This window comes from Bombina bombina, chromosome 6 (assembly GCF_027579735.1).
Source record: "Bombina bombina isolate aBomBom1 chromosome 6, aBomBom1.pri, whole genome shotgun sequence".
NCBI classification, from domain to species: domain Eukaryota; kingdom Metazoa; phylum Chordata; class Amphibia; order Anura; family Bombinatoridae; genus Bombina; species Bombina bombina.
The window spans coordinates 610131195-610203283 of record NC_069504.1 but is presented as its reverse complement, the minus strand read 5'-3'; positions in this window follow the sequence as shown (position 1 = coordinate 610203283).

The window sequence follows — 72089 nt, the reverse complement described above, 5'->3', positions numbered from 1 at the left end:
ACCAGCGTTAGAGGCTCCTAACGCTGGTTTTAGGCTACCGCCGGTATTTGGAGTCACTCAGAATAGGGTCTAACGCTCACTTTTCAGCCGCAACTTTTCCATACCGCAGATCCCCTTACGTCAATTGCGTATCCTATCTTTTCAATGGGATCTTCCTAACGCCGGTATTTAGAGTCGTTTCTGAAGTGAGCGTTAGAGCTCTAATGACAAAACTCCAGCCGCAGAAAAAAAGCAGGAGTTAAGAGCTTTCTGGGCTAACGCCGGTTCATAAAGCTCTTAACTACTGTACCCTAAAGTACACTAACACCCATAAACTACCTATGTACCCCTAAACTGAGGTCCCCCCACATCGCCGCAACTCGATTAAATTTTTTTAACCCCTAATCTGCCGACCGCCACCTACGTTATACTTATGTACCCCTAATCTGCTGCACCTAACACCGCCGACCCCTGTATTATATTTATTAACCCCTAACCTGCCCCCCTCAACGTCGCCGCCAGCTACCTACAATAATTAACCCCTAATCTGCCAACCGCAAAGCGCCGCCACCTACATTATAGCTATGTACCCCTAATCTGCTGCCCCTAACACCGCCGACCCCTATATTATATTTATTAACCCCTAATCTGCCCCCCTCAACGTCGCCGACACCTGCCTACACTTATTAACCCCTAATCTGCCGAGCGGACCTGAGCGCTACTATAATAAAGTTATTAACCCCTAATCCGCCTCACTAACCCTATCATAAATAGTATTAACCCCTAATCTGCCCTCCCTAACATCGCCGACACCTAACTTCAATTATTAACCCCTAATCTGACGACCGGAGCTCACCGCTACTATAATAAATGGATTAACCCCTAAAGCTAAGTCTAACCCTAACACTAACACCCCCCTAACTTAAATATAATTTACATCTAACGAAATTAATTAACTCTTATTAAATAAATTATTCCTATTTAAAGATAAATACTTACCTGTAAAATAAATCCTAATATAGCTACAATATAAATTATAATTATATTGTAGCTATTTTAGGATTAATGTTTATTTTACAGGCAACTTTGTAATTATTTTAACCAGGTACAATAGCTATTAAATAGTTAAAGGACCAGTCAACACAGTAGATTTGCATAATCAACAAATGCAAGATAACAAGACAATGCAAAAGCACTTAGTCTGAACTTCAAATGAGTAGTAGATTTTTTTTCTGACAATTTTAAAAGTTATGTCTTTTTCCACTCCCCCTGTACCATGTGACAGCCATCAGCCAATCACAAATGCATACACATTCCATGTGACAGCCATCAGCCATTCACAAATGCATACACACTTATTCTTGCACATGCTCAGTAGGAGCTGGTGACTGAAAAAGTTTAAATATAAAAAGACTGTGCACATTTAGTTAATCGAAGTAAATTGGAAAGTTGTTTAAAATGGCATGCTCTATCTGAATAATGAAAGTTTAATTTTGATTGAGTGTCCCTTTAAGAACTATTTAATAGTTACCTAGTTAAAATAATAACAAAATTACCTGTAAAATAAGTTCTAACCTAAGTTATAATTAAACCTAACACTACCCTATCAATAAATTAATTAAATAAAATACCTACAATTACCTACAATAAAACCTAACACTACACTATCAATAAATAAATTAAATACAATTTCTACAAATAACTACAATTACATAAACTAACTAAAGTACAAAAAATAAAAAAGAACTAAGTTACAAAAAATAAAAAAATATTTACAAACATAAGAAAAATATTACAACAATTTTAAACTAATTACACCTACTCTAAGCCCCCTAATAAAATAACAAAGACCCCCAAAATAAAAAAATGCCCTACCCTATTCTAAATTAATAAATTTAAAAGCTCTTTTACCTTACCAGCCCTGAACAGGGCCCTTTGCGGGGCATGCCCCAAGAAAATCAGCTCTTTTGCCTGTAAAAAAAAACATACAATACCCCCCCCCAACATTACAACCCACCACCCACATACCCCAAATCTAACCCAAACCCCCCATAAATAAACCTAACACTAAGCCCCTGAAGATCTTCCTACCTTGTCTTCACCTCAACAGGTATCACCGATCTGTCCTGGCATCCGGTGCTGAAGAGGTCCAGAAGAGGCTCCAAAGTCTTCCTCCTATCCGGCAAGAAGAGGACATCCGGACCGGCAAACATCTTCATCCAAGCGGCATCTTCGATCTTCTTCCATCCGGTGCGGAGCGGGTCCATGTTGAAGCAGCCGACGCGGATCCATCCTCTTCTTCCGGCGTCTCCCGACGAATGACGGTTCCTTTAAGGGACATCATCCAAGATGGCGTCCCTCGAATTCCGTTTGGCTGATAGGATTCTATCAGCCAATCGGAATTAAGGTAGGAATATTCTGATTGGCTGATGGAATCAGCCAATCAGAATCAAGTTCAATCCGATTGGCTGATCCAATCAGCCAATCAGATTGAGCTCGCATTCTATTGGCTGTTCCAATCAGCCAATAGAATGCGAGCTCAATCTGATTGGCTGATTGGATCAGCCAATCGGATTGAACTTGATTCTGATTGGCTGATTCCATCAGCCAATCAGAATATTCCTACCTTAATTCCGATTGGCTGATAGAATCCTATCAGCCAATCGTAATTCGAGGGACGCCATCTTGGATGACGTCCCTTAAAGGAACCGTCATTCGTCGGGAGACGCCGGAAGAAGAGGATGGATCCGCATCGGCTGCTTCAACATGGACCCGCTCCGCACCGGATGGAAGAAGATCGAAGATGCCGCTTGGATGAAGATGTTTGCCGGTCCGGATGTCCTCTTCTTGCCGGATAGGAGGAAGACTTTGGAGCCTCTTCTGGACCTCTTCAGCACCGGATGCCAGGACAGATCGGTGATACCTGTTGAGGTGAAGACAAGGTAGGAAGATCTTCAGGGGCTTAGTGTTAGGTTTATTTAAGGGGGGTTTGGGTTAGATTAGGGGTATGTGGGTGGTGGGTTGTAATGTTGGGGGGGGGTATTGTATGTTTTTTTTTACAGGCAAAAGAGCTGATTTTCTTGGGGAATGCCCCGCAAAGGGCCCTGTTCAGGGCTGGTAAGGTAAAAGAGCTTTTAAATTTATTAATTTAGAATAGGGTAGGGCATTTTTTTATTTTGGGGGTCTTTGTTATTTTATTAGGGGGCTTAGAGTAGGTGTAATTAGTTTAAAATTGTTGTAATATTTTTCTTATGTTTGTAAATATTTTTTTATTTTTTGTAACTTAGTTCTTTTTTATTTTTTGTACTTTAGTTAGTTTATGTAATTGTAGTTATTTGTAGAAATTGTATTTAATTTATTTATTGATAGTGTAGTGTTAGGTTTTATTGTAGGTAATTGTAGGTATTTTATTTAATTAATTTATTGATAGGGTAGTGTTAGGTTTAATTATAACTTAGGTTAGGACTTATTTTACAGGTAATTTTGTTATTATTTTAACTAGGTAACTATTAAATAGTTCTTAACTATTTAATAGCTATTGTACCTGGTTAAAATAATTACAAAGTTGCCTGTAAAATAAATATTAATCCTAAAATAGCTACAATATAATTATAATTTATATTGTAGCTATATTAGGATTTATTTTACAGGTAAGTATTTATCTTTAAATAGGAATAATTTATTTAATAAGAGTTAATTAATTTCGTTAGATGTAAATTATATTTAAGTTAGGGGGGTGTTAGTGTTAGGGTTAGACTTAGCTTTAGGGGTTAATCCATTTATTATAGTAGCGATGAGCTCCGGTCGTCAGATTAGGGGTTAATAATTGAAGTTAGGTGTCGGCGATGTTAGGGAGGGCAGATTAGGGGTTAATACTATTTATGATAGGGTTAGTGAGGCGGATTAGGGGTTAATAACTTTATTATAGTAGCGCTCAGGTCCGCTCGGCAGATTAGGGGTTAATAAGTGTAGGCAGGTGTCGGCGACGTTGAGGGGGGCAGATTAGGGGTTAATAAATATAATATAGGGGTCGGCGGTGTTAGGGGCAGCAGATTGGGGTACATAAGGATAACGTAGGTGGCGGCGCTTTGCGGTCGGCAGATTAGGGGTTAATTATTGTAAGTAGCTGGCGGCGACGTTGTGGGGGGCAGGTTAGGGGTTAATAAATATAATATAGGGGTCGGCGGTGTTAGGGGCAGCAGATTAGGGGTACATAGGGATAATGTAAGTTGCGGCGGTTTACGGAGCGGAAGATTAGGGGTTAATAATATAATGCAGGGGTCAGCGATAGCGGGGGCGGCAGATTAGGGGTTAATAAGTGTAAGGGTAGGGGTGTTTAAACTCGGGGTACATGTTAGAGTGTTAGGTGCAGACGTAGGGAGTGTTTACCCATAGGAAACAATGGGGCTGCGTTAGGAGCTGAACGCTGCTTTTTTGCAGGTGTTAGGTTTTTTTTCAGCTCAAACAGCCCCATTGTTTCCTATGGGAGAATCGTGCACGAGCACGTTTTTGAGGCTGGCCGCGTCCGTAAGCAACTCTAGTATCGAGAGTTGCATTTGCGGTAAAAATGCTCTACGCTCCTTTTTTGGAGCCTAACGCAGCATTTTTTTGGACTCTCGATACCAGAGTTAATTTTATGGTGCGGCCAGAAAAAAGCCTGCGTAGCGTTAACAGCCCATCTACCGCCAAACTCCAAATCTAGGCCTTAATCTCTTCGGTTAGAACAAAGGTGCCTCTTAGACCTCCCAGACACAAACAAGAGGTTGGCAATGGGCTTTCTGAGGGATTCCTGGGACATGGTTTTTCACCTACTCTAAAGCAAAACATGCAGAATCGATTAAAGGGACAGTCTAGTCAAAATTAAACTTTCATGATTTAGACAGGGCATGCAATTTTAAGCAACTTTCCAATTTACTTTTATCATCAAATTTGCTTTTTTTTTCTTTGTATACTTTGTTGAAAGCTAAACCTAGGTAGGCTCATATGCTAATTTCTAAGCACTTGAATACTTCCTCTTATCTCAGTGCATTTCGACAATTGTTCACAGCTAGACAGTGCTAGTTCATGTTTGCCATATAGATAAAATTGTGCTCACTCAGTACTGATGAGTCAGTACTGAGTGGTTAAAATTCAAGTTTGTTAAAGAACTGAGCTAAGAGGGCAGTCTGCAGAGGCTTAGATACAAAGTAATCACAGAACTAAAAAGTATATTAATATAACCATGTTGGTTATGCAAAACTGGGGAGTGGGTAATAAGGGAATTTTATATCTTTTTAAGCAATACAAATTCTGGAGTAGACTGTCCCTTTAAGACTATATTGCTCTTGTGAAGTATATCTTCTCTTGGTTGTGCCTCACTTTCAAAGTTGACTAAGTTGTCTAAATATATATATATTTTTTAAAATTCCTTTTCATGTTTTGTGGATATGTTAGAGTGGACTTTTTTTTTTACTGAGGGTGCTTTATACCACTTGAATTTGCTGTAATGTTTAAAGGTGTTTAAATGAAGTCATTATATTTTACAGTGGAGATTATTTTGTGAATTGAGAGGTGATTGGTGCCATAATAGATGCTGCTTTATTGATTACAATGAAGATTTGTGCATGTGACATGGTAAAAACCTCTGAATTGTGTATGTTTTGAGTTACATGGATTTGTTTGAAAACAATAAAATATAACGCAATTTATCGTATTACTTCAATATGTTTTAGAATAGGAGCCTACCTTAATTAGGTGAATCAATAAAAATGTTATGTTTACTTGAAGTTTAGGTTTATTAGTAGAAAATAGTGGAAAACTATTTAACTTGCAGATGTGGACCCTATCCTTTATTTCTGTATTCAGTGAATTTAGGAAGTAAAATTCATCTTTATTTCATAATATTAAACCGAATAAAAACTGACTTAAAATTAATTGGGACACAGGGGTGTATTTTGGCCTAGACCAACTAGACCTGTTTTTAGGGGGGGCAGTAAATTTTGAGGAACAGCTTGGTTCCATAATACCTGGCACCTCCAGCGCTCTCTCCGATTAGATATTAATGGTTAACCACTGGTCTAAAGGTGGCTCACAGAAGGGGATAATCACTTTTGCATACTGTTCTGTGTGTCTTTTAGGAATGAATAGCTAACTGCTCAGTACAGTGAGAAATTTGCATGAGGCAAATAGAAGGTAAAAAGGGTAAATGAAGGGGGTTTGAGAGAGGGCAGTAGGATTCTCAGTACCTAAAGCAGCAGTTAATCTAAATATGCACTTGCCTGGATAAAATACATTTAGCACAAGCTTAAATAATGTCTTATTATACAAAGTACATTTGTAACAGTTACTTATTTGATACGATTTCTTATGGAAAGATGCTGCAATGATAAATCATCTTAAACATCCATGTCATGACTTTTTGTAATAAAGTTTTATAAAAATTGTAAAGGCTGCCAATGATCTTCTGTTGCAAAACTGAAGAAAATCTATTGTGACCAAAACAGCATGAAATTTATCCAAGAAGAACCACTATCCAAGATGAACTGCTGTGAGATCTGAATACTGAGACTGCTTTATCTCTCTCCAGTTAAGTGTTTCACGTACATGGGCAAGAATTCACTGTATCTGTATTGATCTGCTATGTACTCACACACACAAGCTCTGTACCATTTAATTATCTCTATAATACCATAAGAATTGGCGTTTCATCAGATTAACTTAAATCTGATGATCAAATTCTGAAACTAGTATACAATCTGACAGTGGATTCAGATACATGCACCCTACAGGGAGCTGTCTAAGCAGATTTTTACTCTTTACTGTGCCTTTGGGTCTCCTGTCTCCTCACTGTATTACTATTTGTCTGTTTGTCTGGGAATACCAAAGACAAAATGATATCTGCAAATAAAAATATAAACATTATATATATATATATATATATATATATATATATATATATATATATATATATATATATAAATAAACTATAGTCTGTTTATTTGTTGGGGGGTTTTGGACAGGACTGCAATTCCTAAAGCATTAAAAATGTTTAATTAAATATTAATCTGTAGATTATTTGTTAAACGTATATGTAGAACTAATTAAGTTTGCTAATTGTTTTTTCTGTTTGTACTGAAGTGTTGATTGACATAAAATACTTGCTAATATTAAAATGAATACATCATGAAAATATAATTTGTTGTTATAATGGCTACAAAGGCTACTGTTGATCACTTTGCTGTAATTGATAAAGCTTTTAGGTTCAATACGCTGCATTCATATATGTCTTAATATACCAAGCTGTCAAAGCAAGAATGTTTGGTGTAAATCACACAGTGGATTTCACCCATGGTTCTGATAATTATGTAGTGAAATCTCATATAAATTGTTACATTATTTCCTAGTTACCAGTTTAAATCATTATACGATTTACAAGTTGCTATGAAGATGAGTCTGCTTTAATATAGCTTCAGAAGGTTTTTAACAATAGTAAATATGCATGCAGATCAATAGTAAATATGCCTGCAGATTAGTGCACACAATTTTGTGATCATTAAGAAGAAATATAAAAACCTGTTGGTTGAAAGTCGAAACTATGTGGGAGGTGAACTGATGACGTCCAGGTCTGTGAACTAATTTTAAAGAATATATTTTTTATATGACATTGCTGTGCATTGCCAGGGCACCAGGTATAACTGGATATCAGAGACACACTGCCATCTATCTACCCTTGACCAAATACCCAAGTCACAACATTTTTGAGGACCATGTCAACCCATGCAGACCAGTTTAGGAAATCCTAGCATCCATAACAATCCCCATTCAAGATATAACCAGCTCCTATAACGGCTTGCCTCTAAGGCCCCTAACGCATTACTTCCAGTGAACTAAGACTTACCTTATCACTCAAAAGCTAGTGTTGGGACCTCTCTAGGACACTGTCTATAACAGCTTAATGCAAACTCTAAGCATTAAATGCCATCTACACAACCCCTTCCCCGTGCAAAATAACAAAAAACTATAGCACTCAAGGACCCCAGCACAACTCTTCATGGCATAACATCTTTAGTAAGCTACTTCTCCCTCCATAACTTCAGTTGCAGGAAACCCCTAGCACATATCCACCTCCAGCACAAACAGTTACACAAGGTGTATTTTGTACTTTAATCTATCATCCAGCAATATCTCTAAACCAGGTATAGGCACGGATACATTTCAAATTAAAAACATAAAAAAACACTGTCTTTACAGAGAGGGTAGTGGATACATGGTGGAATATCCATCCAGCAGAAGTGGTAGAGACAGTGAAGTAGTTTAAACATGCATGGGATAGGCATAAGGTTATGCTAGATATAAGATAAGGCCAGGAACTAATTAAAGTATTCAGAAAATTGGGCAGACTATATAGGCCGAATGGTTCCTATCTGTCAACATATTCTATGTTTCTATAAGTCAGGAGAGTGACACTTTGCTATCAAATGGGCTGCACGTTGGACGCCCCTGGCTAGTTCCACAAGTACAAATTAATCATCTAATCAAACAAGTTTACAATAACATTTATATAAAGACTGCTTGTGGTATTACCTTTTATTTTATTTTATTTTTTGGTTGTATTGAGAGTCTGCAACTCCTGACCAAACCCCCTCACCTTGATGTTAATTGCATGATCATCATGGTTGGTTACTTACTTGGTTACGTAAGGTTTGTAAGAGTAGGCAGCAGTCTTCTACACACAGTCACCAGCATCACGCTTCTGCACAGATCAAGGAATTGGGATGGTTCACGACTCACAGTTAGTTGTCTGCAGGCAGCTTGCTTCTTCCCTCACTTTCCTGCTACTAAGCGTGGCACCGCTTGGGTCAAGGAGGAGTGAGGACCAGCATTTATCTGTTGGGTGGCAAAACGTGTGTCGGACAATGCAAGGGACAGTCATGGACACCAGTGTCCGTGTATGGATACCTTGGGGCTCATTTATCAAGCTCCCTGCTCTAAACGTCGTTGAAGCCTAATGTGACTGTGAAGTTTACTGTGTGAAAATTTGTGCTGACTGAGACAATAAGAAAAAAAAAATTTAGTTTTTGAAAATCCATGATTTCTCAAGTAAGCTTCAAATTGGTTAAAAATGGGACATTATTTATAATTCACTCAGAAGCTAACTTGAGAATCTTGAGCTGGTGAAGAGTCAAGCCCATTGGACTGTGATACATATCAAGATTTAATTGCAGTAAAGGTTTCATGGAGTATAGGTTTATTTTAATATGGTCAATTTAAATAAACACAATTGTGGGGCTCTGGGAGAGGATTAATGAGGCAGGGTATCAGGTTAAAACAGTAATGGGATGGTCTGTAATTCAAATGTACCCCTGTTGTCAGATAGTCTCTACTGGAAGGTCCTTACGTTTTAATAAGTCAAACTCTACTAAATTACAATGTCCTTTTTATAAATGTCAGTTTTATTCTAATATAAATACATACAGAAAGAGAAGCAGTCTGCCAGGAAAGAACTACAGCTCAGGGGCTTGTTCTATGGCCTGGTTAGAACCTGGGAGTTGCATCTTTTAGCCCATTTGTGCTTTTCTCAGGGGAAAACTTTTCTGAAATATATCAGTATAATCCTACCTAACAAGTTCAGTCAGCCCGAAATACCAGGCAATTCTCCTCTGAATTATAATATACACAGTAATAGGAACCCAGTATTAGAATTGAGCCTTTTTTAAAGCTCAAATTGTAACCTAGATCTTTGTCTTTTAAAGTGAAAGTTAATTTTCTGCCAAAACATTAATGCCATCGATTCATCTTATAACCCTGTATGTAGTCGCTAACATTTTTTTTCCAATACCTTCTTATTTTTTATATAATCTTTATTTTTCTCACATACGGTCTTTTCTGATCCTCCGCCCACCCGCTCATTTTCTGTTTTTTCTCTTTCACACGTAAGAACAGTCCCATGCGCTCTTACGTGTTTATTCGTGCACGCTCTAGTGAAGCATCCTGTATTGCGCATGCTTTAAAATACAATCTCTGCTGTGATACATATTAAAACAATGAATCACTAGATTCATTGTTTTGTATCGTAGCAGTGATTGTATTAGCGGTTCCTGTACGCATGCGTGTCTCATGAACGCGCTTCTATACAGGCATTGAATTCAATGAGACATGCAGGCGTAGTTTAAGTTGGGGCGTTTAGTGAGTCTATTCGGACGCCACTGGGAGACCTATGAGAAGCATGAAGACGATATTCATCATTTCAAAATAAACATGTTTTTATATCCAGGCGAAGTGACGGCAATATATAATAGCAGATTGAAAGGTAAAATTATAATTGCGGCATAGAGGTGCATGATAGTTTACTTTTCCTTTAAAGATGAAAAAACTGCTTAACTGGGTAATAGTAGCACCTCTAATTAATGCAAATAGATGGTTAAAGGAAAGGTAAACTCAAAACTTTCCATTATGCTTTGTTTAGGCACATTCATTTTTTCTGTGCAAGAAATTTGTTTAAGCCTTTAAAATAGATTTTAGAAAAGTGTAATAAAAAGCTCATTGGCTGATAAGGAAAACTCCTATTGTTTAAACCTACAGCGCTAACCCGAAGGTAGTTATGAATACTTTTGCATTCCAATGTTCTTCACACAGAAGAAAATGTTCTATTTATTTTTAATATATATACAGTCATGGCCAAAAATATTGGCACCCCTGCATTTCTGTCAGATATTGCATCACTTCGCCCAGACAATTGTTGCATTTACAAATGTTTAGGCATTCTCATCTTTTTGTTTGTATTGGTATGACACAAAAAAGTGGAGAAAAAAAAGCCAAATCTGACACATTCCACGCAAAACTCCAAAAATGGTCTGGACAAATTATTAGCACCCTCAAGTTAATATTTGGTAGCACACCCCTTGGAAAAAATAACTGAAATCAATCGCTTCCTGTAACCATCAATGAGTTACTTACACCTCTCTACTGGAATTTTGGACCACTCTTCTTTTGCCAACTGCTCCAGTCTCTCAGATTGGAAGGGCTCCTTTTCTTAACTGCTGTTTTGAGATCTCTCCACAGGTGCTCTATGGGATTGAGATCTGGACTCATTGCTGGCCAGTTCAGTACTCTCTAGCGCTTATTTCTGGGTGCTTTTTGACATCTGCTTTGGGTCATTGTCCAGCTGTAAGACCCATGGCCTCTGATGGAGACCCAACTTCTGACACTGGGCCCTACATTGCACCACAGAATTCTTTGGTAATCTTCATATTTCATCCAGTGCCTGAAGCAGCAAAGCAACCCAAAAACATTAGTGAACCTCCACCATTTTTTACTTTTTTGACTGTAGGGACTATATTTCATTTTTTTTCTGAAAACAGTAGAATGATGGGCTTTACCAAAAAGCTGTAGTTTTGTTTCGTCTGTCCACAGCACATTCTCCCAAAAGGATTTTGGCTTCCTCAGGTACGTTTTGACAAACTCCCTACCATAGCATCCCTTTTCATTCAGATGGCCATGTATAGTGCAAGCTGACACATTTGTACCCTGTGCCTAAAATGAAAATATAGTCACTGAGAAGTGCAAAAAACTGCTGTGGAAAGTACTAGAGGCAATAAAATATAAAATAAAATACAGATATACCAATGGTTAATAAGATATATCAATTTGTACCATGAACAAAATAATCACACAGATATTATCACAAATAAGTTTATATGTATAAAAAAGAACAATACAATAACAAGATAGTGACTGGTTACTTACACATGTAAATAAAATGCTCAGTAAAATACCATAATAAAAGTCTGTTATGTTTTACTAAAAGTCTGTGGTGAATAGTAAAAAACTGCTCACAGTTTACTTATATACTCTAGAATCAAGTACCACCTATATTCAGTGTTTCTGACAGTTCTGGTTATCACATTAACTGCTACTTCTATAGCAGAAAAAAAATTCAGGTAAATCTACGTGACTGGAGTGATATAGTTATACCTCTAAACAGCCACGGCTTTGACAGCCAACCTCCTCAGTAGCCAAGCTTTCACGGCTATGCTGGTAACGTACCTTACTCCCCGGTCTGGATAATACCTTTCATTCACCAGACACCACACTTGCAGTGGGAGATGCCGTATCTTTTTGCCGTCTGTGCTCTGTGTGGGTTCTGTTGAGGTTCTGAGCATTCTGTGCGTCACGTGAAGTGTTCTCATGGGGTTTTAGGCACACTGTTTTAGTGACTTTATAGCGCAAGGGTTTAACTCCTATACACAACATTTGTACCCTGTGTCTGAAGGTCAGCTTGAATTTGTCTGGAAGTTGATTGAGGTTCTTTATCCAGCATTTGAACAACCCTTTGTTGCAATATTTGATCAATTTTTCTCTTTCGTCCACGTCCAGGGAGATTAGCTACAGTGCCATGGCTGAAAACTTCTTGACAATGTGGCACACAGTGGACACAGGAACATTAAGATCTCTGGAGATGGGCTTGTAACCTTGAAATTGTCTATGCTTTTCCGCAATTTTTGTTCTCAAATCCTCCAACAATTCTTTGCTGCTCTCTTTCTTCTCCATGATCAGTGTGGCACACAGAGACACACAACAGAAAGGTTGCCGATTTAATTTCTATATTGTCAGCACCTGTTAATTGATACAGGTGAGTTTAATTATAAATTACAGGAGCATCACAAACTTATAATGCAATTATTTCTTACAATTTGAGAAGGTGCCAATAATTTTATCCAGCCAATTTTTGCGTGGAATGCGTCAGATTTGGCTTTTTTTTCTCCACTTTTTTTGTGTCATACCAAGTCAAACAAAAGAAAACATGAGAATGCCTAAACATTTGTAATTGCAACAATTTTCTGGGTGAAGTGGTGCATTATCTGACAGAAATGCAGGGGTGCCAATATTTTTTGCCATGACTGTTTATAAAAATTTTTTTTTGTAAAACATATATCTATACTTACAGTATATATACAGATATATATAGGAATATCTATTTAAAATACATAGCATCTCCTATATGAAGAACATTGGAATATAAAATATTTACAATACATACACAAAACAAAAATTAAATAAAAATAATTGTTCATATTTTCAGGTATTTGAGTGGAAAGAACTCCAAAGTATTTATATATATGTATATATGGGTACACATGTGTACAGCGAGTGCAGAATTATTAGGCAAGTTGTATTTTTGAGGATTAATTTTATTATTGAACAACAACCATGTTCTCAATGAACCCAAAAAACTCATTAATATCAAAGCTGAATAGTTTTGGAAGTAGTTTTTAGTTTGTTTTTAGTTATAGCTATTTTAGGGGGATATCTGTGTGTGCAGGTGACTATTACTGTGCATAATTATTAGGCAACTTAACAAATAACAAATATATACCCATTTCAATTATTTATTTTTACCAGTGAAACCAATATAACATCTCAACATTCACAAATATACATTTCTGACATTCAAAAACAAAACAAAAACAAATCAGCAACCAATATAGCCACCTTTCTTTGCAAGGACACTCAAAAGCCTGCCATCCATGGATTCTGTCAGTGTTTTGATCTGTTCACCATCAACATTGCGTGCAGCAGCAACCACAGCCTCCCAGACACTGTTCAGAGAGGAGTACTGTTTTCCCTCCTTGTAAATCTCACATTTGATGATGGACCACAGGTTCTCAATGGGGTTCAGATCAGGTGAACAAGGAGGCCATGTCATTAGATTTTCTTCTTTTATACCCTTTCTTGCCAGCCACGCTGTGGAGTACTTGGACGCGTGTGATGGAGCATTGTCCTGCATGAAAATCATGTTTTTCTTGAAGGATGCAGACTTCTTCCTGTACCACTGCTTGAAGAAGGTGTCTTCCAGAAACTGGCAGTAGGACTGGGAGTTGAGCTTGACCCCATCCTCAACCCGAAAAGGCCCCACAAGCTCATCTTTGATGATACCAGCCCAAACCAGTACTCCACCTCAACCTTGCTGGCGTCTGAGTCGGACTGGAGCTCTCTACCCTTTACCAATCCAGCCACGGGCCCATCCATCTGGCCCATCAAGACTCACTCTCATTTCATCAGTCCATAAAACCTTAGAAAAATCAGTCTTGAGATATTTCTTGGCCCAGTCTTGACGTTTCAGCTTGTGTGTCTTGTTCAGTGGTGGTCGTCTTTCAGCCTTTCTTACCTTGGCCATGTCTCTGAGTATTGCACACCTTGTGCTTTTGGGCACTCCAGTGATGTTGCAGCTCTGAAATATGGCCAAACTGGTGGCAAGTGGCATCTTGGCAGCTGCACGCTTGACTTTTCTCAGTTCATGGGCAGTTATTTTGCGCCTTGGTTTTTCCACACGCTTCTTGTGACCCTGTTGACTATTTTGAATGAAATGCTTGATTGTTCGATGATCACGCTTCAGAAGCTTTGCAATTTTAAGAGTGCTGCATCCCTCTGCAAGATATCTCACTATTTTTGACTTTTCTGAGCCTGTCAAGTCCTTCTTTTGACCCATTTTGCCAAAGGAAAGAAGTTGCCTAATAATTATGCACACCTGATATAGGGTGTTGATGTCATTAGACCACACCCCTTCTCATTACAGAGATGCACATCACATAATATGCTTAATTGGTAGTAGGCTTTCGAGCCTATACAGCTTGGAGTAAACAACATGCATAAAGAGGATGATGTGGTCAAAATACTCATTTGCCTAATAATTCTGCACTCCCTGTATATATGTGTTTATATGTGTATATATGTAAGTATATACTTATATACACATATAAACATAAATACACATGTATACACACACACACACACACATATATATATATATATATATATATATATATATATATATATATATATATATATATATATATATATATATATACACACATATATATATATATATTCAAATATCTTCTCATATATAATATAACTTTTAAGTTGCAGTTTTAACCCTTATAACTTTTTGCTTTTAATATTTATATTAATAATTTTTATAAAATATTGTATATATGAGGGTAACACTTTATTTTAATGTAATGTCATTAATGCAACTTTTTTTTAGCCCTATCCCTTTACTGAAGGTCTTCAGTCGGTTGTTTGCACTTGTGCAATCGTGTCTACTTTCAACTTGTAATTTGCTTGCAATTTAACGTAGATATTTTAATATACTTGTAATCTAGCCCTAAATTGCAACAATCAAAGTAAACCTTAACTTAAATTTGTAATCTGCTTTCAATTCTATAAAATGATGCGCTCTATAACCTGTTCTAAGTATCATGCGCCTAGATTACGAGTTCTGCGTTAGCCTTAAAAAGCAGCGTTAAGGGGTCCTACTGCTGCTTTTTAACGCCCGCTGGTATTACGAGTCAGGCAGGAAAGGGTCTACCGCTCACTTTTCTTCCGTGACTTTTGTCTACCGCAAATCCCCTTACATCAATTGCATATCCTATCTTTTTAATGGGATTTGCCTAACGCTGGTATTACAAGTCTTGGAGAAAGTGAGCGGTACAGCCTCTACCTCCAAGACTCCTACCGCATAAAAAAGTCAGTAATTAAGAGTTTTATGGACTAACGCTGGAACATAAAGCTCTTAACTACAGTGCTACAAAGTACACTAACACCCATAAACTACCTATGAACCCCTAAACCAAGGCCCCCCACATCGCAAACACTATAATAAAATTATTTAACCCCTAATCTGCTGACCGGACATCGCAGCCACCTACATTATACCTATGAACCCCTAATCTGCTGCCCTTAAAATCGCTGACACCTACATTATATTTATTAACCCCTAATCTGCCCCCCCAACGTCGCCGCCACCTACCTACAATTATTAAACCCTAATCTGCCGCCCCCAACATTGCCGCTACTATAATAAAGTTATTAACCCCTAAACCTAAGTCTAACCCTAACACCCCCCTAAGTTAAATCTATTTTTAATAAATCTAAATAAAATTTCTAAAATTAAATAAATTAATCCTATTTAAAACTAAATACCTATAAAATAAACCCTAATATAGCGACAATATAACTAATAGTTACATGGTAGCTATTTTAGGATTTATATTTATTTTACAGGCAACTTTGTATTTATTTTAACTAGGTACAATAGCTATTAAATAGATATTAACTATTTAATAGCTACCTAGTTAAAATAATTACAAAATTACCTGTAAAATAAATCCTAAACTAAGTTACAAATACACCTAACACTACACTATCAATAAATTAATTAAATAAATGAACTACAATTATCTAACATAAAATACAATTAAATAAACTAAACTATATTACAAAAACAAACAAACACTAAATTACAAAAAATAAAAAAATATTACAAGAATTTTAAACTAATTACACCTAATCTAAGCACCCTAATAAAATAAAAAAGCCCCCCAAAATAATAAATTACAAAGTAATCAGATCTTTTACCAGCCCTTAAAAGGGCTTTTTGTGGGGCATTGCCCCAAAGTAATCAACTCTTTTACCTGTAAAAAAAAACCAAATACAATCCCCCCCCAACATTACAACCCACCATCCACACACCCCTACTCTAAAACCCACCCGATCCCCCCTTAAAAATACCTAACACTACCCCCATGAAGATCACCCTACCTTGAGCCGTGTTCACCCAGCTGGGCACTGATGGGCCAGAAGAGGACTTTCGGACCGGCAGAAGGCATCATCCAGGTGGCATCTTCTATCTTCATCCTTCTGGAGCGGAGCAGAGCCATCTTCTATCTAGCCGCCGCAGAGCCATCCTCTTCTTCCGATGTTCTAATGCAGAATGAAGGTTCCTTTAAATTACGTCATCCAAGATGGCGTCCCTCGAATTCTGATTGGCAACATTGGGGGGGGGGTTAATACAATTTATTATAGTGTTTGTGAGGCGGGAGTGCGGCGGTTTAGGGGTTAATACATTTATTATAGTGGCGGGGATGTCCGGTCGGCAGATTAGGGGTTAATAATTGTAGGTAGGTGGTGGTGACATTGGGGGGGCAGATTAGGGGTTAATAAATATAATATAGGTGTCGGCCATGTTAGAGGCAGCAGATTAGGGGTTCATAGGGATAATGTAGGTGGCAGCGGAGTCCAGAGCAGCAGATTAGGGGTTAATAAGTGTAAGGTTAGGGGTGTTTAGACTCGGGGTTCATGTTATGGTGTTAGGTGTAGACTTAGAAAGCGTTTCCCCATAGGAATCAATGGGGTTGCGTTAGGAGCTGAACGCTGCTTTTCTGCAGGTGTTAGGTTTTTTTCAGCCAGCTCAGCCCCATTGTATCCTATGGGGAAATCGTGCACAAGCACGTTTTTACAGCTTACCGCTACCGTAAGCAATGCTGGTATTGAGGTGAGAAGTGGAGCTAAATTTTGCTCAACACTCACTTTTCTGAGGCTAACAGAGCCATTCAGAAAACTCGTAATACCAGCGTTGTTTAAAGTAAGCGCTGGAAAAAAAGGAGCGTGTTTTTACTGACAAAACTCGTAATCTTTTTTGCATACGCCCCTCTTATTGCATCTTTTTCTTATATGATGTAAATCTTGTACAGTATAGTATTTGTCTTCACCTCATGTTTGTTATTTACATAGCAGTGTCTCAGTATAACATATGAATGCATTTTCGTTAATCATGTTCAGCTGGGGCTTTGTTTTTTCAGTCACGGGGCTATTTAAGCTCAGTGTCTACTCTCACAAAGTGTGTCTATGAGTAAGGCTAGCATGTAGCCGAAACGCTTAAGACAGCCCAGCCTTTCGATTTTATGCTCACTCTGTTTTTATAGCTTTCTTACTTGGTTTCCAATAAAATTATGAACTTTTAAAATTCTACAGTGCCTGGAGACTCGCCTGGTTTTTTGCACCTTTTGCTGTTTGAAAACTCGTAATCTAGCCGATGGTTAATTCAATAAAAGCTGTGATATTTTTAACTTTTCTAGAAATACATTTGCATTCAAGCTGATATTAAATATTTAGATACTAAATGGAAAAAAAATATTAGAGTGGGTGGGAAAAGGGAGAAAGAAAGAGGGAGAAAGGATATAAATCAGTTTATGTATACACATGTCCATCACCTTTATTTTGTGTTTTTTTAGGCAACCTAAAATGTTTCCCTGATAAAAACACTTACTTTAAGGTGCATGAGAGATTACCCAAGTCTGTTTGTGTTGGTCTTATGTACAAAGTTTCCATTATGCTTTTGCTTTATGCAACCAAGTAGATGGTTGAAGCAGGAGACGTTTACACAAATTAGGGAATAAAAAATAATATTAAAAAAGGTAATGAGTCCTCACTTATGAGTTCCAATTATTGAGGGTTTAAATAACCTGATTAATGTACAAGAGCCTCAGATAGAGAGGAACATGGAGAGAGCAAAGGAAAGAAGCCATAACCCTCCTGTCCTGTACCATAGAGATGAGTAGTGTAAAAGGGAGAGACAATATAAGAACTGAATACTACCCTCTCATACAGTATATACAGATCACGCACTAGCATTTATCTAACAGATTTACTTATTCACCTTAAATTTGTGTCAGCTCTATTTGCTTTTAATCTGATGAATAGTTCAAGCTTGGTGTAAAAAGGCACTGACATCATATCCTAGGCAGACCAATTGAGAAAAATTACCATGAAGCCAAAAAAAAAATAATTAAATGTTGACCATGTGTTGGTGGACATTTGGTTTAATAGCTCACCAACAGTGGTGTTTACCGACCAATTAAAAAATATAGATATCCAAATGACATGATGCTGCCAAATCACATTTCCAAATGCCTCAATCGAAAATAATTGGCTGAGGCCTTTTCAGTTTTTTTTTCAGACAAAAGGCTACTTATTTTTAACAAGAGCATGCTTTTGGCTCTTTCCTGCATTTGCAAGGGTGTTTTCAGATTCTTGCTAAAATCCATATTTGTATTATGGGGCTGAAGATCTCAGCAATCACAATCTATTTTAAAGTGACTTTTCAACACCTTTTCAAGGCCTGTTTTGAATTTTCAAGTTTGATACCTCTAGACACTTGATAAGTTCTTGAAAGAGCATTTTGAAAATATTTGCAACTATTTCAGAGCTATTTGCAAACACTCATCTTGCATATGTGCAATACACTCTGAAATGGCCATAGGTCTATTAACCTACATGGTATTGATTAATTACAGCTCCTTTCATCTATATTGAAGAGTCCTTAAACAGTGGATATTGCATACATTTACATATGTAATAGGTACATATACATATGCAAATGCGGTGAGTAAGTGATATCCTGTGAAGCTAATGGGATCCATAGGAAAAGTCACTTCAGGACCCTAACATCTACAAATAGTCAGCTAGATTACGAGTTTTGTGTTATGAGCAAAAAAGCAGCGGTATGGGTTATTTGTAGTGATGTCGCGAACAGTTCGCTGGAGAACAGTTCCCGGCGATATTAGCTTGTTCGCGTTCGCCGCGGTGGGCGAACATATGCGATGTTCGATCCGCCCCCTATTCGTCATCATTGAGGAAACTTTGACCCTGTATCTCACAGTCTGCAGACACATTTCAGCCAATCAGCAGCAGACACTCCCTCCCAGACCCTCCCAGCTCCTGGGCAGCAGCCATTTTAGAATTATTATGATCCTGCATTCTTAGTAAGAGGAGGGATAGTGCTGCTGCTGGTGATTTTATAGGGAAATTGATAGCTAGGCTAGTGTATTCAGTGTCCACTACAGTCCTGAAGGACTCATCTGATCTCTGCTGTAAGGACAGCACCCCAAAAAGCCCTTTTTAGGGCTATAACTTCAGTTGTTTTTTTTTTTTGTAATCTAATTGCATTTGCCTGCCTGTCAGTCTGTGTGTGAGGCTCACAGCATATACTGTGCCTACTTGCTCACTGTCACCACATATCTGGTGTAACATTAGTGTAAATAAGTGTAAATTAAAAAAAAAAAAACTTTCACATCAGTTTGCTAGTGTAATCTAATTTCATTTTCCATCAGGCCTGTGTGTCAGGCCCACAGCATATACTGTGATTAATTGCTCTGTGCCACCACTCATATCTGGTGTAACATTAGTGTAAATTTAAAAAAAAAACTTTTACATCAGTTTGCTAGTGTAATCTAATTTAATTTTCCATCAGGCCTGTGTGTAAGGCCCACAGCATGTATTGTGCCTAATTGCTCTGTTTTCCACCACTCATATCTGGTGTAACATTAGTGTAATTTTTTTTTAAAAAAAAACTTTTACATCAGTCTGCTAGTGTAATCTAATTTCAGTTGCCAGGCCAGCCTCAGTGCCACCACTCATATCTGGTGTAACATTAGTGTAAATTAAAAAAAAAAAACTTTTACATCAGTCTGCTAGTGTTATTTAATTTTAGTTGCCAGGCCAGCCTGCCACTAGTGCCAGCCTGTGTGTCAGGCTCCCAGCATATACTGTGCCTACTTTCATCCTCAGTGCCACCACTCATATCTGGTGTAACATTAGTGTAATTTAAAAAAAAAAAAAACTTTTACATCAGTCTGCTAGTGTAATCTAATTTCAGTTGCCAGGCCAGCCTCAGTGCCACCACTCATATCTGGTGTAACATTAGTGTAAATAAAAAAAAAAAAAAACTTTTACATCAGTCTGCTAGTGTTATTTAATTTTAGTTGCCAGGCCAGCCTGCCACTAGTGCCAGCCTGTGTGTCAGGCTCCCAGCATATACTGTGCCTACTTCCATCCTCAGTGCCACCACTCATATCTGGTGTAACATTAGTGTAAATTTAAAAAAAAAAAACTTTTACATCAGTCTGCTAGTGTTATTTAATTTTAGTTGCCAGGCCAACCTGCCACTAGTGCCAGCCTGTGTGTCAGTCTCCCAGCATATACTGTGCCTACTTCCATCCTCAGTGCCACCACTCATATCTGTTGTAACATTAGTGTAACTTTTTAAAAAAAAAAAACTTTTACATCAGTCTTCTAGTGTTATTTAATTTTAGTTGCCAGGCCAGCCTGCCACTAGTGCCAGCATGTGTGTTAGGCTCCCAGCATATACTGTCAATATCAAATCTATCTATCTCGTGGTTGTGCAAATGGACTGTTTGCGGTTGTTTGCGGTGCATTACACGGGGAGTTTGGTCTGTCAATGTGAAGCGGGCATAACCCTTACACTACCGATCGATACAACATCATACCTGATGTTTTAAAGCAAGTTATTCCAAACAATTTAGGAATGTTACATGATTTAGGCCCTTTATGGGTTAAAACCAGACTCTTCATCAACTATGTAATTTTCCGTGGGAGTTTTGCCATGGATCCCCCTCCGGCATGCCACAGTCCAGGTGTTAGTCCCCTTGAAACAACTTTTCCATCACTATTGTGGCCAGAAAGAGTCCCTGTGGGTTTTAAAATTCGCCTGCCTATTGAAGTCAATGGCGGTTCGCCTGGTTCGCCGGTTCACGAACAGTTACGGAAGTTCGAGTCCGCCGTTCATGAACTGAAATTTTTAGGTTTGCGACATCACTAGTTATTTGCTGCTTTTTCACTACCGCTGCTATTACGAGTCTTGAAAGGAACAGCTATACTGCAAACTTTTTTGGCCTTAACGCAAATTAAAATACGCAATTTGCATAAAGTCTTTTTTCAATGGGACTTCCATAGCACAGATATTACAAGCTTTTTCTGGGAGGCCAAAAGGTGAGCTGTACAGCTTATCCTGCAAAATTCGTAACGCAATCTAAAGTCAGTAGTTATGAGTTTTACGATACAAAGCTTTAGCATAAAACTCATAACTAAAGTGTTAAAAAGTACACTAACACCCATAAACTACCTATTAACCCCTAAACCGAGGCTCTCCCACATCGCAAACACTAAAATAAAATTATTAACCCCTAATCTGCCTTTCCCGACATCGCCGCCACTATAATATAAATATTAACCCCTAAACCGCTGCACTCCCGCATCACAAACACTAGTTAAATATTATTAACCCCAATCTGCCGCCCCTAACATCGCCATAACCTACATTACAGTTTTTAACCCCTAATCTGCCATCCCCAACGTCGCCGCCACTACACTAAAGTTATAAACCCCTAAACCTAAGTCTAACCCTAACACCCACTAACTTAAATATAATTAAAATAGATCAAAATAAAACCTACTATTAATAACTAAATAATTCCTATTTAAAACTAAATACCTGTAAAATAAACCCTAAGATAGCTACAATATAACTAATAGTTACATTGTATCTAGCTTAGGGTTTATTTTTATTTTACAGGCAATTTTGTATTTATTTTAACTAGGTAGAATAGTTACTAAATAGTTATTAACTATTTACTAACTACCTAGCTAAAATAAATACAAATGTTCCTATAAAATAAAACCTAACCTGAGTTACACTAACACCTAACCTTACACTACAATTAAATAAATTACCTAAATTAAATACAATTACCTAAATTACAAATAAAAAACAAAACACTAAATTACACAAAATAAAAAAAGAAATTATCAGATATTTAAACTAATTACACCTAATCTAATAGCCTTATCAAAATAAAAAAAAATAAAAAAATTAAAAAAAAAAACCCTAGCCTACAAAAAACTACCAATAGCCCTTAAAAGAGCCCTTTGCTGGGCATAGCTCTTTTACCTGTGAAAAAAATGCAAACATCCCCCAACAGTAAAACCTACCACCCACACAACCAACCCCACAAATAAAAACCTAACTAAAAAAACCTAAGCTCCCCATTGCCCTGAAAAGGGCATTTGGATGGGCATTGCCCTTAAAAGGGCATTTAGCTCTTTTTCAATTGCCCAAAGCCTAATCTTAAACTAAAACCCACGCAATAAACCCTTAAAAAAATCTAACACTAACCCCTGAAGAGCCACTTACAGTTTTGAAGAGCCGACATCCATCCTCAATGAAGCCGGGAGAAGTCCTCAGCCAAGTGGCAAGAAGTCCTCAATGAAGCCGGGAGAAGTCTTCATCCAAGCCGGCAGAAGTGGTCCTCCAGATGGGCAGAAGTCTTCATCCAGACGGCATCTTCTATCTTCATCCATCCGGCATGGAGCGGGTCCATCTTCAAGGCATCCGGTGCGGAGCATCCTCTTCAAACGAAGTCTTCTTCTTGAATGAATGTTTCTTTAAGTGACATCATCCAAGATGGAGTCCCTTGAATTCTTATTGGCTGATAGAATTATAGCAGCCAATCGGAATTAAAGGTGTAAAAATCATATTGGCTGATGCAATCAGCCAATAGGATTGAGCTTCAATCTTATTGGCTGATCCAATCAGCCAATAGGATTGATCTCGCATTCTATTGGCTGATTGGAATTCTATCAGCCAATCGGAATTAAAGGTGAAAAAATCCTATTGGCTGATGCAATCAGCCAATAGGATTGAGCTTCAATCCTATTGGCTGATCCAATCAGCCAATAGGATTGAGCTTGCATTCTTTTGGCTGATTGGAACAGCCAATGGAATGCAAGCTCAATCCTATTGGATAATTGGATCTGCCAATAGGATTGAAGCTCAATCCTATTGGCTGATTGCATCAGCCAAAAGGATTTTTCTACCTTTAATTCCGATTGGCTGATAGAATTCTATTGAGGGCAGCAGATTAGGGGTTAATAAGTATAATGTAGGTGTTGGCGATGTCGGGGGGTGGCAGATTAGGGGTTAATAAGTATAATGTAGGTGTCGGCGATGTCGATGGTGGCAGATTAGGGGTTAATAAGTGTAAGATTAGGGGTGTTTAGACACAGGGTTTAAGTTAGGGTGTTAGGTGTAAACATAAATTTAGTTTCCCCATAGGAATCAATGGGGCTGCGTTACGGAGCTTTACACTGCTTATTGCAGGTGTTAGGCTTTTTTTCAGCCGGCTCTCCCCATTGATGGCTATGGGGAAATCGTGCACGAGCACGTAAAACCAGCTCACCGCTGACTTAAGTAGCGCTGGTATTGGAGTGCGGTATGGAGCTTAATTTTGCTCTACGCTCACTTCTTGCCAAATAACGCCGGGTTTCTGAAAACCTGTAATACCAGCGCTGTAGGAAAGTGAGTGGTTACAATAACGTGCAAGTTAGCACCACACCCCTCATAACGCAAAACTCGTAATCTAGCCGAGTGTGTTTGTAGTTTTTTATTGTAATATTTGATTTTAAGTCATACTTGCACTGTAATGTTTTTTACTAACAGTGCTGATGCCTTCAAAATCGTGTTTTAAAATCCATTGCGCAATTACAACTTTCATAAGAATCTACTGTAATCTGATTCCATCAGCACCACTGCTAAACTTTGTGAATTCATCTTGTATGTTGTCAGTTTGGACAGACTATGCACTATTTTGCTATCACTATATAGTCGCTTTTAAACTTAGACAAGTATTTTTTTTTATTTTTCTTCTTTGTTAAAGTATCATTTCCATTTTGGCAAAATCTAAAAAGAAGATGGTGACTACATCTTCTTAACATAACTGAAACTGTAAAGCTTGTATCCTCAGCCTTGCAAAATTGCATCTGCCTAGAAGCCTTCAAACAAGATTGCTCCTTTGTGGGTTTTTATAGGAGATGTGCCTCCATGCATATACACATATAAACACATAAATACATATGTATTGAAATTGAAGGAAAGACAGAAGATCAGTAATACTGTTGAATCATTTCTAATGCCATAAAACACAATGGGCCAAATTATAAATGGCTTGCTAAGTTGAAAGTAAACGCTTCCGCACAAGCGCAATTTAATTAAATGTGTGCCATGATAGCGCTTCTAAACTGTTCCGCTCGAGTAAAAAGTTGTAAAAAATACATTAAAAAGTAGAGTTACACTCATAATAACACCATCATATAAAATTATTGAAAAATATATTGCATACAAAAGTTATATGGGCTCAAAGATATGAGGTGTTAGAAAAATAAAAACCCGCAAAGGGCTTTATATATATATATATACTGTATATATGTACATATGTATTTATATGTGTATATGTGTATTTACAGACATAGATACACATATAAACACATAAATACTTATGTATACATACATATACAGACAGACAGATAGATAGATAGATAGATAGATAGATAGATAGATAGATAGATAGATAGATAGATAGATATATGTTTTAGATAAAATAGATAGGAATTTTATAGATAATATAGAAAAAAGTAATAGATAGAGAGATAATAGATAGAGAGAGATGATAGATAGATAGATAGATAGATAGATAGATAGATAGATAGATAGATAGATAGCTTGATAGGATAGATAGATAGATAGATAGATAGATAGATAGATAGATAGATAGATAGATAGATAGATAGATAGATAGATAGATAGATAGATAGATAGATAGATAGATAGATAGATAGATAGATAGATAGATAGATAGATAGATAGATAGATAGATAGATAGATAGATAGGTAGATAGATATATGTTTTAGATAAAATAGATAGGAATTTTATAGATAAAATAGAAAAAAGTAATAGATAGAGAGATAATAGATAGATAGATAGATAGATAGATAGATAGATAGATAGATAGATAGATAGATAGATAGATAGATAGATAGATAGACAGACAGACAGACAGACAGGCAGATAGATTTTTTAATATAAAATAGATTCAATGATTTTGTACTTTAAGGGAGAGAGAGAGAGAGAGAGAGAGAGAGAGAGAGAGAGAGAGAGAGAGAGAGAGAGAGAAGAGAGAGTGATAGATCTATAAATATATATATGAGATCGACAGACAGATTTTTTTAATATATAAGATAGATAAATGGAAGTAATTTAAGGGATAGAGAGATAGAGAGAGAGATAGAGAGAGAGAGAGAGAGAGAGAGAGAGAGAGATGAGATAGATAGATAGATAGATAGATAGATAGATAGATAGATAGATAGATAGATAGATGATAGATAGATAGGTAGGTAGATACATATATGTTTTAGATAAAATAGATAGGAATTTTATAGATAATATAGAAAAAAGTAATAGATAGAGAGATAATAGATAGAGAGAGATGATAGATAGATAGATAGATAGATAGATAGATAGATAGATAGATAGATAGATAGATAGATAGCTTGATAGGATAGATAGATAGATAGATATATGTTTTAGATAAAATAGATAGGAATTTTATAGATAAAATAGAAAAAAGTAATATATAGAGAGATAATAGATAGAGAGATAGATGATAGATAGATAGATAGATAGTTTGATAGAATAGATAAATAGATAGATTGATAGATAGATAGATAGATAGATAGATAGATAGATAGATAGATAGATAGATAGATAGACAGACAGGCAGATAGATTTTTTAATATAAAATAGATTCAATGATTTTGTACTTTAAGGGAGAGAGAGAGAGAGAGAGAGAGAGAGAGAGAGAGAGAGAGGAGAGAGTGATAGATCAATAAATATATATATGAGATCGACAGACAGATAGATTTTTTTAATATATAAGATAGATAAATGGAAGTAATTTAAGGGATAGAGAGATAGAGATAGAGAGAGAGAGAGAGAGAGAGAGGGAGAGATGAGATAGATATATAGATTGATAGATAGATATATGATAGATAGATAGATAGATAGATAGATAGATAGATAGATAGATAGATAGATAGATAGATAGATAGATAGATAGATAAATAGATTATACCCAACATAAGTTTTATTGGAAAATCACAGCCATTTATAATGTCTTAAAAAACATTTTGCAATAAAATGCTAAAAACTGAATATCACAAATAAACAAGCTGACTTATTTACAAAAATCTTAAAAAATTGGTAGCTATGCAAAATAAAATTCATCTAAAGGGACAGTCAAGTCCAAAAAAACTTTCATGATTCAAATAGGGCATGTCATTTTTAAACAACTTTCCGATTTACTTTAATCACCAATTTTGCTTTTGTTCTCTTGGTATTCTTAGTTGAAAGTTAAACCTAGCAGGTTCATATGCTAATTTCTTAGACCTTAAAGGTCGCCTCTGATCTAAATGCATTTTGAACGTTTTTCACCACTCGAGGGCATTAGTTCATGTGTTTGCTAAAATGCAAGTCTGTCAAAAGAACTGAAATAAGGGGGCAGTCTGCTAAAGCTTAGATACAAGGTAAATACAGAGGTAAAATGTGTATAATTATAACTGTGTTGGTTATGCAAAACTGGGGAATGGGTAATTCAGGGATTATCTATCTTTTAAAACAACAAAAATTCTGGTGTTGACTGTCCCTTTAAGAATGACATAATTTGGATTTGATTCAAAATATACAGAGCAATATGATTTTTTAGCTAAAATGTTTTCTTCTTGTTACTTAGAGAAACACAGCTTGTTACCTACAGTAAGCTATTGTTTTTAGTGAACATCATAGATAAATTAATTGAATATCAACATTTTCAATACTTTAAATGTTCGAAAATGTGTATACCAAGTGATACTAATTGTTGTAAAACCAACAATATATTATATTTTTATTGTAATTGATCACCATGCTGATGAATGATGAATTGTACATTGCATAATTGGGATATAAATGAAATGCATGAACGTAATGGCCAGTAATCCAGCTTTATGATGCATTCAATATATTGGTGTTATCAGAATTAAGAGATTTTAAATCACTGATTTATTGATCTTTATACATTAAAACATAACTTTATGTTTTGCCTTTGATAAATACCTTTAACTCATGCAAACAATAACAGTGGACACAAACATAATAAAAAAATGACTGCATTGCTTACACCTCTGGCAGAGAAGAGAGTTATTATGTATCTTGAAAGATCAATAGCAGCATATAACTGTGCTCTTAGTTTTGATTGATATACTTCCTCATTAAAAATAATGTCAATCCTGAGTTCAAAGCTTTGTCTATTAATACATCTCTAATTGATACTATCAGTTGCCAAGTCTTGCTATGGATTCAATCAATTCTACACAAATCCTGTGCTTCATTGACTTTTTGCTTTATTGAATGGAGTCTTTAGCACTTGATCTGTCTTTACATTACTACCTTAAAACAACTTGGAAGCGCAAAGGTATTAGGCCATTTAATTATGACATCCTGTGACATTCCTCCAAAAAATGCACCATTTTAGAAACATGTTCTTTGTAGATCAGGCCCCTGGAGAAATGAGTTATGAGACTTCGAGAACTGCTCTTAAGCCACAATGTCAGAATCTTTCATCTTGTAGACACAACGGCTCCACTTCCATTTACAAAACTTTAAGTAGCCATTGATATAGGCACAAAATAAAAATATTCTGCTTTAAGGTGTTAAGCGTCATCCACTACAGTGACTAAACATCACCATCAAAACTTGCTGTGTACAACAGCTCTGTGGTTTACTTTTTGACATGAAATGGTAAGTAATTCTAACTTTATACTCTCAGAGGCTAAAACAGCCCCTGAGATCCAATGTGCCCCCACTAATCTCTTTGCTTTAATCCAATCAAGCAAAGGGTTTTGATTATGTCTAGATTGCTATTGTGCTATTAAGGCAGATAGTGTATTCATCTTCTGCTCATTTTAGGCAGTGTCAATACACTTTTATGTCATACACTGATACTTTAAGAAATATTTATGTTAAAAGCAGGCTGTTAGCTTTACATAAATATGATCATTTAAATCTTTGATTCAATTAAAATACCTGTTAACTCAAGGAGAGGCTTTCAAGTTCATAACCACTTGGCTTTATTTTGAAGAAAAAGCAGAAAAAGCTCAGGATAAATTGAATTCTTTAATATAGAAAGGAATGAAAATAGCAGCCATTTCATGTGTTAAATGTATGGTTATCAAACTTGCTCAATAGTCACAAATATGTTGCACCAACAAGTTCTTGTCTGCAGCTTTGCAAAGCATTTTTTCATGCCTCTTCAAACCTGTTACTGCCACAATGCTCTACTAAATCTGATGCAAACAATGTATGTTCTTACTCATTAGAGCATATGATGTTTGCATTACTGGCCTGCATATCGGTTAAATGTATAGGTAACGTCCTATTTATTCTCTGTTGTTTGCTCAGAAAATTATTATATATATATATTATTTATTTGTTTATTTATTGTAAGGATCTTCTAATATTTTCCTAGATTTTTCTTTTTCAAAAGTAATTTCTTTGTGTCCCAGGCATTGGGAATCATTTTACTGACTCTCTAATTATTTCCCTTATCTTTGGAGACATGTTCATTACTGTTCACTATAACTACAGGATGAAATGGCTTTTACCCTTCTAAAACTCTCTTTAGAGCGACTTCTGCAGCCTTGCTCCATTGTACATGACAACTATACAGCTCATAGTATTTTCATTTCTCCTGTCCTCGTCAAATACTAAGGGACCCATTTATCATTTTATCAAACGGATGGCAGACTATGTTCCCTGCTAGGGAGCCTGTCCACCTACAACCGTGGCAAGTGGGCAATGGATGCTGCTTGTCTGCTACACAAATATATTATTTTACAACAATAGTGCAAGAGCAGGGCCTGTCAATCACTCTAACCACTGCTTCTTAAATAGCAGTTGGCAGCCTTGCATGAGAAAGAAAGCACTTCAAGGCCTCCAAAGCCATCTCAAGCTTGTATTCCAGAATTAATACAGATTAGGTCCTCCTATATAGGTTTATAGTCTGATCCTATGGAAAACCTTTTATTTGTAGTTACATCATTAGATAAGTTTTTTCTAATGGATTGCAATACACATAATGGTGAGCTAACTTTCCATAATCAATATTCTTCTCAAAACACCATATGAAAAGCTGAACAAAAGCACAGGAACATAGGCAGAATAGTTAATCCATTATAAAGATCTACTAAACTAATGTTCACTCCATTTTCAATGGTTTCTTTTAAAATTCCCCAAAACTTAAAAAAATATATAAAAAATGGTACCTTAATTCAAACATTTTAAAACAAAACATGTCCAAGTTTTAGAAGAACCTTTACAGAGAATGGAGCCTATCTATGAAGCTCCGTATGGAGTTTGAAGCCCTGTGTTTCTGGCAAGCCTTCAGGCTCACCAGAAATACCAGTTATGAAGCAGAGGTCTAAAGACCGCTGCTCCATAACCTGTCCGCCTGCTCTGAGGAGGCAGACAGACATTGCCGCAATTCAATCCAATCAAATATGATCAAGTTGATTGACATCCCCCTGCTAGCAGCCGTTTGGCCGCAAATCTGCAGGGGGCGGTGTTGCACCAGCAGTTCACAAGAGCTGCTGGTGCAATGCTGAATGCGGAGAGCGTATTGCTCTCCGCATTCAGCGATGTCTGTCGGACATGATCCGCTGATCGGATCATGTCGGACAGACACATAATAAATAGGCCCCTTTGTGTCAAACTACTTTATTGCTAATTACAACTCTTTAAACAAAATTCTAGTACAAAGTTGTAGAATTACCATGCAACACAGACGTAATGTGATTTATATGAGGTCCTTTTAACATAAATATAACATTTAAGATAAAATATTTTTTCTATTGTAATTCTAAATTGTGACTTATGCCTCTGACTCTCCAGTACATGCTAATTAATCTCAAAAACATTAAACTACACCATAGTTCTGGCTATGAACCAACTTAACAGAATGTCTCCAAACGAAGGTGGCAGACAGTGCAGTTATTTAACTTAGTTATTTTGCAGAGACAGATACATTTCAACATGGTGTAATGTTATTTATTTTTCTTGATTTGCAGGTTCCTTTGGTTTTACAAATTATTTTTGAAGTGCATAATAAATCCCAAACGCAGAATTTTGATTTAAATCTCTCACTATGTAGTACCTCTGAAAGCATGAATTGAATCTATACTAGGATATGTTACAACAGTGAAATATATTGAATAAATGAATACACATCTTCTGTGAGAACCATTCAAAAAACTTACTACTATGAGGGCACATATCTGCACCCAACTTTTAAGATTCAGGTCACATTAATGAAGAGCCAGGGAAATTGCCCCATTACTCTGTCATGTTTGTTTTATCGAAGCCTCACACTAAGCTTCAATGACATCACAAGGTCAGAGATCACTCCTTTGAAACAAAGCCTAAAAGAGTTCTTATTTTTCTTTAGAATTTTTGCATATGGTTCCACGTCTTTCTAAACCTATTGAAATGCTAATATCAAGAATAAACAATAATAATATCTGATATATATTAGCCCTCATCTGAAGCATATAGTACTATGTAGGGAGTTCATTGTAAGAAGTAGAAATGTGTAACAGAAACTCATTTCAAATGATTAATTTTAAAGGTACTATCTTATGCAAAGAATTATATTATTGGACAGAGATCAAATGTAAAGGAGGCTTTATATTGTTAAAACTCTTTTCTTGTTATGATGTTTGTAACAACTATAACTTTTTACTTTGGTTTAATTTTGGGCTCTAATACTTCTGTGTCATTTTCACAAGAGGGCAGTCATTTAGTCCTGTATTTTGAATTTGTCTCCTTGGACAGCCTAAAAGACTCATGATTCAAATAGACTCTACAGTTTTAAAGGGCTTTCCAATTTACTCATATTATCACATTTACTTCATTCTCCTGGTGTCATTTGGTGAAGGAATGCACTACTGGGAGCTAGCTGAGCATATTGTGTGAGACAATGACAAGTGGCATATATGTGCAGAAACCAATCAATATCTAGCTCCCAGTAACACATAGATGCTCCTGAGCCTACTTAGGTATGCTTTTCAACAAAGGATACAAAGAGAAGGAAACTAAGTATAAAGTTGTGTGCTCTATCTGAATCATGAAAGTTTTATTTTATCTTTACTGTTTTTTTAAGCAGAATGAATATATTAAATGTATCCTATTAAACAACTAACGTAAAAATGTAACATATATTATGTTTCCCCCACTTGAAAGCAATTAGAGAGAATAATGTTTTATAACATGCAGGGTGGAAAATGTATACAGCTAGATTTAAAAAGTTACATTTTACCTTTATACTTTTCCTTTTTACTACAGCAATGTCCTGCAATCTATTTTGTTACTTTAGAGAGTGAATATGGGTAATTGAGGGCTAGAGGTCTACATTTAGACACCAATCAGAAAGTGCTACCCAGGTGCTGAACCAAAAATGGTCATGCTCCGAAGCTTACAGTCTTGCTTTTTCAAATAAAGATACCTATAGAAGAAAAAAAAAATTGATAATAGGAGTCAATTAGAAATAGAAACATGCTTAAAATTGTCTGCTCTTTCTGAATCATGAACGTGTAATTTTGACTAGACTATTTCTTTAAGTATCATATTTTAGTTGTCTACCAATACCAGTTTTATTTTTTATTAAACTTGTAAACAATTGTATTTGTTGATATGTGAACTAACGAAAAACATCAGAAAATAACCATGCAAACAAAATAGATAGAAACAATGTTTGAAATAGGCCAAAATTAATATTCTAGCGGTCAAGCCTGATGAAACAGAGAAGTGAAAGGATTCTGATGAATTTTAACATTGTTCTCACAATATCTAAATTCAAAGCATATAACCACATAATAATCAAATTTTCATACAATTTTTTAAGGGTTTGGAATGGTTTTGAACTTAAAAAACCCAATAACAAAAACACAAAAACAAATGCCAAGTACTTCACATAGCTTATTAATTTAATCAGACCCACAATAGACTAGATTCAATAAAGAGCACAGTGGTGTAGGGTGGGTGGCATTGGTTGTGTCATGGGCATTGTTTGAAGTGGTCCATTGGTTGGGTCAGGTGGAGCTATAGCCTATCCTGGCAACATCACTGTGTGGAAACAGTTATCTTGCATAAAAATATTACTGCTACGCTGCAAAATGAAAATGGCAGAATTCTATTTTTTTTTTGCTGTCCCTTGTCACACAATATAAGTTGTGATTTCACCTCCTTTACAACCAAAGGAGCCGCATCTCATAATCTTGCACTCTCTGATGCATAGAATGAGTTCCATTGTTGAGGATACCTGTGTAAAAAAAAACACCCTCAAAACCTTACAAAAAATTGATTAAAGTGGCAAAAAAATACACCCTCCATTAAACAGTCCCCTCTAACATATGCGCAACAGAAAACTTTGAAAAAATTAAAGAGAGATAGGAAATAAAAATGAGACAACCTTGTCAACTGTGAAATAGTAAGAAACAATGAGATGAGATACTTCACAAGCGCAGTGGAGTTTTTATGAATCATATTCTTGGATGAGAATTAGATAAAAGTCTGGATCTATTCCTCAGAATCCCACAAATAGTGTCTCTGTCTGTGAGATTTTGGAGGTGTCTCTTATTCTATACAATTATTTTTTTTTTTCTGTAACAAAACTGACGTGAATACTCTTCACTTACAGATCTTTACATTAACTACATTTCATACATCTTTCTGAAGATGTCACAGCTGTAATTAGCTTCTAGTTTCATATGTGAGATTTCATGTATTGGGCAAAAATAGATCTAAATAGAAGGACTGCCCACTAATTATATACTCATAACGATAGCTAAATCGAGAGTCAATGAATCTAGAACATGATTTCGCCTTTACAATGAGGGCCCTCTGCATCCTCATGAACTCGTATGATTCTAGCTCAATGGTTATTGTCAGTTGTTATTTTCTATTGTCTATATCAGTAACCTTGCTTATATTTTGCAAGCCTGTTCAGTGCTACCCGCATTTTAATATTGATATTTAAAGGGACAGTCTACTCCAAAATGTTTATTGTTTAAAAAGATAGATAACGCCTTTACTACTCATTCCCCAGCTTTGCACAAGCAACATTGTTATAGTAATATACTTTATAGCCTTTAACCCCTTAATGACAACTGACGTACCAGGTACGTCATGCAAAAACTTACTGTTAATGACAATAGACGTACCTGGTACGTCAGTTGTCTAACAGAGTGCTGGAAGTGATCACAATCACTTCCAGCAGCTCTGAGGGTATTGCAGTGATGCCTCGATATGGAGGCATCCTGCAATACCACTTTACAAGCCTCCGATGCAGAGAGAGCCACTCTGTGGCCCTCTCTGCACCGGTAGTGATGTTGCCGATGGTGCCGTTGTCGGGTGGGAGGAGGGAGCGTGCGCGCGCGTGTGCACGATGCGCGTGCACGATGTGCGGGAGGTGCGCATGCACGTGGCGCGCGTGCACGTGGCGCGCGTGCACAAATTAGCCACACTGACAATGAAGGAACTGGAAGGGGAAAAAAAAAAGTTACATTTTTTTTTTTCATATAAAAGGATCTGGGAGGGGGGTGGGGGTGGGGGTATTGTGGGGGGCTGCTACGCTACAGAAATAATTAAAAATAAAAGTAATAAATAAAATTAAAATACTTTGGTTTGTGGGGCCAAACTGGGTACTGGCAGACAGCTGCCAGTACCCAAGATGGCGGTAATTAGGTAGGGGAGAGGGTTAGAGAGCTGGAGGGGGGGATCAGGGAGGTTGGTGCTAAGGCAGGGGTCCATCACAACTAAAATATTTTATTATTTTTATTTAAAAAAAAAAAAAAAAAAAACTCTTTTATTTAGTACTGGCAGACTTTCTGCCAGTACTTAAGATGGTGGGAACAATTGTGGGGTGGGGGAGGGAAGAGAGCTGTTTGGGAGGGATCAGGGGGTGGGATGTGTCAGGTGGGAGGCTGATCTCTAAAATTAACCCTGAAAGCTCCCTACAAGCTACCCAATTTAACCCCTTCACTGCTGGGCATAATTCACGTGTGGTGCGCAGCAGTATTTAGCGGCCTTCTAATTACCAAAAAGCAGCGCCAAAGTCATATAAGTCTGCTATTTCTGAACAAAGGGGATCCCAGAGAAGCTTTTACAACAATTCCTGCCATAATAGCACAAGCTGTTTGTAAATAATTTCAGTGAGAAACCTAAAATTGTGAAAAATGTAAAGTTTTTTTATTTGCTCGCATTTGGCGGTTAAATGGTGGCATAAAATATACCAAAATGGGCCTAGATCAATACTTGGGGTTGTCTACTACACTACACTAAAGCTAAAATTAACCCTACAAGCTCCCTACAAGCTCCCTAATTAACCCCTTCACTCCTGGGCATAAAACACGTGTGGTGCGCAGCGGCATTTAGCGGCATTCTAATTACCAAAAAGCAACCACAAAGCCATATAAGTCTGCTATTTATGAACAAAGAGGATCCAAGAGAAGCATTTACAACCATTTGTGCCATAATTGCAGAAGCTGTTTGTAAATAATTTCAGTGGGAAACCTAAAGTTTGTGAGAAAATTTGTGAAAAAATGAACTTTTTTTTTTTTTTATCGCATTTGGCGGTGAAATGGTGGCATGAAATATACCAAAATGGGCCTAGATCAATACTTTGGGATGATTTCTAAAACAAAATATATACATGTCAAGGGATATTCAGGTATTCCTGACAGATATCAGGGTTCCAAAGTAACTAGCGCTAATTTTGAAAAAAAAGTGGTTTGGAAATAGCAAAGTGCTACTTGTATTTATTGCCCCATAAATTGCAAAAAAAGCAAAGAACATGTAAACATTGGGTATTTCTAAACTCAGGACAAAATTTATAAACTATTTAGCATGGGTGTTTTTTGGTGATTGTAGATGTGTAACAGATTTTGGGGGCCAAAGATAGAAAAAGTGTGTTTTTTTCCATTTTTTCCTCATATTTTATTATTTATTTTTTTTAGTAAATTATAAGATATGATGAAAATAATGGTATCTTTAGAAAGTCCATTTAATGACGAGAAAAACGGTATATAATATGTGTGGGTACAGTAAATGAGTAAGAGGAAAATTACAGCTAAACACAAACACTGCAGAAATGTAAAAATATCCATTGTCATTAAGGGTAAGAAAATTTAAAAATGGTCCGGTCATTAAGGGGTTAAATCTCTAAATGTCTACCTGTTTATAATCCCCTGCAGGCCACCTTTATCTCAATTCATTTTTATAGATTTTAACATGCTAGTTCATGTGTGCCATATAAATCACAGTGAGCTCACTACTTTAGAGCACTGGTTCTCAAACTTGTTCTCACACCTCCCTAACAGGTCAGATTGTGAGGATATCTGAACTAGAGCACAGGTGAAATAATGAGCTGATTAGTAAACAGGGTTATTTTACCTGCTCTCAACCCAAGGTAGTTCTGAAAATCTGGCCTGTTAGAGAGGCCTGAGGACAGGTTTGAAAACCAGAGTTATTCATGAGTCAGCACTGATTGGATAAAATGTAAGCCTGTAAATAGCACTGAGATAAGGGGACAGTCTGCAGATGCTTAGCTACAAGGTAATCATAGAGGTAAAAATTACATTAATATAACAGTGTTGGTTATGCAAAACTGGGAAATGGGTAATAAAGGGATTATCTATCTTTTTAAACAATACATTTTTTTAAGTAGACTGTCCCTTTAATAATATTATATATAGTATATACAGAGACGGTTGTGAGCTCTGCGCAACAGATATAAGTGTGTCACTATATGCAGTGCAATTGCAGTACTATGGCCACTGTCTCACTGCTATTTCCAAACTTCTCAATCTCAACTAAGGCAAAGACATATTTGGCTCATTTTAATAAATGTCAAATGTGGAATCCAGGAAAACCAACGTACAGCTGTCATGAGAGTGTTTCTGGGCATGTACAACACATGGCCTTAATTCTTCCCAAATCAAAAAACCTGTGTTCTAGCAATGATATCCAACACGAGAGGCTGCAAACTAACACATTTACTGAAGAATTCCAAAGATACAGCCCTAGCAATAAAATAGAAAACATTTCTTTTCAGGCCCTTCATTGACCTGATGTCTGTTCTGTTTTAAAGCAAAACGACTGGGCCTGCAAACTATTATCTGAGAACTACATGCACATTTGTGAACATATGCTGTAGCTGCAGGAAATGAAAGTGCTTGGCTGTATTACACAGACCCCACCCCACCATGCTGTGTTCTGGAGAGCAACTAACAGACAAGGCAAACAAACAATGGTTAGATCTTCATGTTAAAGGGACAGTAGATTTGTATATAACATTACATTTAATACAACACCTTTGCAATATATTTTATTTATTTTGCCTCCTTTTCATTATATTATAAGATAAAAATTGAGGATATTCTAATTGTTAGAACTTGAAATGTACCCTGCTCTCAAGGCTAAATCTTCTACATATTTTATTATTATTATCGATTATTTGTAGAGCGCCAACAGATTCCGCAGCGCTAATATCTTTCCCTAATTTAATTTAGCTGTTAACAATTGCAAAACCATATATTTTATACTAATATTATGACTGTGTCTAGTCTTGTTGTGTGCAGACTAAAGTCCAGGGGCTCCATTACATATGCGGCGTCGCCTGCAAAAGCCAGCAACGCCGTTTTTTGCTCAGTTTTGGTATCATATATACAGCGCCGCATATAAATGCGGCACGTATATTTCACCCGTTGCACGCAATTTTTACTCCCATAGGCTAACATGGGACGCGCCGTAAATCGGTATCACATATTCAGAGCAAGGACTTATGTGGTGAAAATGGAGAAATCTTACTCCATTTTTACCTCACCATAAAAGGTAGCCGTAGCAACCTTGCGCGAGTATGGGAGCACTGTAACTCCCGAAAATGCCTGCAAAAATAAACTAACACCTAACGCATGCGCAATGTCTATCTACCTGTCAACCGCAATCCCCCACCGGAATAACTAATAAAGTGTATTAACCCCTATATCCGCCATCAAACCAACACCGCAAGTAATAACTCAGTTATTAACCCCTAAATCCGCCAACCCCAACATAGCAAACTACCTATTAAAACTATAAACCCTTAATCCGCCATTAACCCACAACGCAATAAACCTATTCAAGTATTAACCCCTAAACCGCCATAGCCCACAACGTAATAAACTTATTAAAGTATTAACCTCTAAACGGCTAAAGCACACAACGCAATAAACCTAATCCCTAACCTAACCCCTCCTAACCTAACACCCCCTAAATGAACCCAAATTACCTAATTAACCAAATACTAAAGTTACTATTACATTTAAAAAAACTAACACTACTTTAAAAATACAAATAAACTAAGTATAAATTAAAGGGACAGTCTAATCAAAATTCTGGAGTAGACTGGCCCTTTAAGCTACAATTACATAAAATAAAAAAAATCTAAGATTACAGAAAATAATAAAGAAAATTACAAAATTTAAAAAAAATTATACTTAATCCCTATGAAAATAAAAAAGCCCCCCCAAAATAAAAACACCCCCTAATCTAATAAACTACCAGTAGCCCTTAAAATGGCTTTTTGCAGGGCATTGCCCCAAGATAATCAGCTCTTTTTCCAAAAAATACACAACCCCCCCAACAGTAAAACCCCCACCCACCAAACTCCCCCAAATAAAGTAACCTAACACTAAAAACCCTAAACTACCAATTGCCCTGAAAAGGGCATTTGTTGGGCATTGCCCTTAAAAGGGGATTCAGCTCTTTTTCTGCCCAACCCATCTAAATAAAATAAAACCCCCCAAAAAAACACTTAAAACCCCCCCTAAGTCTAACCCCCAAGTGGTCCTCACCTGTCCTGAAGTCCAGCAGAGAAGGTCCTGTTCCAGGTGGTGAAGTCTTCTTCCAAGCGGCAACCTCTTCTTTCTTCTTCCAGAAACCAGCCGGCGTAGAGCAGAGGGTGGAGTTGAAGACCGATGACCGCGGAGCTGAAGACCCGCGACCCTGGAACTGAAGACCGGCGAGCCTGAAAGTGAAGACCGCGGAGCCATGGAGCATGGAGGATCCTCTTCATATGATCTCTGCCGTACAGTGAATAGGAATTCAAGGTACACAATTAAAAATGGCGTCCCTTGAATTCCTATTGGCTGATTTGAGCCTTCAAATTCCAATCGGATGAGAGCTACTGAGATCCTATTGGCTGTTCGATTCAGCCAATAGGATAAAGCTACTGAAATTCTATTGAATAGCCAATAGGATTTCAGTAGCTCTCATCCGATTGGCTGATTTGAATTTGAAGGCTCAAATCAGCCAATAGAAATTCAAGGGATGCCATTTTTAATCACGTACCTTGAATTCGTATGAAGAGGATCCTCCACGCTCCATGGCTCCACAGTCGCCAGTCTTCTTATCTTGGGGCAATGCCCTGCAAAAAGCCCTTTTAAGGGCTACTAGTAGTTTATTAGATTTAGGGGGGGTATTTTTGGGGGGCTTTTTTATTTTCATAGGGATTAGGTATAATTTTTTTTAAATGTTGTAATGTTCTTTATTATTTTCTCTAATCTTAGATCTTTCTATTTTCTGTAATTGTTGCTTAAACGGACAGTCTATTCCAGAATTTTGATTAGACTGTCCCTTTAATTTATACTTAGTTTATTTGTATTTTTAAAGTAGTGTTAGGTTTTTTAAATTTAATAGTAACTTTAGTTTTTGGTTAATTAGGTAATTTGGGTTCATTTAGGGGGGTGTTAGGCTAGGGGGGGTTAGGTTAGGGGTTAGGTTTATTGCGTTTTGGGTTAATAGCGGTTTAGGGGTTAATACTTGAATACGTTTATTGCATTGTGGGCTATGGCGGTTTAGGGGTTAATACTTTAATAGGTTTATTGTGTTGTGGGCTATGGCAGTTTAGGGGTTAATACTTTAATAGGTTTATTGCGTTGTGGGTTAATGGCGGATTAAGGGTTAATAGTTTTAATAGGTAGTTTGCGATGTTGGGGTTGGCGGATTTAGGGGTTAATAATTTAGTTATTACTTTCGGTGTGGGTTTGAGGGCGGATATAGGGGTTAATAGTTTAATTAGGCTTACTGCGTTGTGGGGGGTTGTCGGTCTAGGGGTTAATACATTTATTATTAGCAGTGAGAGGGGGGATTGCGGATATAGGGTTTTTTTCGTGTCGGACTTATTTTTGGTAGACGTGTTAGACTTTTACGGGAGTTTTGTTATTTTCTTTACTTTTCTTAAGCGCCGGCAGTTTCTAAAGTGCCGCAAGTCACTGGCGACTCCAGAAATTTGTAATTACGCTTATTTCTGGACATCGCTAGTTTATCCGATTTACAGCACTTTATGAGCTGCCGGCACCGTATATGTAATACCCCGATGTGCGAGGTTAAATTACAGGTGGTGTGGGTTGCAGCGCTTGCGCTGAAGCCTGCGCCGTATATGTGATTGCGCCCTAGATTGGCTCCTCCTAGATATGCCTACACATGTGCCTAGATATGCCTACACACGTGCCTAGATATGCCTACACATTTGCCTAGATATGCCTACACATGTTCCAGATATACCTACATATGTGCCTAGATATGCCTACACATGTGCCTAGATATACAGTACCTACACATGTGCCTAGATATGCCTACACATGTGCCTAGATATGCCTACACACGTGCCTAGATATGCCTACACATGTACCTAGATATGCCTACACATGTGCCTAGATATACCTACACATGTGCCTAGATATGCCTACACATGTGCCCAGATATGCCTACACACGTGCCTAGATATACCTACACATGTGCCTAGATATACCTACACATGTGCCTAGATATACCTACATATGTGCCTAGATATGCCTACACATGTGCCTAGATATACAGTACCTACACATGTGCCTAGATATACCTACACATGTGCCTAGATATACCTACACATGTGCCTAGATATACCTACACATGTGCCTAGATATACCTACACATGTGCCTAGATATTGCCTACACATATGCCTAGATATACCTACACATGTGCCTAGATATACCTACATATGTGCCTAGATATACCTACACATGTGCCTAGATATACCTACATATGTGCCTAGATATACCTACATATGTGCCTAGATATACCCACACATGTGCCTAGATATACCTACACATGTGCCTAGATATACCTACATATGTGCATAGATATGCCTACTCATGTGCCTAGATATGCCTACACATGTGCCTAGATATATCTACACATGTGCCTAGATATGCCTACACATGTGCCTAGATATACCTACACATGTGCCTAGATATGCCTACACATGTGCTTAGATATTCCTACATATGTGCCTAGATATACCTACATATGTGCCTAGATATACCTGCACATGTGCCTAGATATACCTACACATGTGCCTAGATATACCTACACATGTGCCTAGATATACCTACACATGTGCCTAGATATGCCTACACATGTGCTTAGATATTCCTACATATGTGCCTAGATATACCTACACATGTGCCTAGATATGCCTACATATGTGCCTAGATATACCTACACATGTGCCTAGATATGTCTACCCACGTGCCTAGATATACCTACACATGTGCCTAGATATGCCTACACATGTGCCTAGATATGCCTACACATGTGCCTAGATATACCTACACATGTGCCTAGATATACCTACATATGTGCCTAGATATGCCTACACATGTGCCTAGATATACCTACACATGTGCCTAGATATACCTACATATGTGCCTAGATATACCTACACATGTGCCTAGATATACCTACATATGTGCCTAGATATACCTACATATGTGCCTAGATATACCTACACATGTGCCTAGAAATACCTACACATGTGCCTAGATATGCCTACACATGTGCCTAGATATGCCTACATATGTGCCTAGATATACCTACACATGTGCCTAGATATACCTACACATGTGCCTAGATATACCTACATATGTGCCTAGATATACCTGCACATGTGCCTAGATATACCTACATATGTGCCTAGATATACCTGCACATGTGCCTAGATATACCTACACATGTGCCTAGATATACCTACACATGTGCCTAGATATACCTACACATGTGCCTAGATATACCTGCACATGTGCCTAGATATACCTACACATGTGCCTAGATATACCTACACATGTGCCTAGATATACCTACATATGTGCCTAGATATACCTACATATGTGCCTAGATATACCTACACATGTGCCTAGATATACCTACATATGTGCCTAGATATACCTACATATGTGCCTAGATATACCTACATATGTGCATAGATATGCCTACTCATGTGCCTAGATATGCCTACACATGTGCCTAGATATACCTACACATGTGCCTAGATATGCCTACACACGTGCCTAGATATGCCTACACATGTGCCTAGATATACCTACACATGTGCCTAGATATACCTACACATGTGCCTAGATATACCTACATATGTGCCTAGATATACCTACATATGTGCCTAGATATACCTACATATGTGCCTAGATATACCTACAAATGTGCCTAGATATGCCTACACATGTGCCTAGATATACCTACACATGTGCCTAGATATACCTACATATGTGCCTAGATATACCTACATATGTGCCTAGATATACCTACATATGTGCCTAGATATACCTACACATGTGCCTAGATATGCCTACACATGTGCCTAGATATGCCTACACATGTGCCTAGATATACCTACATATGTGCCTAGATATACCTACACATGTGCCTAGATATGCCTACACATGTGCCTAGATATACCTACACATGTGCCTAGATATACCTACTCTTGTGTCTAGATATACCTACACATGTGCCTAGATATACCTACACATGTGCCTAGATATACCTACTCTTGTGTCTAGATATACCTACACATGTGCCTAGATATACCTACACATGTGCCTAGATATGCCTACACACGTGCCTAGATATACCTACACATGTGCCTAGATATGCCTACACATGTGCCTAGATATGCCTACACATGTGCCTAGATATGCCTACACATGTGCCTAGATATACCTACACATGTGCCTAGATATACCTACACATGTGCCTAGATATACCTACACATGTGCCTAGATATACCTACACATGTGCCTAGATATGCCTACACATGTGCCTAGATATGCCTACACATGTGCCTAGATATGCCTACACATGTGCCTAGATATGCCTACATATGTGCCTAGATATACCTACACATGTGCCTAGATATGCCTACACATGTGCCTTGATATGCCTACTCTTGTGTCTAGACTTCCCAACTTGGCCACAGTATTCCCAGCCACTCCCTTGGTGTACAAGACCTGCTCACACCCATCACTCTACCCTTGCCGGTGTCATTATGTACTATTCATCATCTATTCAGCACTACAGATTTTGGAGGAGCTTTACAAAAGAGCTATACAAAAAATGATCATGATAAAATAATATTAATAATAATTATAATAATAATGATAAAAATAATAATGAGCATCAAATGCTTAGCTGTGCACCACAACATAAAATGGTTCTACCCCTGCCATGATTTGGAAATGGTGCCAGTTATACCACTACCTCTTTCCATGGACACTGCTGGCCAGGATTTTAAACAAATAACTATTATAAATAGTTTTCTGTTTTTGTTTGCAAAGTGTACAGTTGTGAAATGTCTTATAGAGAGCTTTGAGGATAAATATACTTTTTAATTTTAAACTGCAAAAAGTGTGTATAAATATGACATTGAATGATCATAGGAATTCTACAGAAAGATGAAAGTAATAAATAAAGGGATTTTAATTTTAAAATAGCATTTGTGCATTAAAAAAAAACAATATTTAAACAAGTTAAACATGTTTGTGTTAAAAAGGGTTAATCTAAAGCTACTTAAGTTCATATTGTAAGCAAAAATAAATGATAAATGCATGGTCGTACCACATGATCCCCAGGGATTAATTAATCACTGCTTGATAAGGACATCTCCCACAGATATGTTAGTGAAGACTCACACTTTAAAAACTGGAAAACAAAAAGCAGCTTTACGTAGGACAAGAATATTATTATAATTATTTCAAAATATCTCTTTTTTGATAGAACAATAAAAACATTTTTTTTAATTTTCATTTAATTCAAGAGAAAATTAAAAGGAATAGTGAAGTCAAATGAAACCTACATGATTTTGAAGAGCAGGCAGTTCATATGGAAATAGAAGTGAATTTAAAAGTGTCTTAAAATGGCATGCTCTATCTGAATAATGGAGGTTTCATTTTGGTTTTCCTATCCAGTTAACCTCTTAATGACCAGCGACGTACCATGATCTTTCTATGAGAGTGATGTTTTCAATAGCGGTGTTGACGCCAGGAGGCTTGGGAGCATTAATGCACTACTTGGAGTTATCTGCTGATTAGTGTCTGCAAATATATCATTGTCCTATTGTCATTGGATCACTGAATGGGCCCCATTTAACAATGGACAGATGGATATTAATATTGCACAAGCAGCTTATCACCGCTGCTTCTTAACTATCGGCTGCAGGGTCACTCATGCACTGAAGGAGCTCTAAAGCTGCATATGCAGCAAGATAAATGGTGCCCAATGTGTTCCGCTAGATGCCAGTAGTGCATTGCTGCTCCTTCAACAAAGGATACCAAAAGAATTAAGAAAATGTAAGAATGGAAGTATATTGTTTAAAGTGGGGAGTAAATTGTTTAAAGTGGTATGTTCTCTCTGAATAATGAAAGAAAAAAAATTGGGTTTCAAGTTTCTATAAAAAATCTTGTACGTAAAACATGAAAAAAGGCAAAATAGTGAAATTATCTATCTATCTATCTATCTATCTATCTATCTATCTATCTATCTATCTGTCTGTACACACAGACACACACACACACACACACACACATATATATAAATATAGATAGATACCCATACATATATATATATATATATATATATATATATATATATATATATATATATATATATATATATATATATATATTATGTTAAAAGATTAACTTGTTTTCTGATAAAAGATACTTTAGAGATTAATTATCAAAGTTTAACCCTTTTGACAATTATCTCTAAGCCTTAGAGTTCTATAATTGGATTCTTCCTTTGCTCCCTGTATACATTTTATGCTTACTTACAAGATGGAATAATATATATCTTTGTTACAGTTAAATGCAATCATTTCCTTTTCTAATTTTTCTTGCAGTTTGCTTCCTTTTGTGCTTCCGTGCGGTTTGTGTACCTCGGAAAAGAGTGATAGGTAGAGACATTTTAATAACTTATCATAAAGAGCTTTAGTAGATGTTTCAAATTTGTGGTTACCCTGCCACAGCCCTGTCTCCTCTCGATGCTCCAGATATTGAATCTTCCCGTAACTACAATTACAGAGCAAACCACAGAATGTGGACATGCGGATTGTTTAGAGCAACACCCATTCAAAATTTACTTATATTTACACTAGAAAAATTAGTATAAGTGCTATTGGGAACAAATACACAGACCAGGATCAATAACCAAACAACTCTTGGCTAATAAAGCACTCCTCTCTGGTCTGTGGTTGCTTCTCTCTGACTTCGTGGTTGGCCTCTAATGTCTTTCTCTATTGACTTTTCCCGTAAATATGTCTAATAGATGCCCCAATCAAGTCCAAGAAGGAATGATTGTCTTTGTTTGGTAAGAATTGCTAATTAACTAATACAGTATGTAAAATTGCAAGATGCAGGTAACTGTCAGTGTTCTATGCTGTAGTAAGCATGATCAGGGAGAGGCACATATCCTGTATGTGTATACATAGTGGTGAGCTTCTGCTGGCACAAAATAAAAAAATAGAGAGATTTCTTTTTCATCCTTTTCATCCAAGTGATAATCTATTAGCATAAAAAAATATTTTCTTCTGTAGTCTCAAATTGCCATACATGCTGACATGCTGGAATTTGTTTAAATTCAGACCAGGGAAGATTTATCACTAGGATAGCTTGGCAGCTGCCTATGAGTGATTTCTTACAGAGGGATAATTGCTTAGCTAATTTTACTTACAAGTATATTTTTTATTGAAAAAACATATATCAGCAATATTGATAAAACACATGCATTGTCTCAGTAAAAGCATGTACAGGGGGGAAAAAAAGATTAAAAAAAAATAGTGAATTACACATTTACAGTCAATTATAATACCATCAAATTTGCTAGTGTGATTACTATAGGATGAACTTTAAAAATAAATAAATGATCTTGTCAAATCTGCCTTATATTTATAATGTATAATAGTTGTTTTCTATATAGTCTTTAGTCTATGTTTTTGTTGTAGAATTTTACACTGAAATGTTAAGAGTAACACAAATTTTGCAGACATAATATGAGAACATACCTAATTAAGGGCTAGATTACAAGTGGAGAGCTATCTAGCACTAAATTGGGGCTTTATGCGCGTGTAAGATTGTGCTTGTATTACAAATTGAAAGTAAATTGTGAGCGAGCGTACAACCGTCATGTGCAAAAAAATATCACAACCACGTTAACTTCTCCCATAAAAGTAAATAATTTTCAAAAACCTTAACAGTCATACTGGCGCGCAAACCCGACCACGTATATTCAAGAATGCTGAACCCGACATGAAATATTAATATTTCACATTCCAATGTTCTTCACAAAAAAGAAAATGTTCTGTTTATTCTTAAATAGATTTATATTTATATATATACTTGTATTTCTATTCTAGGGATGGGCGAATGTGTTTATATCCGAATTTGAATGTTAGAACGAATGTTATTGTAGAAATTCGATTTACATAATAGAATGTTGATAAGAACGAATATTCTTAAAAATTCGATTTTCTAATGTTGTTTACAGTTTTCTAATGTCACATTCGAATTCGAATGTGTCATTCGAATGTCACATTCGAATTCGAATGTTACATTGAATGTCACATTCAAATTCGAATATTACATTTATAAAACACAATTGTAGACTAGAAACACTATTTCGAATGTCACATTCAAATTCGAATATTACATTTATAAAACACAGTGGCCTAGATTTGGAGTTCGGCGGTAAAAGGGCTGTTAACGCTCCGCAGGCTTTTTTCTGGCCGCACCATAAAATTAACTCTGGTATCGAGAGTTCAAACAAATGCTGCGTTAGGCTCCAAAAAAGGAGCGTAGAGCATTTTTACCGCAAATGCAACTCTCGATACCAGAGTTGCTTACGGACGCGGCCGGCCTCAAAAACGTGCTCATGCACGATTCTCCCATAGGAAACAATGGGGCTGTTTGAGCTGAAAAAAAACCTAACACCTGCAAAAAAGCAGCGTTCAGCTCTTAACGCAGCCCCATTGTTTCCTATGGGGAAACACTTCCTACGTCTGCACCTAACACTCTAACATGTACCCCGAGTCTAAACACCCCTAACCTTACACTTATTAACCCCTAATCTGCCGCCCCCGCTATCGCTGACCCCTGCATATTTTTTTTAACCCCTAATCTGCCGCTCCGTAAACCGCCGCAACCTACGTTATCCCTATGTACCCCTAATCTGCTGCCCTAACATCGCCGACCCCTATATTATATTTATTAACCCCTAATCTGCCCCCCTCAACGTCGCCGACACCTGCCTACACTTATTAACCCCTAATCTGCCGAGCGGACCTGAGCGCTACTATAATAAAGTTATTAACCCCTAATCCGCCTCACTAACCCTATCATAAATAGTATTAACCCCTAATCTGCCCTCCCTAACATCGCCGACACCTACCTTCAATTATTAACCCCTAATCTTCCGATCGGAGCTCACCGCTATTCTAATAAATGGATTAACCCCTAAAGCTAAGTCTAACCCTAACACTAACACCCCCCTAAATTAAATATAATTTACATCTAACGAAATAAATTAACTCTTATTAAATAACTTATTCCTATTTAAAGCTAAATACTTACCTGTAAAATAAACCCTAATATAGCTACAATATAAATTAAAATTATATTATAGCTATTTTAGGATTAATATTTATTTTACAGGCAACTTTGTAATTATTTTAACCAGGTACAATAGCTATTAAATAGTTAAGAACTATTTAATAGTTACCTAGTTAAAATAATAACAAAATTACCTGTAAAATAAATCCTAACCTAAGATATAATTAAACCTAACACTACCCTATCAATAAATTAATTAAATAAACTACCTACAATTACCTACAATTAACCTAACACTACACTATCAATAAATTAATTAAACACAATTCCTACAAATAAATACAATTAAATAAACTAGCTAAAGTACAAAAAATAAAAAAGAACTAAGTTACAGAAAATAAAAAAATATTTACAAACATAAGAAAAATATTACAACAATTTTAAACTAATTACACCTACTCTAAGCCCCCTAATAAAATAACAAAGCCCCCCAAAATAAAAAATTCCCTACCCTATTCTAAATTAAAAAAGTTACAAGCACTTTTACCTTACCAGCCCTGAACAGGGCCCTTTGCGGGGCATGCCCCAAGAATTTCAGCTCTTTTGCCTGTAAAAAAAAACATACAATACCCCCCCCCCAACATTACAACCCACCACCCACATACCCCTAATCTAACCCAAACCCCCCTTAAATAAACCTAACACTAAGCCCCTGAAGATCTTCCTACCTTGTCTTCACCATCCAGGTATCACCGATCCGTCCTGGCTCCAAGATCTTCATCCAACCCAAGCGGGGGTTGGCGATCCATATTCCGGTGCTGAAGAGGTCCAGAAGAGGCTCCAAAGTCTTCCTCCTATCCGGCAAGAAGAGGACATCCGGACCGGCAAACATCTTCTCCAAGCGGCATCTTCGATCTTCTTCCATCCGGAGCGAAGCGGCAGGATCCTGAAGACCTCCAGCGCGGAACATCCATCCGGATGACGACTGAACGACGAATGACTGTTCCTTTAAGGGACGTCATCCAAGATGGCGTCCCTCGAATTCCGATTGGCTGATAGGATTCTATCAGCCAATCGGAATTAAGGTAGGAATTTTCTGATTGGCTGATGGAATCAGCCAATCAGAATCAAGTTCAATCCGATTGGCTGATCCAATCAGCCAATCAGATTGAGCTCGCATTCTATTGGCTGTTCCGATCAGCCAATAGAATGCGAGCTCAATCTGATTGGCTGATTGGATCGGCCAATCGGATTGAACTAGATTCTGATTGGCTGATTCCATCAGCCAATCAGAAAATTCCTACCTTAATTCCGATTGGCTGATAGAATCCTATCAGCCAATCGGAATTCGAGGGACGCCATCTTGGATGACGTCCCTTAAAGGAACAGTCATTCGTCGTTCAGTCGTCGGTCCGGATGGATGTTCCGCGCTGGAGGTCTTCAGGATCCTGCCGCTTCGCTCCGGATGGAAGAAGATCGAAGATGCCGCTTGGAGAAGATGTTTGCCGGTCCGGATGTCCTCTTCTTGCCGGATAGGAGGAAGACTTTGGAGCCTCTTCTGGACCTCTTCAGCACCGGAATATGGATCGCCAACCCCCGCTTGGGTTGGATGAAGATCTTGGAGCCAGGACGGATTGGTGATACCTGGATGGTGAAGACAAGGTAGGAAGATCTTCAGGGGATTAGTGTTAGGTTTATTTAAGGGGGGTTTGGGTTAGATTAGGGGTATGTGGGTGGTGGGTTGTAATGTTGGGGGGGGGGTATTGTATGTTTTTTTTTACAGGCAAATGAGCTGAAATTCTTGGGGCATGCCCCGCAAAGGGCCCTGTTCAGGGCTGGTAAGGTAAAAGAGCTTGTAACTTTTTTAATTTAGAATAGGGTAGGGAATTTTTTATTTTGGGGGGCTTTGTTATTTTATTAGGGGGCTTAGAGTAGGTGTAATTAGTTTAAAATTGTTGTAATATTTTTCTTATGTTTGTAAATATTTTTTTATTTTCTGTAACTTAGTTCTTTTTTATTTTTTGTACTTTAGCTAGTTTATTTAATTGTATTTATTTGTAGGAATTGTGTTTAATTAATTTATTGATAGTGTAGTGTTAGGTTAATTGTAGGTAATTGTAGGTAGTTTATTTAATTAATTTATTGATAGGGTAGTGTTAGGTTTAATTATATCTTAGGTTAGGATTTATTTTACAGGTAATTTTGTTATTATTTTAACTAGGTAACTATTAAATAGTTCTTAACTATTTAATAGCTATTGTACCTGGTTAAAATAATTACAAAGTTGCCTGTAAAATAAATATTAATCCTAAAATAGCTATAATATAATTATAATTTATATTGTAGCTATATTAGGATTTATTTTACAGGTAAGTATTTAGCTTTAAATAGGAATCATTTATTTAATAAGAGTTAATTAATTTCGTTAGATGTAAATTATATTTAACTTAGGGGGGTGTTAGTGTTAGGGTTAGACTTAGCTTTAGGGGTTAATCCATTTATTAGAATAGCGGTGAGCTCCGATCGGAAGATTAGGGGTTAATAATTGAAGGTAGGTGTCGGCGATGTTAGGGAGGGCAGATTAGGGGTTAATACTATTTATGATAGGGTTAGTGAGGCGGATTAGGGGTTAATAACTTTATTATAGTAGCGCTCAGGTCCGCTCGGCAGATTAGGAGTTAATAAGTGTAGGCAGGTGTTGGCGACGTTGTGGGGGGCAGATTAGGGGTTAATAAATATAATATAGGGGTCGGCGGTGTTAGGGGTAGCAGATTAGGGGTACATAGGGATAACGTAGGTGGCGGCGCTTTGCGGTCGGAAGATTAGGGGTTAATTATTTTAAGTAGCTGGCAGCGATGTTGTGGGGGGCAGGTTAGGGGTTAATAAATATAATACAGGGGTCGGCGGGGTTAGGGGCAGCAGATTAGGGGTACATAAATATAACGTAGGTGGCGGTCGGCAGATTAGGGGTTAAAAATTTTAATCGAGTGTCGGCGATGTGGGGGGGCCTCGGTTTAGGGGTACATAGGTAGTTTATGGGTGTTAGTGTACTTTAGGGTACAGTAGTTAAGAGCTTTATGAACCGGCGTTAGCCAGAAAGCTCTTAACTCCTGCTATTTTCAGGCGGCTGGAATTTTGTCGTTAGAGCTCTAACGCTCACTTCAGAAACGACTCTAAATACCAGCGTTAGAAAGATGCCATTGAAAAGATAGGCTACGCAAATGGCGTAGGGGGATCTGCGGTATGGAAAAGTCGCGGCTGAAAAGTGAGCGTTAGACCCTTTAATCACTGACTCCAAATACCAGCGGGCGGCCAAAACCAGCGTTAGGAGCCTCTAACGCTGGTTTTGACGGCTACCGCCGAACTCCAAATCTAGGCCAGTATTAGACTAGAAATACTATTTCAAATTTGAATGTCACATTCAAATCGAATATCACATTTGAATCGAATATCACATTTGAATCAAATATCACATTTAAAACACAGTATTAGACTAGAAATACTATTTCAAATTCGAATGTGACATTCGAATTCGAATGTAGCATTCATATTACATTTATTAAACACAGTTGTAGACTAGAAATACTATTTCAAATTTGAATGTCACATTCGAATTTGAATGTCACATTGAAATTCGAATATTACATTTCGAAATTGAATGAATACATAGCTAAACATTCTATTATTAACGAAAATTCAAAAATAGAATGTTAGAATGTTATATAAACATTCGAAATTCGATTCAAACGAACGAATGTATCAAAATTCGTTTTAAATTTTGAATTTCATTCGCCCATCCCTAATCTATTTCTATAGATATATAGGTATAGATATGTATTTAAAGTTAAAAAAGGAAGGGATGATTAAGTTGACCAATAAGGTAGTCCCAGAGTTGAAGTGACCTATCTAAATTGAGTTGAAATGACTTATTGTGTCCATCTAGTTGAAGTGACCAAGATATACACACTTGTAGAATACTTATATTTTGTCTTTTGTATATTTCAAATAGCTTTTTTCCTTGCTCTGATAAGCTTAACCATTTATTATGGATTTTCATCCTAGATAGCTGTGTTTGTAAATGTGAATTTTAATTACAGTTGCTTTATTTAGTGTTAGTGTATCGAAACAAGGATATATGTAAGTTTTGTTTTCATACCAGGTTTATGCTGTAATACTTTATCTGCTTGTATACATTACAGTTTTGATTGTATTTATTGTACTAATTGTAAACATTGTTTCTAGCGTTGTTTCATTGTTTAGCTGTCTGTCAGCACGTTCTGATGTTACTAATGATGTTTGGATTAACATGAGGATAGTAGGTGCGAAAGTTTTTTAGCCAATTAAATGAGTTTTACATGTTTAAATCTTTGTCCATTAGGAATGGACTTTATGGTTATGAATATGGCGTAAAGCCAAAACGCGTAAGCCGGTCCATCTTACACCTAATCACCTTCTATGCCTATTTCCATTTGCTTGTTCATTTTTAAAAAATTTGTATTAAAATTGGATATTTTTTTTTCATTGGGCATACAGCACCTCTTTTTCTTTGAATAGATATTTATTTTACATGAGCAGTATCATATATATATATATATATATACACACACACACACACACACACACACACACATATATATATATATATATATATATATATATATATATATATATATATATATATATATATATATATATATATATATATATATAATTAATAATAAAAAGTATGTGAGGAACATAGGAATGTAAAAACATAATTTATACTTACCTGATAAATTATTTTCATTCCTGGCATGGAGAGTCCACGAATCCATTCAATTACTAGTGGGATTTCAACTCCTGGCCACCAGGTGGAGGCAAAGAACACCTCAGCAAAGCTTCAAGTATTCTCCCACTACCCACAATCCCCAGTCATTCAGCTGAGGAATTATGGAAAGAGAAGAGGACACAAAGGGTATAGTGGTCCCTGAGGTTTAGAAAATGACAAAAGCCATCTTAAAATAAGGGTGGGTCGTGCACTCTCCATGCCAGGAAAGAAAATAATTTATCAGGTAAGTATAAATTATGTTTTCTTTCCAATAGTGTTGAGAGTCCACAAATCCATTCAATGACTAGTGGGCACCAATACCAAAGCTAGAGTCCACAAAATGGAAGGGAGGGATACACAATACAGGCGGACCTAAACAGAAGACACCACTGCTTGAAGAACTTTCCACCCAAAGGAACCCTCACCTGAGGCAAAAACATCAAATTTGGAAAATTTGGAAAAAAGTATGCAAGGATGACCAATAGGTTCCATAGAAGCATCATTTTTAAAGGCCCAAGAGGAAGCAACAGCCCTAGTGGAGTGAGCCGTAATTTTCTCTGGAGGCTGCTGTCCAGCTGTCTCATAAGCCAATCGAATAGCACTTCTCAACCAGAAGGAGAGAGTAGAAGAAGTGGCATTCTGGCCCCTCTGTTTACCAGAAAATATAATAAAAAGAGGAGAAGATTAACAAAAAATCTTCCATAACCTGTAAATAGAACTTCAAAGCACATACAACATCCAGATTGTGCAACAACAGCTCCTTCCTAGAGGAAGCATTAGGACAAAAAGAAGGAACAAGAATTTATTGGTTAATATTGCGTTCTGAAACCACCTTAGGTAGGAATCCTAATTTAGTATGGAGAACTGCCTTATCTGCATAAAGAATAAGATAAAAAGAACCAAACTGTAGAGCCGAAAGTTCATAAACTCTATGGGCAGAGGAAATTGCCAGCAGAAACAAAAACCTTCCAGGACAATAACTTAATATCAAAACAATGCATAGGCTCAATGGAGCCTGCTGTAGAACTTTAAGAACTAGATTAAGACTCCAAGGAGAAGCAATTGACCTTAACAAAGGCCTGATTCTAACCAAAGCCTGGACAAAAAATTGAACATCTGGCAAAATTGTCAAACGCTTCTGCAGAAGAATCGACAGAGCTGAAATCTGACTACTTAGGGTGCTAAGTGATAAACCCTTCTCCAGGCCCTCCTGAAGAAAGGACAGAATACGGGGAATTCTCACCTGACTCCAAGAAAAAAAAGCTAGATCCGCACCAATGAAGGTATTTACACCATACCTTATAATAAATTTTGCGAGTAACAGGCTTTCAAGCCTAAATCATAGTCTCAATAACCTCCACAGATAAACCTTGTCTGGACCAGACTAAGCATTCAATCTCCAAGCAGTCAGCTTCAGAGAGACTGAGTCAGGATGTAGGAAGGAACCCTAAAGTAGAAGATCCCTCCTCAGAGGCAATTTCCCTGGGGGAAATTATGACATCTTCACTAGGTCCACAAATCAAGTTCTGTGAGGTCACGCTGGTGGCTGATATTATGCCACTGAAGTGATGTTGTCCAATTGAAATCTGATAAACCGGACTAAACTTAGTTGAGGCCAAGCTGTTAGAGCATTGAGAATTGCTCTCAATTCTAGGATATTTATAGGGAGGGTAGACTCCTCCTGAGTCCAAAGTCCCTGAGCTCTTAAGGACCCCCAAACTGCTCCCCAGCCTAACAGGCTGGCATCCATGGTCACAATCTCCCAAGAAGGTCTCAGGAAACAAGTGCCCTGACACAAGAGGTCCTGGGAGATCCACCAAGACAGAGAAATCCTTGTCGGATAGTCTAAAACTATCCTCTGATAAAGATCCATTGACTGACCATACATAACTGTAGAGGTCTCAGATGGAAGCAAGCAAATGGAATAATGTCCATGAATGCCACCATGAGACCAATTACTTCCATACATAATGCCACTGATGGACAAACAGAGGTCTGAAGAGAATGACAGGCCTCCAGAAGCTTGAATTTTCTGACCTTCCTTAAAAAAATCTTCATAGATACTGAATGTATGATTGTCCCCAGAAAACATACCCTGGTACTTGGCACCAAGGAACTTTTCCCTAGATTCACTAGATTCACCTTTCACCCTGAGAGCGGAGAATGACTAACAGATAATCTGTATGGGATCTTGCTAACTGAAAAGATGACGCCTGAACCAAGATATCGTCCAGGTAAGGATCCACTGCAATCCCTGGAGACCTGGCAACAGTCATAAGAGCCCCTGGAACCTTCGTAAAGATTCAAGGAGCAGTGGCGAGGCTGAAAAGAAGGGCTACAAATTGGAAATGTTGATCCAAAAAAGCGAACCTCAGGAACTTAAAATGTTCCCTGTGGATAAGCACATGAAGATACACATCCTTTAGGTCTATGGTGGTCATAAAGTGACCCTCCTGAACCAGAGGGAGAATAGAACAAATAGTCTTGATTTAGAAGGACAGAACCTTGAGAAACTTGTTGAAAGACTTGAGGTCTAGAAAGGGTTGAAAAGTTCCCTCCCTTTTTGGGAACCACAAAAAGATTTGAATAAAATCCCTGACCCTATTTTGCTAGAGGAACTGGGATAATTACTCCCAGAGAAGACAGATCCTTTACGCAGTTTAAGAAGGCCTCTCTCTTTACCTGGTTTACAGATAATCTTGATAATAGAAATCTGTCCCTGGGGGGACAATATTTGAATCCTACTCATGTATCCCTGGAGACTACATCCACTGGCCAAGGATCTAGAAAATCACGAATCCAAGCCTCACCGGAAGGCTTTCTGGACTGCTTACCCTTGTTCCAGGGCTGGCTAGCTCTCCAAGAAGTCTTGGCTTACTCAGATTTAGAAGAGGAAGATTTCTGTCCCTTAAAGTTACGAAAGGAACAAATATTAGAATTCTGATGACACTTGGATCTATTCCTCTTATCTTGTGGTAAAAAGACTCATTTTCCACCAGTAACCATGAAAATGATCCCTGTCAGACCAGAACCACATAAATTCTTACCCTTAATATGAAGAGACAGAAGCTTGGATTTGGAGTCACATCCACAGATTAAGACTTTAACCAAAGGACTCTGCGGGCTAGTTTTGCAAAACTAGAAATCTTGGCTCCGAGCCTGACAACCTGCATACTGGCATCACAGATAAAAGTATTAGCCAACTTTAGAGCATTGATCCTATCTTGGATCTCCTCTGTAGTAGTCTCCTCTGAAATTAGAAGAGACAATGAGTCACACCAATAAGAGGCTGCACCAGCAACTGTCACAATACTAGCAACTGGTTGCCACTGCAAACCCTGATGAAGGAAGATTTTTCTTAAATAACCCTCCAGTTTCTTATCCATAGGGTCACTAAAAGAGGAACTATCCTCAAGAGGAATAGTAGTTCTCTTGGTTAAGGTAGATATAGCGCCCTCAAGTCTAGGAAAAGTGCTCTAACAGATCTCGCACTGAATTAGTCACAGGAAACTTTCTTAAAAACACAGAAGATGGGTTAAAAGAAACACCCGGCCACTCCCATTCCTGAGATATAATGTCTGAAATGTGATCTGGAACAGAAAAACCTCCACAGATTTAGGTTTGACATCAAAAACTCTATTCAGTTTATTAGCCTTCTTAGGAGCCTTTGCAATTGATTCAGAGTCATTCAAAGTAGCTAACTCCTTCAAAAGTAAACAGAGATGCTCCAGTTTAAATCTAAAATTAACCTCCTCAGAATCTACTTTAATAGGAACCAAAGATTCCAAATCAGAGATTTCGCCCTCAGAAGCTGCAGAGGAATGATCCTCGCTATATAACTGAGAAAGACTAACAAAATCAGTCTTGGCGGAAACAGAACCCATAGAAATGTTCTTAGATTTCCTCTTCCTTTTTCCAGAGCTAGGTAAAACATTTAGGGCTGCAGAAACTGCAGAAGTCAACTGTGCAGCAAAAATCTTTAGACAAACAAACACTACCAGAAACTGACTGAGAGGAACCGCAGGGCACTGCATGTGAACCTGTCAAAGACTGGGACATTTTAGAGGAAGGCTGAGACAACACCTGAACAGTATTATCCTGAGAAAAAGAAGGCTCAGATAAGGAATTCTTACCCTTAAATAATAAAACATTATTAAGGCAAGGGGAACAAAATTGCACGGGAGGAAAAACCTGGGCATCTGACAATAAAGACATTTATCAAATGACAGAGAAAGTTTGGGATCTGCATCCATAGTAAAAAATAAAATAGCCCTTTATTTTCCTTATACTCTAAATTCTATATAGAAAATTAGAATAGAAAAAATGTATGGATAGATATGAAATAATTTTTAAAACCAGCACCTCTACACCCCAGCCACGCTGGAGAGACTCACCCAACCAGTAACCAGGAATCCAATCCACACCAGCAGTTAAAACAATCTTGTTCAAATTGCAAATCTTAGAAAGCGGTAACCATCAGAGAGAAGCGACAGACAGGAAAAATAATCTTATGGCAGAAAAAACGCTGGCTACAAACAAACTGTTCAGCAATCAGGAAGTAACTGAGACGTCACATGATCGCAAATTCTAAAGTAAGGTGCGGTCCAACAACTTTCTTAAAGAGATATTACCCAAACAAAATAAAAGGCAACTTTGTGCAAACAAATCTCCATAGCCAAAATAAAAAAAACCTTCACATGACAGAACAGTGCCCTGAACTGCTGCCCAATAAATCCATAAACTTTAAAAGGGATATTCAGTCCCATAAGGATCCACCTTGTTCTCAAACTTTCCTTTTTTTTTCTTTTAAAAAAACATGGAACTTCTAAGTGCTGCATCCTTCTCACCTAGAATGTAAAAACACTTACCTGTGGATCCGCTGTAGGGCAGGTACAGCAAACAGGTGTGACAGAATCCTCATTAACATAGATCTGTAGATAAAGAAAAAACAGAGTAACCAACCCTGGTTTTCTATATAGGGGTAGCAAAATTGTTGGAAGTTAAGCAAAGACCACTTCACCATCTTCCAACTGCTAAAAGCCACCATTACTCTTACTAAAAATAATTACATGGACACAGCATAACCCCAATTCTTGCTTGCAGGGAAAGGTACCCATTAAAGGATTAACAACTTGATTTCTTCAGACACCTTCTTCGCACATCACCTACAATGTTATGCAGGCAAAGAATGACTGGGGATTGTGGGTAGTGGGAGGATACTTGAAGCTATGCTGGGGTGCTCTTTGCCTCCACCTGGTGGACTGGAGTTGAATACCCACTAGTAATTGAATGGATTTGTGGACTCTCTATGCCATTGGAAAGAAATATGCATCTTTCACATTGTGTTTCGCAATTTTGATTTTATCGCTGTAGTGTTAGCGCACATGAAAACGTAGTAATCTTAAGGCGCGTTACTGAAATATTACATTTTTTTTTTTTTAAATTAATAAAAATTATTAAACATTACTAAATAATCCATACAATATATATATATATATATATATATATATATATATATATATATATATATATATATATATATATATATGTATATAATAACAACAGCTATTTCCACTGAGAAATTAAATCAACACAATAATTTTCTTAAAAAAAAAACTTAAATCAAAAGCAGTAGAATCAAACTGAGACAGCTGCCTGAAGGACTTTTCTATCAAAGACTGCTTCAGAAGAAGCAAAATACATCAAAATGGTAAAAACAATAAAAATATGCAAAGAAGACCAAATTACTGATTTGCAAATTTGATCAACCGAAGCTTCATTCTGAAAAAGCCCAAGAAATGGCGACTGAACTTAGTAGAATGAGCTGTAAATCTCTGAGGCGGAGCCTGCCCTGCCTCCAAATAAGCCTTGAAAAACAAAAGCTTTAACGAGGATGCAAAAAAATGGCAGAGGCTTTCTAACCTTCTCTGGAACCAGAAAAATAAATAGACTAGGGGGCATATCTATCAAGCTCCGTACGGAGCTTGAAGCAGCGTTCTAAAGACCGCTGCTCCATAAGTTGTCCACCTGCTTGAGTACGATCGGGTTGATTGACACCCCCCTGCTGGCGGCTGATTGGCCACGAATCTGCAAGGGGCAGCATTGCACCTGTAGCTTACAAGAGCTGCTGGTGCAATGCTGAATACGGAGAGCGTATTGCACTCCGCATTCAGCGAGGTCTGTCGGACCTGATCCGACAGTGCGGATCAGGTCCAACAGACCTTTGTTAAATAGACCCTAGAAGTCTTCTGAAATCCTAGTAACCTCGGTATAGAATTATAAAGCTCTTACCACATCCAAAGGATGTAAAGAACTCTCAAATAATTCTCTAGGATTAGGACACAAAGAAGGAACAACAATTTCTCTACTAATGTTGTTCAAATTCACAACTTTAGGAAAAAAATAAGTCCACAAAACAACTTATCTAGATGAAAAAAATCAGATAAGGAGACACACAAGAGAGAGCTGATGAATCAGAAACTCTTGTAGCAGAAGAGATAGTCAAAAGAAACAACACTTTCCAAGAAAGTAGATAATCTTCAAAGAAAATATAGGCTCAAAAGAAAGAGCCTGCAAAATCTTTAAACCAAATAAGACTCAAAAAATTAGAAACTAATAAATGAACAGGCTTGATACCAACCAAAGCCTGAACAAAACAGTGAATATCAGGAAGTTTAAACAATCTTTCTAGGAAATAAAACAGAAAGAACAGAAATTTGTCCCTTCAAAAATTTACAGAAAAACATGTTCAAACCATCATGAAAAAACTGTAAAATCCTAGGAATTCTAAAAGAATGCCAAGAGAATTTATGAGAACACCATAAAATATAGGTTTTCCAAACCTGATAATACATGTTCCTTGAAAGAAACTTATAAGCCTGCAACATGATAAAAACTGAGTCAGAGAAACCTCTATGACTAAACACTAATCAATTTTCATACCATCAAATTAATAATATGAGATCCCGATGGAAAAATAGTCCCTAAAACAAGAGGGCTGGCCAAAGAGAAAGCGACCAAGGATACCAAACCTGTGAGGCCATGCTGATGCTATCAGAAACACATGAGACTGTTCCAATATGAACTTGGAAATCACCCTTGGAAGAAAAAAACAGAGGCGGAAAGATGTAGTCAGGTTGGAAAACTAAGATACTGCAATGCAACCACCATTTCCGCATGAGGATCCCTGGACCTGAAAAGGTACCTGAAAAATTTAGAAAACACATCTGTATAGAGATACCATTCTCCCGGATGTACCATTTTCTTCCTGTAATATTTGTTGCCAGTGGAACAGAGGAGACTGCTTTTCCTCTCAAATATCAAAGTATAAAAATCCACAGTACCAAAACTTATGAAGAAATCTTAGAAGTTTATTCTTGTCTCAGGTACAAACATATGCAATGTTTTGGGAGCCATCCCTTAACCCTTTAGTGACAGGGTTAAAGTGCCTACATCGGAACACCTGTTCCGATGTAGACAAATTGAAACTACGCGATCGTGCATACGATCGCGAGATTTCAATTATTGGATCGCATCTGGGGGGCGTCCCTACAACCCTAGGAACGCCCTCCAGACCGCGATCAAGTCCTTGAAGCACAGAAGGCTTCAGGACAGCCGTTTGTTATGACATTCTATTCCGTCATAACGGCTTTAAAGCCCAGTGTAATTATGACGGAATAGAACGGCATAACGGCGTTAAAAGGTTAATTATGCATCCCTCTACCGGATGTAAAGACTGACGGCTGAGATAATCCACCTCCGAAACGTCTAACCCTGAGATAAAAATCGTAGAAATTAGACAGGAGATGAATTCCATCTAAGAACGTATTCAAGATACTTCTTAATTGTTAAGGAACTACGAGTCCCTATTTGATTATTGACATATGCCACAGTAGTCATATTGTCTGTCTGAAAGCAATAATAAAAAGTTCTCTCCTAAAAGAGGCCAAGCCTGAAAGAGCTCTGAAAATAGCGCAGAGTTCTAAAATATCATTTGGAAACCTTGCCTCTTGACGTTTCCAAACCCCTTGTGCTGTCAGAGACCCTCAGACAGCTTCCCAACCTGTAAGACTTGAATCCATTAAGAATACAGTCCAGGGGGGGGGGGGGCGGAGCCGGCCAAGAAACAGCATGGCCGCAAATACTTAGTGCTCCGTGAAGCTAACTCCTGCCTTAACATTTAAAAGCAGTCCAAGTGACCAAACCAAAAGTTCTGGCTGAGTAGATGTCAGGGGAAACCCACGGGCAAGTAACGGCACCATGTGAGAAGAGAACCAGCTTTCGGGGAAACAGATACGGCTCCTCACTTGACACCGACAGGGCCTAAACACCTAGTATCAGTGGCGCGAACCGCCATTTGTGGCAGAGCTAAAAGGAGAAGTGGTGGTGGGTCTGAGTTTGCTGGACATAGCCGAAACATCGTAGCAGCACAGCAGACAGATCGATGAAGGCATCGACTGACATACACACCTCAGCACTAGCAGGACTCAGTGAGGGAAGAACGGGAGCCCGCCATCTTTGACAGACGTTCGTTTCAGCTAAGGTATAACCTCACACAGGGATAATAAGTGTTTGGGAGGTTGGCTGCGAGAGTTCTATATCTGAACTGTATTTCAAGCATGCATGGGACATAAAATAGTAGAGCAGCAAGCTACAGGGGGCTGTGGCATAAATTTAACCTTACGAGCATCACAACGACACAACTACTGTGTGGCAGATACCATATTAAAACCTGCTTCTTGCACAGCCCTAGTAACACTCCTGCAGCCCAATGAGAGATAGAGAGAGAATGTTATAAACATGCAGTCAGTATAATCTGCAATCTAATAAGAAGCAGCAAAGGACATGGAGGCTCTGTGACAACAGTATCAAGAAACCCCTATACATAGAAGATTATTAAGCAGACCTTGAACAACTGTGTGTGTAGGGGTTACAGCTCATCCCTCAAGCTAGAGCGGAGCCTCTCACAGTATTCTGGTGTATTGCTCAAGTCATAAATTTACAGCTCTGTGAAACGCAGGCAGTACATATACATCTCAACAGATACCTTGCAATCCACCATAGAGATAAGACAGTGTTGTGAGACCCAGTGCAGGCTTCTCTAAGGACATAGCCTAACGTAGAGAGTTACTTTGCAAAACAGATAATATCACTGCTGGTACAGGGTCTTACAGGCTACAATACAACACTAAGCAGCTTTTGAATCAGATCAGAGACATTTCAAGCATCGACATGACGTCCAAAAGACAACAAAAAATGGACAAAGTTCAAAAACAAGTCAATCCCTCAGGTTCTAAAATTAACTCTTTCTTTAAGACAGTGGCTACACCTGGCGCCATAACACCAAGCTCTCCCACTTCCGACTTAGAAGAAGACAGGGCTCACATGGAAGATACCACACACAAAGCAGATTCTCCCCTTACTAGAGCAGACCTAAATGCTTTACCCTCCAAAGAGGATTTTTAAACCTTCATGCAGCAGGTTAGCCAACTAATCAAAGATGGCATGGCTGAAGTCAAGAAAGACATCACAGGTGTCGGAATCTACAAATTTGACCACACTGCAACTCCAGCATCAGACCACTGAGATTATACAATTGCAAAATCAACTTGAGGACCTAGACAACAGAGGTCGCAGACAGAATTTAAGGATAAGAGGGATACCAGAAACCATCTTGCCTGCAAATCTACAACAATATCTACAAGATTTGTTTCACTTCCTGCTTGATACAGATCCCGACACGGACATAATGTTAGACAGAGCTCACAGAGCATTAAGGCCGAAACCACCACCCTCGGCACCACCTAGGGACGTTATCCTGAAGTGTCATTATTTCCAAGACAAGGAAAATATATTGGCAGCAGCAAGAAACAAATCACCTGTTCGTTATTTAGACACCCCTCTTCAAATATATGCAGACCTAAGTCCCCTCACCTTATCAAAATGCCGGGATGTGGGATTTCTCACAGTGCACCTGAGAAGTTTAGGAGTGCCCTATCGTTGGGGCTTTCCCTTCTCTCTGAGAGCTTTAAAAGACAATAAAGAGGCTGTTTATAAAGACCTGGAGGACTTAGACACTTTCTGTACGCAATTAAATATTGCAAAACCAAGGATACCCGCGGAATCTGGCAAAGGCCAAGAAGATGGTCCAGTCCAGCATCTACCACCGAAAGCACAGAGACAAAAATGGACAACAGTCCAGAGAAAAGCGAAATCGACGGCTCTGAAACATACGCACAAAGATTCCAGCAACATTGCTCCGCTATGAAGCTACTGATAGCAGTGTTCACAGGACTCTCCTCAACATAGAAAAAACCCAAGGTTATTATTGGACATGATAAGGTATAAATAGACTATTAGTCTGAAATGGCAGTGGCAGATTGTTTGTAGAGCCTTGACTGTCTTTATCTATCTTTCTACCAACAGGCTTCTACTACATGATTACAGAAACTGTTACATAAATTTTGGACATTACTTTTTGTTTTTCAATTGGCAGGAGTAGCAGCAGCAGTTGGTTTGCTGTCTCCTCCCACTTGTAGAATATGAGATTAGTCTATAATGGGATAGACTATACTGTTAGGTTTACTGTTCAGTTTATAGTTAGTAAGTTATTTAATATGTATGTGTTCTTTTTGTTCCATTTACAGAAATTTCTCCTAAATTGCTTAAGTTATTTATTACAATCACAGAGCTTTTCTCGGGGTCCTCCGGGCTGGGGAGCGATACAGGCGTTTCCAAAAGATGTCATCAAGTCACAAGGTAAGACTACACACCCACATTTGTTAAGACACAATGCATAGAAACATAACCATAGTATCCCAGAACGCAAAGGGTCTCAACTCCCCCTCTAAAAGATCTATAGCCCTGAGGTGGTTTGCTAAGCAAAAAAGCTCATTCATATTTGTCCAGGAAACCCACTTTTCAAAAACCTCGTAGCCTAAATTCTCGTCAAGGGATTTCCCAACAGGATACTTTAATTACAATGAAAAAAAAAAATGGGGTGGGTATACTGTTACACCGCAGCACACCTTTTCAGCTGATCAATACAGTAGGGGACAGAGAGGGTAGAATACTCATAGTAATTGGATTGATACATAATAGACCAGTGACATTTGTCAATATTTACGCACCCAACTCAGGTAGGACACCCTTCTTTAGAAGACTGCTCTCCCTGGTCCTAGAACATAGGAAAGGTGTGTTGATTTTGGGAGGGGATCTCAATGTAACCATGGACCACCTCCTGGACACAACCTCCATTAATACTAGTGCAGCTCATAGACCTCCAGACTTGGTTTATAGATGTTTCCGACAACTTGGACTGATAGATATTTGGAGGGTTCAGCATCCCTTGCAAAGGAATTATACATTTTACTCACACCCGTGGGCTTCATATTCGCGGCTGGATTATCTGTACATAGACCAATCCAGCTTATCCTTTGTGACAGACTCAGATATCCAACCAACCACATGGGCAGATCATTCATTGGTCTCTATGTCCATACATTGGCCAGAAACCCCAGTAAGCCCTTTTATTTGGAGGTTAGATGAATATCTCCTGAACCACCCACTAACAAATAAGGCTTTAACCACCTCAATCACAGAATACTTCCAGTTTAACATGAACACAGAAGTATCATCACTCAACATTTGGGAGGCACATAAGGCAGTGGTCCGAGGGGAGTGCATCAAACATAAAGCTTATATGAAGAAAACATATAACATGACAGTAGACTCCTTACTCTCTAGATTACGAGAACTAGAAATAGAACATAAACAGAGACCAAAAGACCCTAACCTTTTAACGCTAATAACTAAAGCCAGAGCAGACCTTAACAATATACTTACAAGGGAAGCACAGAAGTCAGCACTTAAACTAAGAAAAACTTTCTTTTACGAGGGAAACAGAGTGGGACCACTACTGGCAAGGGCTCTGAGCGCCAAAACTGGACAAACACATGTACCAAAATACAAAAACAGTCTGGGACAGATATCCATGACAGCAAGGAAATAGCAGACAGTTTCAGGGACTTTTACGCAAGACTTTACAATCTAGAACAATTAGACACACCGCCACATATCAGAGATATGGAGCAATATATACAAACTGCCAACCTGAACCCCCTGACAGAATCTCAGAAAGGAGATCTGGACATGCCATTCACACAAAAAGAAATCCTGACAGTTATCTCCCATCTCCCAACAGGGAAAAGTCCGGGTCCAGATGGGTTCACTAACTCATATTACAAAACTTTCAAGCACATTTTGGCCCCTCACTTATTGTCCTTATTCCAGGCCATAGATAGTGACTTAAAATTCTCACCAGAAATGTTAACGGCGCACATTGCGGTAATATTAAAGCCATATAAACCACCGGATCAAATGGGTAGCTACAGACCTATCTCCTTGCTCAATTCGGACATAAAGATTTTTAGCAAACTTATAGCAAACCGTATAAACTTAGTATTGAACGATATCATACACACTGATCAGGTGGGCTTCACACCTCGCCGTGAAGCACGAGACAATACAATACGGGCATTAACACTATCGTCATATGCAAAATTTCACAACATACCGGCAGTAATAATGACAACGGATGCAGAAAAAGCGTTCGATAGGACAAATTGGCAATTTCTTAAAAAAACATTAGAAATATTTGGATTTGGCCCCAAAATGATAGATAGAGTCTGTAGCCTTTACACTTGCCCACAGGCCAGAGTAAGAGTAAATAGCATGCTATCAGATCCATTTTCGATCCGAAACGGCACGAGACAGGGGTGCCCACTGTCCCCCATCTTGTTTATATTGACTATGGAGGTACTCGCAGCTCACATACGTGCTAACAAAGATATACATGGTATAACTATAGGGCCTAACAAATTTAAAATCACAATGTACGCGGATGATGTTCTCTTCTCTGTCACCACCCCCAATAGCACCATCACAATGATACTCAGGGAAATTGAGAAATTTGGCACTTTTTCAAATTTTGTAATAAATCAAACTAGGTCAGAAGTACTGAACATATCACTGAGTCCATCAGAATTCCAAAAACTTTCACGGATCTGTCACTTGCGTCTACAGTCAGAGTCAGTCAGATACCTAGGTATCCACCTTTCCCCGAGTCACATATCAAGAGACCTGAACACTTGGGCCACTAAAACACTTTCATGGTGGGGTAGAATCCACTCTATTAAAATGACAATACTACCTAAAATCCTATACCTACTACAAACCTTGCCAATCCACCTTCCCTATGGGTTCCTAACACGGGCACAAAGACAGATAAACACCTACGTATGGGGCAAGATAAAACCCAGGGTTAATAGAAGCACCCTACACAGATCTATAACTATGGGTGGGGTGGGATTACCAAGAATTGAGGAGTACTATCATGCAGTGACTCTCCAGAGAATTTTGGACTGGCATGGTTCATCATCTCATAAAGCTTGGGTGTCTATTGATTCCCATACCATTTGTGGGAGCAGTGTGTTGGGTCCCCTCGGATCTAAGACCACCACAATGCGGACAATTAAATGTACATAAACACTTCTTTAAGGAATGGGAGAAGATAAAGACCTTATATCCTCATATTTCATCCATTAGATCCCCACTGTTCCCCATAGTTCTCAATACAGAAATGGTGGGGGGTCTGGATAGGGGATTTAGAAGACTTAAGGAATGAGGATACACAATTCCATTATGTAGATTTATTGAGGAGGGGAAGTTACTGAGCAGACACAGGTTAGAGACCTCTGCAGAAGGACGATACATACACTGGCTTAAGTATGCACAACTTCAGCATTTCCTACAGACATCACCACACAAGAAGGAGTTCCTCCGCTCTTTGACCCCCTTTGAAAGGTTGTGTAACAGTGAAAAGACAATTCAGAGCCCTTTGTCAGTATCACGCCACCTTTTGCTAGAACCTCAAAATACCACATTACCAAACTACACAACGAGGTGGGCACATGACCTTCATACAGAGATAGATAGGAAAAACTGGCACAAAATGTTCCAAAGGACTAAAAGATCCTCTACCTCCCCACAAATACTCGAAATGAACTATAAACTTTTGTCTCGTTGGTACTTGACTCCAACTAGACTGAACACAATATACCCTGACTCTTCGCGTATGTGTTGGAGGGGATGTGGGGGACAGGGATGCTTACTACATATATGGTGGGATTGTCCCGTAATTCAAAAACTATGGAAGGAAGTGGAAGTATACCTTCAAAGATTGGTGGGCGACACATTTAAATTAACAGCCAGAATAGCACTATTAAACGACACCACCCACATTACATGTAAGCTGAGATCTCTTGTAGTACAGATAGGTCTGAATGGAGTTCGTTCATTAATAGCTAGAGCATGGAAGACACCCTTCCCCCCAACTAAGGAGTCGTGGATCGAAAGAACCAATGAACTTATGGTATTAGAAGAGTATGGGTTCCTAAAACGGAACAAGCTCTCCTTCTTCTTAGACGCCAGATTTCTATGGGAAAACTTACATTTACCATCTCAAGACACACCACATTGACAAGATCACCACGGTTGGTGGGACTACTGATTCAGGGGCGTGTCTGTGTCGCTCCCCCCCCGACTCCCGGATCCAGGACGATTCATAGGAGATTCAACGATAACAGGAGAATTAGCCTGTAGGAGATATTAGGTAAGAATGATAGTTTTAATATCTATCAGTGAATGGTTTTAGAATGGAACATAAGTTAAAAGTTAAAATTGACTTTGTAATCTTTGCAGACTTAAGAGTTTACAACTATGCTGTAAAATGATTGTTTGATTTTCCCTTTTTTTTGTTTTTTTGTAAACTGAAAACATAATAAATAAAAAAAAAAAGAATACAGTCCAGGAAGGACAAACAAAAGGCGGTCTCCTCAATAAAATGATGATAATCTAATCACCAAAACAGAGAGAGTTGAGTGTTTAGGATTTAAGAATATCAACTGTGATATCTGAAAACAATCCCTACACCATTGATTCAGTATGCAAAGCAAAAGAGGTCTTAGATGAAAAACGAGCAAAGGGAACCACGCCCGATGCTGCAGTTATGAGAACTAAAACTTCCATGCACATAGCCACTGAAAATAATGTTCTGACTGTAAATTAGACAGGCTAACGCCAATTACAATTGACTTTTGTTCGATAAAGACAAAGACATGGACACAGAATCTATCTAGAAACCCAAAAAGAGGTGACCCTTGTCTGAGGAATCACAAAACTCTTAGGTAAATTAAATCCTCTAACCATGTCTTGAAGAAATTAGTTGATTCATGAAAGATTCCAATAAAAGAAAAAGATTAAGCTAATACCAAGATACCATCCAAATAAGGAAGCACCACAATACCCTACAGTCTGGATATAGAAATAAGGGCACCCAGAACCTTTGAAAAGATTCATAAAGCTGTCACTAAACCAATAAATAAATTATGACCCTTAGATCTAGAACAAGCGTTTGTAGTCAGGACATTCACCAACTGATCTACATCACCGGACTAAAAGTAGGGCAGAAAAACTCTAAACCTCCAGAAATAGTGGAGATAATATAAATCAAACAAGATAGAGATAATAACATATATTTGAAACCTTAATAATAGATATAGTAAACATTATTAAAGGAATACATCTGAAGTAAATAAACAGAGTTATATACTTGAGAATCTGAAACTGCTTATGCTAACTGTTCAACAAAGGTTGAGAGAACAGTAATGTCAGCCACAGATAATGCTGAGCTAAAAATATAAACAGTACGTAAATATGCTCTACTAAGGTTATATTCAAATTCTAAAGAATCCTGAAAATAAGTACCAATTTCCATAGAAATAGTAGTACAGTCCCAAGAGGGAATCAGGATAACCATTCTCTAGAATATAAAAATACAAAGAAGATAGGGGGCGCCCTTGTGGAACCATGTGTAATAATTGGGAATGTGAAGTGATAAGTGAACTATTCAGAGGAATAGAGTGTTAAGATGATTAAAGCTATATAACATATGTGGATGTGCATATATATATACACACATATATATATATATATATATATATATATATATATATATATATATATACCTCTTATGACACAAATGTATACTAACAGTAGTGTATCTATATAGGGCTATAATGCTATATGTAACGCATGATAAACAAATATATGGATACTATCCCTATCTAGAAACCTATAAAATAACAAAGTGATAAAATACAATAATTGTATGTGATAATCTCCAATATCTAACACAAATCAAGTCTCATCTAGCGATAGTAATGTCCACACTGGGTAGACGATGATGCCGGTCTAGGCAGCTATCTGTAGAGGATCAAGGCCATGATCCAGGATCAGTAATCTGCAGACAATATAAGAGCACAGAAGTGCCACATGGCCCAATATTGTTTGATATCAAGTGAAGGTAAAATATGTGATGGGTACACTCACATTTAGTACGGCCCCCCTAGTGGTGCAGAAGAAGCGGTCTGGGATCAATTAACAGTCACCCAGAAGACTGACCTCCGGTGGGTATTCAGTGATCTACAGGAAATGATATGGAACACAAAAGTGCCTATATGGCCTAGTATTGTTTGTATTAGGCAGATGGTGTATAAAAATGATATATATTGCACTCACATTTAGTAGAGCACCTTCCTTGGTGTAAACAGGGCAAGCTGGGTTCAATACAGTCACCCAGTAGATTTATATCCGGTGATCTGGAACTCCCAATGATCCACAGGTGAAAATGTAGACCAAAAAATGCAAAAATAGTGGAAATAATAGTCCGGCAGCAAGTGGTAAGTATATATAAATAAAAACTTACTTTATTTAAGATAATAATAAAAGCAACATGTTTCTCAGCCAACCAGTGGCTGTTTCATCAGGCTTAATAAAATTAATGCTATACACTTGCTATATATACCAGACTACCCTAAATAATGAACTGCACCTGAGTTAGGTGTTAATCAATTAAACAGTGATATGAGTAAATGATCCAATCAAATGAAGGAATACCAAGTGACCTCATAGTGTAAACAGACATTCAGTATCAGAGCTGTACAACTTTAAATAAAATATTAACAGTACAAAAATAATCATTGTTTAAACGTTTTAACTAATACACATTGAATGTAGTATTATCACAAATCTATTCTTGTACTAAGATCATTTATACAAAACTTTTTTCAGTGTTTGAGCGACTAATGCATGTAACAAACTTTTTCCTCATTCAAAGTGTACAATAATTGGCAAAACAATTAATGAGGGTATCTAACAATATTATGTGATCACCTAATATCATTATATTTGTTCAGGGAGATACTGCCTAATAATAAATTGTAATTGGATTTATGTGTTACATGGAGAACCATACATATGTAAGTTTAAGGAGGCGTGTTCCTGTAAGGGTGCCAGGAATCAGACTGAGACGAGAAGTGCAAAAACAATCACACCTTTATTAATAGCAAAAAATAATAAAAAGTCCACAAGTCAAATAACAAGCCAGGAATCAAAACCAGAGCTGGTAGTCAGACAAGCTGAGTCAGGAGCCAAAGCGAGTAGTCAGACGAGCCGGAATCAGGAACAAGGAGAACAGCACAGTCAGGAACAAGCCAGAGGTTAGGAACCAGGAGGAACGTAAGACAGCCAGGTAATACACAGGAGCTCTCACAAAGGCCAGTCTGGCCATAAAAGGAAGTGCAGGAAATGAGCAGCATCACACAGTATGCACCAGAGTCAGCAAGAGAGGTGAGTAAAATGGCTGCCAGCAGCACATGGCAAACAAAACAGGGAAAAAACCCTGACAGTTCCTAACTTCTAAGCCCATAAAGTGTTGTAGTGATGTTCTGGTTTCACTTACTAGAATTGTATGTAGAGATCTCAGCGTTTGTTGCCGTAATAGCGTGGTGGGCGGTTATCTCCAATACACACTTACTGCTCGTGTGTTTGTCAAATGACGTTAAGGGAAATCCTAATCCCCTAAGATGATGGGTCCTATACGAGTAATGTTGATTGGGTCAACAACTGAGCGCCTCAAGATAATGGGCGGTCAATAGGCGGATCAGTGTAAGCTGTCTTCGTAACAAACTATTATAAGAATAGTATTCCCATGCAAAATGCATGGATGTTTATGACCACAATCGTAATCTCCTATATAAAGTGAGGTGAATTATACCTACGGGAATATTATTATCTATAAATAGAATGATAATGATGATGGTCCATACTAGAAATACTGACTTTGAGTAATAGAATATTCTTACTATGATATGTGGATCTATGTATATGTCTGTATCCACAGCACTAAAATATGTAATAGCGATAATAACAATGCCAGTTATACTATCAAATAAAGAGAACATTTCCACAATATATTGCGGTATCTAAAAAGGTTGAAACATATGTGTGGCACAAGATTCTAAGGGTACATAAAAATATTTAATATGGAACATTAAAACATGAGCATCATTAAAACAAATGTATTATTGACCTGAACGGCAGGAAATATTATATAAAACCATATAAAACAGAAACACACGTGTGTAGCTTATTCACTAAGGGTTGATAGTGGTATATCATAAAATGGGTTGTCAAAGTGTGAACCTCATACTAAGATAAGCACTAGATGTTGGTGGTGCTAAGTGATATTGATGCTAAAACGCCGGCAGTATTATATATAGAGTTGTGGCACATATATATACTGTCTCATGAACAATTAAAATACATAGACAGAAAAATAATAATAACAATTAACATAAAGGTGGTGATATCCAAGTATCACTTGCAAAAAGTGAGAAATAAAAAATTGTGACTGAGAATTTTCTTAATAAGTCCAAAAAAATGATAAAAATATATGTTAAACAATCCAATTTGTTGTGATCCAATGTGGTGATACAAACAAAACCAAAAGGTTCAAGAGATTCAAAAATTCAAAAATGAATTAGTCCAAGTGTTCAAAAGTTCGAAAGTTCAAACCAAAGTGGTGATACACATAAGTCCAAAAAATAAAATCCACAAGTTAAATCCAAAAGTTAAATCAACTAGTGTGTACACAAACTAGTGAGAGTGATCACAGAAAAGTCATTGGTTAGCATCTGAAACGATTCTGGATGTGAAAAAAAGGGGTATACGCAATTGTATATAAAAGTTGTAGTCCCAAGTGAAAAGATGAAAAACTGAAAAACATATATATATGAAAAATAAAATAGAAATAAAAAGAAGAATAAAAATAGCCAAAAATAGAAATAAAAATAATTCTGGGAAATCTTCAATACCCAGCAGCAGCTGCACAGGAAGTAAATGGGAGGGGAACAACAAAAAATACTAATATAGTGCTTATCTTAGTATGAGGTTCACACTTTGACAACCCATTTTATGATATACCACTATCAACCCTTAGTGAATAAGCTACACACGTGTGTTTCTGTTTTATATGGTTTTATATAATATTTCCTGCTGTTCAGGTCAATAATACATTTGTTTTAATGATGCTCATGTTTTAATGTTCAATATTAAATATTTTTATGTACCCTTAGAATCTTGTGCCACACATATGTTTCAATCTATGTATATATATTGATACAGCACAATTACCATAATTGTAGCTGAATCTCAGTACTATAACGTTAGTTACATTATCCACACTCAACCTTATCGGACCTCGCCTTTATTGGCGCTCTTTTCTGACTAACATTCTGTATATCTTTCCAATTGTGGGTATTTGGGGACCCACTCCAGACAGGAGCTATAGGTCCACATTTTTAGCGCTGTAAGACCAACACTAT